At 56.0% G+C, this 60948-nt stretch overlaps 4 protein-coding genes across 4 annotated transcripts in view; 3 read left to right on the top strand and 1 right to left on the bottom strand.

The window, feature by feature from the left end:
• The first annotated feature begins 7194 nt into the window (after positions 1 to 7194).
• Positions 7195 to 21115, top strand: SPCS2 (signal peptidase complex subunit 2). The gene is made up of 5 exons (XM_086481610.1): positions 7195 to 7233; positions 17145 to 17228; positions 18744 to 18904; positions 20147 to 20281; positions 20880 to 21115. Exons 1-5 carry the CDS (start codon positions 7195 to 7197, stop codon positions 21064 to 21066), a joined length of 606 nt encoding a protein of 201 aa, XP_086337736.1. The 3' UTR covers positions 21067 to 21115.
• Positions 21116 to 23067: 1952 nt separating this feature from the next.
• NEU3 (neuraminidase 3) lies at positions 23068 to 24962 on the top strand. The gene is given in 12 exon segments (XM_086481533.1): positions 23068 to 23085; positions 23473 to 23517; positions 23621 to 23713; positions 23715 to 23864; positions 23993 to 24007; positions 24009 to 24035; positions 24037 to 24192; positions 24194 to 24541; positions 24543 to 24575; positions 24577 to 24627; positions 24629 to 24775; positions 24777 to 24962. Coding segments are annotated over 12 exon segments (1269 nt in total).
• Positions 24963 to 25050: 88 nt separating this feature from the next.
• P4HA3 (prolyl 4-hydroxylase subunit alpha 3) lies at positions 25051 to 35278 on the top strand. Its single transcript, XM_086481530.1, is given in 14 exon segments — positions 25051 to 25080; positions 28255 to 28367; positions 29444 to 29586; positions 30222 to 30442; positions 31278 to 31427; positions 31541 to 31592; positions 31800 to 31957; positions 32071 to 32208; positions 32671 to 32735; positions 32919 to 33078; positions 33529 to 33591; positions 33885 to 33953; positions 34894 to 34990; positions 35208 to 35278. Coding segments are annotated over 14 exon segments (1530 nt in total).
• A 5478-nt stretch (positions 35279 to 40756) lies between these two features.
• The window catches only part of PPME1 (protein phosphatase methylesterase 1), a 33039-nt gene continuing 12847 nt past the window's right edge, over positions 40757 to 60948 (bottom strand). Inside the window, exons 2-14 of the mRNA XM_086481609.1 lie at positions 58457 to 58550; positions 55980 to 56072; positions 52438 to 52495; positions 51819 to 51870; positions 49900 to 50054; positions 49309 to 49399; positions 48515 to 48580; positions 47597 to 47729; positions 46188 to 46317; positions 45482 to 45526; positions 44467 to 44531; positions 43377 to 43444; positions 40757 to 42111 (exon numbers count right to left, since the gene is read on the bottom strand). Coding sequence (XP_086337735.1) covers positions 42093 to 42111; positions 43377 to 43444; positions 44467 to 44531; positions 45482 to 45526; positions 46188 to 46317; positions 47597 to 47729; positions 48515 to 48580; positions 49309 to 49399; positions 49900 to 50054; positions 51819 to 51870; positions 52438 to 52495; positions 55980 to 56072; positions 58457 to 58550 — 1069 coding nt within the window. The 3' untranslated portion in view covers positions 40757 to 42092. The remainder of the gene's footprint in view (positions 42112 to 43376; positions 43445 to 44466; positions 44532 to 45481; positions 45527 to 46187; positions 46318 to 47596; positions 47730 to 48514; positions 48581 to 49308; positions 49400 to 49899; positions 50055 to 51818; positions 51871 to 52437; positions 52496 to 55979; positions 56073 to 58456; positions 58551 to 60948) is intronic.

Here is a 60948-nt window from a genome sequence, read left to right as displayed (position 1 = left end):
TGGGAAGAGCTCAAAGCACTTTCCAAATCAATTTAATATCCACGTTCAATCAGCCTTCCCAGGGCTGATTTCTGCAGGCCGTCAGCAAACAAGGTCCTGGCCGCTGGTCACAGACGAAGCTGAGATCTGCGGTGGCGTGGCAGGAAGGAGGGTTTAGGTGGGTCCCGTCCCAACCTTTTGTAGCCGATGCCAGTGACAGGGCTGCTCACACAGAGGCAGACAGGGATGGACAGGACCAACCCCAGCCTCATGAGCCTTGGGAATTTGGTTTCCCATCACCTGGGCGTGTGCCCACTGACTGAGTGAAACCCTTGAGCGGGTTATCAACAGTGCCTGGGAGAAATGTGGGAGATGTTCTCCTACATTTCATGGGTGTGGGGGCCTCCCAAAGCCTGCAGGCAGGAGGCAGGGCAGGGCCTGAGCATACAGAGCTGACAGCGGAGCCGCCAACAGTTCTTTGAACACGACAAGAGGAAAGAAAACTTTTAAGACAAAACTTTATATCCAGAAGCAATCAGAAACCAGAGAAACCCAGGCAAGGACACCTCCTCAAAGAGAGCAAACCTACATAAAGTCAGTACGGCCGAGCCAGAGCCTGAGCTTTCTCTAGCAGAGACCCACCCCAGAGGGAGAGGACAACGAGAGCCATCATACCAGGCACAGTTGCTTGTTCTTAGGATCCACTTTGTCACTTTTTTAAGGAAAAAACCCCAAACTGACTCCTTTGCTGTGTTAGAAAGGCAGCCCGTAAGTTGAGGAAACTGGAGACGCCTCTCTGGAGAGGAGGAGGATGGGATGCAGAGCGGTGGAGCACAGCGCGGAGGAGGCTGGGGCTGTGTCACGGACCACACAGCACCAGGGAGGTGGGGGATGCCCGGGGTGACTGACACGCTGCAGGGAGAGGGTCCTAGAGCCAAAACGGGGTGGCCCACCCCAGGGGAAAACAAGGAGTCCTCTGGCAAGGGGCTGAGCACTGGGGATCTGTGAGGGGTTGCTCTGCAGGAGGAAGCAAGGCGTGAAGGTATTTGAGGGACACAGCAGAAAGGGCTTCCTCAAGTCACAGGGGAGCAGGAGGAGAGAAGGGCCCTGCAGTTTCAGAGAACTCCCGCTGCAGGGACGTACGTCAACGCGACGTGTAGGCTTCGGCACGGCAGTTGGGAGGAGATGACCAAGGTCTCAGAGCCCCCTCGTCTTACTTCCAAACGTAGGAAGTCTCCAGCGGGGATTGTCAGGATTCTTAAGTCCGTTGAAGGAAAGTTCCAGGTCCTGCAGTGCTGGAAACTTCCAAAACAACTCTGCAAGGGTAGAAAAGAAAGTGCTGCAGGGAGGGAAGAACAGCAGTGACAGAAAAGCCATGTCTTATCTAGGTCTGGAACAGACCAAACCCAACAAGAACAACAGAGCTGGTTTCATCAGTGGGCATGTCTGGAAGAAAATGCCAGCTCAGTTAGAGGGTTGTCCGTGCGAAGCGTGATGCCCCACCAGGCTGCTCCCCAGACATCTGCTTTGCTTTCACGCGTTTGCTCCCACCCCAAATGGGATTATTGCTTGAAGCCACTGCTGGCACGTTTAGCATATGTATTTTACTAGTTACAAACAGATTTCCTTTTTTTTCTTCTTCAAATTAGCTGAGCCCATGACACTGGATTCACCTCCCAGCTCTCCCGTTAAGCTTCTGAGCCTTTGGGACCAGTCATTTCATTATTCCACACTTCTATACATTAAATTGGGATTTTCTTTGTAAAGAGCTTTGTTTTCTAATAATGCAAAGGATACCACAGTGGCACACAATTCCCACTACAGTGAAGGGAATTAGCGCAAGGATTTCGGCTCGGTAACACGAAGGGAGCAATTCTGCAAAGAAGTGCTGCGTCTTAAACCTCTTTGTAAAGCTCTAGACCTTTGTTCAGACAAGCGTAAGCTCCCCCAGGTTGAAAAGCGGCATCTCTTTTTGGTAATGCAGTCCTTCACCTAGTGTCAGCAGGTTCTCAGCAGCATTTGCAAAAGCAACGCAATCAAATTTCACAAAATAGTCTTCTTTAGCCTGAAAAATACAGGAAAAAACCCCATCATTCCACTCCAGCCCTCAACTGAACGGAAACAACTGGATCCTTCCTTTTCTCAGAACGCCTAAATCATAGAATTTCCCATAAGAAGGTCTTTATCTTTGACTATGGAGAGCACCCCTACGTGTTTCATGCACAGCCGCCTCAGTGACCAACACCCAGAAGACCTGGATTAGTTAAGCCCCAAATCAAAGCCCCCTCCTCTGTGCCCTCACGGCTGAGCTGGCTCCCCTACGTGTGTCGCAGGGCTCCGGCGCCATGTCTCGTACCCACGTGTGACCCAGCGAACGCGGCCACCCTATGATATAGCATGTCTGCCCTTCACAGCACCAGCAGGGAACCCCCAAAAGACACTAAATACCTACCGGCACCTCAGCTCGTTTTCTCTTGGCGGTGGAAGTTAGCCACGAACCCAAACAAAAGCCACTTCTCAAGCTGAAATCGAGCTCCTATCATAGGTGAGATAAACCTCCCTAAACCCAAGGAACAGCATCTTGCAAGGGGATGTCAGTGGGGAAGGGTCTACAGCCGACGAAGACCAAGTTAATTTGGTTATGAAGACGCAATCCAAGAGTTTGTAGGACAAATCCTTCAAGCCTGTTCACCTTCCTGTGCAGGAAATATGCCTGCTTCTAACGTGTGTCTTCTCTGATCTCTGGACACTCATGTGCTAACATGGCAAAGTTTTCAACTTTTAAGGCAGTTCCCTAATACTTCTTGAGTCTCTGATATTCACAGAGGCCAGATTTTGGCTGCTGGTGTTCGCAGAGCACAGGTCAGAGGGGATCTTCAAACGGTGGTGCTTCATCTGGGAAAAAAAAAAATAAAATTAAAGGAACACCAGGGCTTAGCTCTGCACCACCCGTGTGAGTAATCCTGAATGTCACATCCTGGGACCTGAGCCCCAAAGCCAGACCCCAGGTAAGGGGGGCACCTGGTTCCTCGGATTGCAGCAAGGGGGGAGGACACCTGCACTCACCAAAAATGCCTCGTCTAGGATTTTGTCTTGATTCTTTTCATCCATGGAGGCAGACTCTGGGGGCTTTCTCCTCTGCTGCGGTGTCTTCCCGGTGGCTCCCTTCCCAGTCCAAGCCCTCGGGGTAGCTCTGTGTGCCAGCACCCAGCGCTCACGACAAGGCAGAGGAGATGGCAAGGTGAGCACGCAACCCTCCAGGTGTGCCCTTCTCAAAGTAGCTGCACCCTGCCTGGTGTTCCAGCCCAGCAGTTGAAATCCATCATTTTACAATCCCCTGTGCTGGAGCAGAAGATGTTCAGTGACCATGAATTTAAGATAGGAACGTTAAAGCTGCAGCCAGAGCCACGGAAGAGGAGAAACGTGGTACTTCATAGATGCTAATGGAGCCATAGGTTGCAGACATGTAAACGTGGGCTGGAAGAGCTTTCTGGAGATCTCCAATCCAAGCTCCCACCCAAAGCAGGACCATCAGCACCGTTTGATCAATCAGTCGTGGCTTTGTCTAGCGATTCCACCACCTCCCAGGGTAATCTGGCCCAGAGCTGCACCGCCTTCCCAGCGAAGAAGTTCCTTCTAATGTCCACCCTAAACCTCCCAAGGTGAAATTCTTGGCTTGGTTATACCATCTGCCGCTGTGAAGAGTTTGTAGCTGTCCTTCAGGTGGCCGTAAGCCAAGATCTCCCCTTGGACTTCTCTCGGACAGATAAAAAAAAGAAGCTCAGCACCCTCAACCTCTCCAGCACCCTCAGCCTCCCCTAGAAGGTCCTGTGCTCCAGACCCCTGACCAGCCGAGGAGACCTCTCCACCACTTCTCAAGTGTTAGAAGCCATTTCTAAGCGTTTCACAGATGTGACTCCCAAAGCCCAGAGGAAAAGGAGAAGCTCTGGCTCGGAACAGTGGATGAAGAACCACATTGCCTGCAGCTTCCCTCCTGCCAGCATGTAGAGATGGCTGCTGGAGCCATCACTGAACACGTGCCCCAGACCTCCTGCCCTCTTCATTTTAATGAAGTTTAAAATTATTTTAAGACTTCCTGGTGTCACGGGTTGAGGCTGGGCTGGCCGCTGACAAATGACAGATGCTCTCTATGAACCCCTCTGCCCTCCCAAAAGGGAAAAGGAGAGAGAACAAGGGAGAGAGACTTTACGGTTTGGAACAGAAACTAAAACAGCTTTAATGGAACAATAACAATAAAAGAAAAGACAAGAATAAGAATAAGGGAATAATGAAATCTCTACAATATGTACAAATAGATACAGCCCCAATACCGAACCCAACTGCCCCCACCCCGATGACGACCCGTCCCCCCCACGCTGCAGGGCTGGCACTGGGGCAGTCCCAGGCTGGACTGGGCAGCAGACAGGGACGGGAGGCAGGAGCTGGGCTCAGGCCCTGGATTCAGGGACGCACGGGGCGGGATGGACGACAGAAGGACAGACAGAGCCCTCCTCAGGTGTCGCCACCGAAGGAGAGAGCTTGACCCTGGGGACCCCTCAGCTTTGCACTGATCGTGCCGTCCGTGGGGTGGAACACTCGGTGGGTCAGGTTTGGGTCCCCTGGCCGGTTGGCTCCTCCCTGCAGGGGCGGCCTTTTTCGGGCTGGGGACCCTTTTCCCTCCCGCAGCCCAACACGGGCACAAGACTCAGCAGTGACCTTGGTGGCTCCAAGAACCAGTCCCAGGCAGGGCCTCTCTGCAGCCCATCCCTTGGGGCTGGCTGTGACCCTCAGGGGTTGGCACTGCTGGGAGCAGTCCCTGGCTGGGGACACGTGCTGCTGGTTCAGACAGGGCCGTCAGTTGGAGGGGAATGAACTGAAAAGTTAAAGCCCTGAAGCAGAATTAGTTCTGGTTTAGCCCAACAGGACACCTGGGCACTGTTTTTAAGCTCTGTTATCGTTATCTGTGTTCTCGGCTGGGATGTTGACACAAGAAACCACAGCTGGACGTACCCTCTATCTCGCCCAACAACAGGGTGGATGGTGGACCTGCCCCTACGGCCACGACATTGTTCTGCAGGGACATTTCAACAGCAGCACTCAAAGAGGTGTCACCTTCTTTGCTGGCACACAAAACGTTCCTGGCAGGGAAGCAGTTAGCTGCATCGTTGCTTCCATCACCCATTTCGGACAGTCCTGTCGTAGCCACCTTGGCTGCAGCGTTCCTGGGGAGAGTGGGACAGAAATAAACGGGTTAAAATTCTCGTTGGCTCTAACATTAGTTTGCCTTTTTTTTTCTTAGCCACAAATGAAGTGTCAGCCTGTAGGCAAAGGAATGCTGTCAGGGAATTGTGAGGAGCGTCACCTCCTAAAACGAAGCAGATGAGGCGACAGGAGGACGCACATTATTTTCCAGCTCAAGACACCAGTGTGTGCGTGAGTCGGGCTGCGTGGGTGACAACTCACAGGATTTCTGCTTCACCCCTCGTTCTCCCTCCCCTGCCTCTTTTCCCTTGTCACTTGTGGAGACTCCGGGAAAAGAACCACGCTGGTCACCACTCCCCAAACCTTGGAAATAAACCTCAAAGGCGCTGCACAGCGGACAGTCTCCCAGTGCCACCTGATGGTGTCTCCACCCTTGGACACGACTCTGACATCCTACGGCACAGTCGGACTGCGGTGCCGGTGTTTGGGGCAGCTCTCTCCCACCGACACGAGCGGGAAGGCAGCTGGGTGCAACGTTGCCACGGCACGACGCCAGCACCCGCCGGGCAGGGTGCTGCTTCGCTCCCACGCACCCCTGCTCACTCCTGACACCCCCCTGTGCCCGTTCCCCTGCATCGACACAACCAACCACCGCACGTACACACACATACGTACGAACACCCCCCCACACACACACCACTCCCACAGCCCCACGCCTACTGGGTGCACCCACACATCCAGCACATACTCCCGTAACTACACCCTCCCCCCCAACACGCACCCACACACCCAGCTACCCACGAACACCCTCACACACTGGCACGCACCCACGCACAACAGCCGCAAACGCCTTCGTGCACTGACAGGCACCACCACACAACGCCCATAAACACCCTCAGTGGGTCCTGTGTCCAGTTTTGGGCGCCACAGTGTAAGAAGGACATGGAGGGGCTGGAGCGGGTCCGGAGAAGGGGAACGGAGCTGGGGAAGGGTCTGGAGAACAGGTCTGTGAGGAGAGGCTGAGGGAGCTGGGGGTGTTCAGCCTGGAGAAGAGGAGGCTGAGGGGAGACCTGATCGCTCCCTACAGCTGCCTGAGAGGAGGCTGCGGTGAGGTGGGGGTCGGTCTCTTCTCCCAAATAACAAGTGATGGGACAAGAGGGAATGGCCTCAAGCTGCTCCAGGGGAGGTTTAGGTTGGATATTAGGGAAAATTTCTTTACTGAACGAGTGGTCAGACATTGGAACAGGCTGCCCAGGGCGGCGGTGGAGTCACCATCCCTGGGGGTGCTCAAAAGACGTACAGACGTGGTGCTCAGGGACACGGTTTGGTGGTGGGCTTGGTCGTGTGAGGGAAATGGTGGGACCTGATGATCTTAGAGGTCTTTTCCAACCCAAATGATCCTATGATCCTATGATTCTACGCACCCCACACCTGCACACACGCACACCCCACGCACAAACGTGTCCCCCCTCCTCACGACACCCCCTAAACTCACCCCAGCGCGCACAGCCCACGTCCCTCACACCCCCTACATACACCCACCCACCCCCCCCCCGCACACACATACACCACCCCCTCCCCGACACCACGGACACCCCCAAATCCCCGACCCCACCCCACCCCCCACCCCCCCCACGACCATAGAGTTCACGGTCCTCCACAGCCCAGAGAGGCCCCGCACGCCTCTCCTCCCTCCCGCCCTCACCCTCCCCAGACCCCAGACCCCGGCAGCGCTGCCCGCCCTCACCCCGGAGGCCGCCCCCGCCTCGCGCCCGTCGCCGCACCCCGAGCGGGCCCCGCACCCCGAGCGGGCCCTGCACCGCCGCCGCCGCCATAGCAACGGGGAACGCGGGCGCGGGGGGGGAGCGGAACTACACTTCCCAGCGCGCAACGCGGCGGGAGGGGCGGGGTGAGGCGGCTTGCCCGCCCTCCCGCTCCCGTCGGCCCCCGCGCGCGGCCAATCAGGAGCGACCAGGTCGCGCGGCGAGGGCGGAGGCGGAGGGCGGTGAGAAGATGGCGGCCAAAGGCGGCAGGAGCGGGCTGCTCGACAAGGTACCGACCGGCCCTCCCGGGGCTCTCCTTCCCGGCGGCGCCGCCGCCGCCGCCGCCTCCCCCCCCCCCCCCCCCCCCCCCCCCCCGCCGCCTCAGCGGTGTCCCCGGAGCCGGCCCGGCGCTGGGCCGAGCCGCAGCCACCGGGAGCTCGGGCCTCAGCGGCCGCCGCCCACCCCCGCCTCAGCCGGGGGGCTGTCGGGGGCTCCCCCGGCCGGCAGCAGGAGCGGGCTGCTCGACAAGGTACCGACCGGCCCTCCCGGGGCTCTCCTTCCCGGCGGCGCCGCCGCCGCCGCCGCCTCCCCCCCCCCCCCCCCCCCCCCCCCCCCCCGCCGCCTCAGCGGTGTCCCCGGAGCCGGCCCGGCGCTGGGCCGAGCCGCAGCCACCGGGAGCTCGGGCCTCAGCGGCCGCCGCCCACCCCCGCCTCAGCCGGGGGGGCTGTCGGGGGCTCCCCCGGCCGGCAGCAGCGCGGCCCGGTGCGGCCTCCCGGTGCCGCCTCCTTGTAGGAGCCGGGCAGGAAACGGTGGAGGGCCGTGGGGAGGGAGGAAGCGTCCCGCGGGCAGCGGGCGAGCGCGTTCGGCCGCGAAAGCGGCAGCAGCCGCCGCCTGCGCGGCTGCTTCTTCTTTTCTTCGGCTGCCAGCGTGGCTGGTGTTAGCCCAGCCGTCCTGACCGTGTCATCATCAGGTTGGGTTTTGAATAGAGGATTACTTTTCATTGATAACTGACTGCTTTTACTGAAGGACTTAATCGCTTTAAGGAATAACTCACGCTCTGTATTAATGCAATCAGTTTACATTACAGTAAGAAATACCCCAAAACCTCACCGATGCTCAGAAACAGCAGCTGCTGCCCCTTACGGAGAAGCTCAATGCTAAAGCTGCTGCTCATGGTGCAATTGTCCAGAACACAGAACAGGGAGGGAAAGTGCCCGTTCTTGGTGTGTCATCTTATGGGGTGAAATCAGAGAAACTAAGGAATGTTAAGGTGAAGACCCTCACCTCCTCCCCGTCCTGATTTGTATATCAGAGATCTTGATCAGTAAGATAACCAGTGATTGTATTAGTATAGGAATAGTCATGGTTAGTTAATAGGATGGACCAATCATTGTAAATTAATAGCGGGCATAACATGCAGGCTGATGTTAAAATAGGTTAAAGATCACGACTTTGCAGACAAAGGATATAAAAATGCTGAGGTTTCGATGTAACTCTGAAGCCCGTCAGGAGGAGCCGTCCCCCGCGCTGCCCAGCGCTGCGGTACAGCAGTGCCGGCTCCTCTGCAGCCGTGCAGGTACGTCTGTCGTGACGGCGACCCTCCGTCAGCACCAGCAGCCCGGCCGGCGGTCCCGCTGCGCTCCTCCCGGTGGGTGTTTTGCCAGGAGAGTAGCGCTGGGCACGGCCGAGATGGCGGGTGGAGCAGAGCCCGCTGAGAAACCCGGGCTCGTCTAAAGGAGCTGGTTTGGAGAGCGGCTTTGGTCTCGGCTCGGTTTGAAGCGGTCAAGGGTTTGCGTCGCAGCCCTTCGCGGTGTTCGGGGGGGCTGAAGCCGCACCTGGAGGCACGCTTTCCCACCAGAAAGCGGGAGCGGTTGTGTCTGGCTCTCAGGCTGCAGAAGGGTGTGTTCGGAGTGATGGGCTGCCCCGAACTTCAAAATACGAATGACCGCGATGAAAACGCTTTGATTTTCAGCGATATATGGATATCGATAACTTCTACAGAGGATAGTTCCCTTGCATCTGCTTGAGGTTGAATTGCCCTCACTATCCCGAAGGATTTGGTGGGGTTTTTTTTCTTTAGAGCAGCAGATAAAGGCGTTGAGCGAACGCGTTCCGGGCGCGCTCGTGGCGCGTTTCTGGCCAGCAGCCCCTCGGCTTTCGGTTGTGGAACGCCGGCGCTTTGTGGTTAAACCTCAAGGACTCCGGAAAGCCTCGTGCTCTCGAGGCGGTTCTGCCCCTCCTGCCGCCTTCCGGGGACGCTGAGGGGTAGTTAGTCAGAAAGAGGAGGAGTTGGTGGTGAGGGAAGTGCCTCCTGCTCGTGGCGCAGGAGCTGAATCCTTTGGTGAGAAAGCAGCGAGTGCTTTCAGCAGGGCTTCTGCCTGAAGTACGTACCCCCGCTTGATGACGTTCTCTCCTTCCCTCTGTCCCCGTGCTGATCTGTGTGCCTTCCTTTCCTCCCTCTGGATCACTTAAATGACAATTCTGCGAGCCGGTGTGTATGTCGCTGAGCTGTCCTCTGGGGAATTGGGCTCTTGGATCCGTTATTTTCTCAAGTATTTGCCAAACAGAAAAATGACGTGTTGCCAGCGAGGCTTTAAAGTCTGAGTGCTGACGGAGGGTCGCCGTCCCGACAGACGTACCTGCACGGCTGCAGAGGAGCCGACACTGCTCTATCGCAGCGCTGGGCAGCGCAGGGGACGGCTCCACCTTATGTGCTTCAGAGTTACATCAAAAAATTCAGCGTTTTATATCCTTTTTCTGCAAAGTTATGATCTTTAACCTATTTTAACATCAGCCTGCCTGTTATGCCCGCTGTTAATTTTGACATTTATAATGACTGGTCCATCCTATCATATGACTTTATTAATATTCCTATACTAATATAATCGTTGGTTATTTTACTGATCAAGATCTCTGATGTACAAATCAGGACGGGGAGGAGGTGAGGGTCTTCACCTTAACATTCCTTAGTTTCTCTGATTTCACCCCATAAGATGACACACCAAGAACGGGCACTTTCCCTCCCTGTCCCTGTCTCCCTGTTCTGTGTTCTGGACAATTTCACCATGAGCAGCAGCTTTAGCTTTGAGCTTCTCCGTAAGGGCAGCAGCTGCTGTCTCTGAGCATCGGTGAGGTTTGGGGTATTTCTTACTGTAATGTAAACTGATTGCATTAATACAGAGCGTGAGTTATTCCTTAAAGCGATTAAGTCCTTCATGAAAAGCAATTAGTTATCAAGGAAAAGTAATTATCTATTCAAAATCCAAACTTGATTATAACATTAGGATGGGTTGCTTGCCTAGCATGTTTTTGGGCTTCATTAGTGCCCTAAAGCCGAGTGAGTTTAGTGATTTGTGTTTTAACTGTATCATTTTCAGGAAACTTGTGTTTTAACTATCCCAGGTTTTGTCCTTCTCGTGTCCTCCCAGTGTTTGTGATACCCTGGTAGCTCCTGGTTTCACCAGGACCACCCAAAAGCGCACACTCCCTCGCTCCAAAACGGGGTGCAGCCGGGGCTGCCCTCCCCTCAGACCCCCCCGAGCTTTCACCTCTTTAGCACAACACCAAGGTATTAACCACGCTCGGCTGCTGCTGGAGCAAAACCTTCAAAGGTTCTGCAAGCTCCAGGACTGAAACCACCTCCTAAATACCGACTGTCCCCCAGAAGGAGCTCTCTGGGCCCGCGGGACGTTGCCTCTGAGTGCAGTTGGGCAGCGCTGGTATTTTGGGGAGACTGGGGGCCAGAATTCCTTCCTGCAAGGCAGAGGCCGAGCGAGTCGGAGCTGAGAAGCGCCAAGCTGACTCGCAGGAGTTGGCTACAACTCTTCCTCGAGAGGAAGAGGAGGGTCCTGACGCGCAGCGAGGTGTCGCCGGGCTCCGGCACTCGCGGATCCTGCTCGTGCCGGGCTGGTGGCGCGCGATCTCGCCCTTAGTTTGGAATTTCGGGAGGGCGGAGACCTGCGGTTGGGGACTCGCTGCCCCGTGGGCTGCAGCCCGACCTGCGGGGCAAGGCGATGGGCGGCGGCGATGCTGGGGGCCTGGCGGGAGGCGACGGGCATCGGCGGCTGAGGCTCTTCCAGCCTCCCCCAGTTTGAAGAGTTGGTGATTTGAGGGTTTGGGGAGAGCTGGTGATTTTAGGGTTTTGGGGAGAGCTGGTGATTTTAGGGTTTGGGGAGGAGCTGGTGATTTTAGATTTTGGGGAGAGCTGGTGATTTGAGGTTTTGGGGAGAGCTGGTGATTTGAGGTTTTGGGGAAGAGTTGGTGATTTTTAGGGTTTGGGGAGGAGCTGGTGAGTTTAGATTTTGGGGAGAGCTGGTGATTTTAGGGTTTGGGGAGGAGCTGGTGAGTTTAGATTTTGGGGAGAGCTGGTGATTTTAGGGTTTGGGGAGGAGCTGGTGATTTGAGGGTTTGGGGAGGAGCTGGTGATTTGAGGGTTTGGGAAGCGGAGGTTACTTTCATTTCATCCTTGTCAGAGAAAACGCAGATTAGCTGCAGAAATTTTGTTCCCATTGCAGAGTTTATATCATCGCCGCTGGTGTAGCACAGATCTTTTTGACTGTACAACTTGATGGTTTACACTTGTAACACCCAGAGCGCGCTGCAACCTCCAGAGCAATATCTGAAGAGACAAACGAGCTGCCCAGAAGGTGTCGCTGGCCAAAACTGGGCGTGATGTCAATGGGGCTGAGAGCAGCAGCGCAAGGAATAAGGCAGGGGGCAAAGAAAGCGAAGTCTGTGCCGTGTCTTTCTGCCGTGGGAACACCTTGATGTTTCTCCTGCAGGATCTTTCCGTCCCTCCCGCTGCCGAGCGAGCTTTGGGAAGGGGTTGGAGGGAAGGTGGTGGCTTGATCACCCCCGGCGCCCGCTGCCGGGCAGCACCTTTGCTCGAGTCTCAGCAGCCGGGGCTCTTGGGTGCTTCTAGTGTGAGATTGGGGCTTTTGTGAAGCTGCATTTTGGATTTTATGGCTCGTTTTTAAGCAAGGTAAGCGCTGGCTACGTTTCAGCCTTTGCTCTGAAGCAGTGTCCTGACTCGGGGGCACTTTCAAATTGACTTCCTAGCTGTGCCCGGCGGTAGAACACCACGTTTGCTTCCCATCCCTGGCGTAGGATGTGGCCAGGACAAGTGTGATAACCTTCCACTTGGTGTTTTAAAGCAGAGGAGTCAAAACCGCATCCAAACAAAAAGACCGTCTTGAACTGGTTGGCTTTTTTTTTCCTCCGTCAGGCTGGAACCAAAATTTGAGCTTTTCTTTTGAAGCCTTCGGAGCTGGCACCCAAAGTGCTCAAAATGAGTCACTGATTGTCACGGTTTGAGGCTGGGCCGGCCACTAACGAGTGACAGATGCTCTCTATGAACCCCTCTGCCCTCCCAAAAGGGAAAAGGAGAGAGAACAAGGGAGAGAGACTTTATGGTTTGGAAAAGAAACTGAAACAGCTTTAATGGAACAGTAACAATAAAAGAAAAGACAAGAATAAGAATAAGGGAATAATGAAATCTCTACAATATGTACAAATAGATACAGCCCCAATACCGAACCCAACTGCCCCCACCCCGATGACGACCCGTCCCCCCCATGCTGCAGGGCTGGCACTGGGGCGGTCCCAGGCTGGACTGGGCAGCAGACAGGGACGGGAGGCAGGAGCTGGGCTCAGGCCCTGGATTCAGGGATGCACGGATCAGTCCTCCTCAGATGTCGGCCATCGAAGAAGAGAGGAAGAGACGAAGAGGGCGAGACCCTCGTGATCTCTCAGCTTTACCCTGAATATGACGTCTATGGGATGGAACACTCTGTGGGTCAGGTTTGGGTCACCTGTCCAGTTCGCTCCTCCCTGTAGGTGCGACCCTTTTCCCTCCCGCACCCCAACATGGAGCACAAGACTCAGCAGTGACCTTGGTCGCCATAAGAACAAGTCCCAGGCAGGGCCTCTCTGCAGCCCATCCCTTGGTACGAGCTATAAACACCAGGCCTTAGCACTGCTGGGAGCAGTCACTGTCTGGAAAAACAGGCTGCTGGTTCAGACAGTGCCGTTAGTTAGAGGAGACTTAACTGAAAAGTTAAAGCACTAAAACAGAATGAGTTCTGATTTAGCCCAAACCAGGACACTGATGGAACAACACCATCCACGAGCTGGAGGAGCAGAGAGGTTTGCATCTGCCGGGCTCCGTTCGTGGCGATGAGGATGGAAAGAGAGGAGCTTCAGGGGAGTTGACTGGTCTGCAGACCCCAGAGGGGGCAAAGGCTTTCCCCCTCTGTTTGAGGGTGGGTTGGTGGGGCTAGAGGCCCAATCTCTGGCTCTCACAGAATGGCAGGGGTTGGAAGGGACCTCGAGGGACCATCTAGTCCTACCCCCCTGCCAGAGCAGGTCACCCAGGAACGCACCCAGGCGGGTTTTGGATGTCTCCAGAGAAGGAGACTCCACCACCTCTCCGGACAGCCTGTGCCAGGACTCTCTTGGAAGCCGAATGTGGGGCTGACCATCAGGCAGAGGGTTTGCTCGCTGATGCGGGCAGATGCGCGTACGTTTCTGTGCACATCTGGTCACGGAGGGAGCGTGGATGTGGATCGTTCCCTTGGAGCGCCTCCTCCTGCTCCTCTTCCCCAGCGCTGGCACGAAGCGGGGACCAGCGCAGCGTCCCAGTCCCTCCCTGGTTCTTGATGGTCCCGCCGCTCAGCCTGGAAGAATTCAGGGAAGCTGGGGTGCTGCGCCGTGGTAGGAGAGGTACCCTGGTGGGAACACCACGACCAAGGTCAAAGGGAGGGCCGAGGTCCCAAACCGCCCGCGTGTCCCCGTTACCAGGTCCCTCCCGACACGAACCACCCTGGGATTATCCAGCTCTTACTGTCCTGAAGCAGAACAGCCTCGGTCACGGGGAAGCCTGAACAAGAGCTGAAGATCTTGTTAAAGGTGTTGCCAACCTGCAGGGGTCAGAAAAACTCCTCCCCACCCACCCAGTCAGCTCGGCAGAGACGTCCTTTATTAACGGTGCGCACCGGGGACGTGGGGTCCTTCCCCAAGATGTCCCCTGCACGTTGCCATCAACAGATATTTATACATTAAATCCACACATATTCAGTCTAGACGATGCATATTCATGATCATCCTCTCGATGGTTGGTTCTTCTCTTCTCGCTTCTGATGCAAATCAGCGCGCAGCCTCTGTCGTCGTCTTCTGTTGGTCCCTTGTGAGTAGGGGGTGTAATTTGGGTAGGTGGGCTGTGAGCGGGAGGTCTCGACCACTCCTCGAATTGGCTGTGTTTGGTCAAGGAACACGTCCTTGGCTCGCAGGCTCTTGGCTCGTACCTGCTTTGGTCACGATTCAAAGATTACACACAGTGGGTACCATCATAAATCCTGTCGAGCGGACATCTGGGACTGCAACACATTGTCCTTGTTTCTAACCACTAAGAGATCGTTGGTTAATGAATAACTTAGGGCTGGAATTTTACAGAGGCGTGCTAGCAGCATCAGCAGCGCAGATTTTATTTTCTATTTGATCATTTGTTCCATTTGAGACTTATTTTCCCAAAATAATCATTAGTTTCTCCTACTAGTATCCACTAATTAGAATTCTTGATACCCAAATCAAGATGGGAACAGTAAGGGGACTTCCAAGCAGTGCCCTAAAATCCTCAATCTGGTGCTTTCTGCAACAAAGGTCCTTTAGATGGGGTGCTTGGTGCTGTGGTTTAGGGTAGATGTACTAGGGCTGATGGTTGGACTCGGTGATCTCGGGGGTCTCTTCCAACCTGAGCGGTTCTGCGATCTGTGGAGCAGCTCGTTGCTTTACACCCTCGAAGATGAGGTATTTTTTTCCCCCAGTAACAGCTTTATTTCAAAAAACCACGTCACGTGGGCTTTCCATCTGCCCCTGAAAGCGCTGGTTCTCCGCTAGAGCAGCGTCGGTTCAGTGTCACCGACGTTCTCCGGCAGTTCCCGTGTCAGGCGGGACAAGGAGCGAGACTCCAGCGCTCTCTCTGTCACGGGCTCCCCGGGTTTGCGTTACTGCGGCGGTGCCTCGGCTCGTTTTTACCTGCAGCTCCTCCCCGCGGTGCAAACCCCTTCCCCAAGGGAGGCGTTGGCCATCCCGTGCCTCTGGGGCTGCTTTCCAGGATGCCTAGAAAACAGCTCTAAAATCTTGGAGGGGGTTGGGGGGGGTTTTAAGCCCGGGGCTTTATTTTCATTTATTTCTTGACTCCTGAGCTTTGGTGTTTTCCAATCGCCTGTCCTCAAATACACCCAGAGAGCCGTTGGCTTTGTTTGGGAGGAGAAGGAATTTTAACATAAGCTTTGATTTCATCCTCTGGGGCTTTAGGGAGAAAAACCAGAACATGGTAAGATTGGTTAAAAACGCGAGCGTTGCCGGCGAGGTAGATGCGCTGTGCTTTCACCCCAGGTAAACCGCGCTGTTACCAAAAGCAAAGCAAATATTTAATCACAAACCACATCACACAAATACCACTCGAGTGCTGCCTCCTCCAGTGCCTCTGGACTCTTGCTCAGGAACAAGCTGGAGAACACCATCGTATTTTCTACTAAGGATTGTCTTGTTTTAACCTGGGAAATATTTGCTAATTTTTTTCTTCTCCAGAATGATTCTTTTAGTGGCTTTGTGGGGGGGAAAAGCAATCACAACTGTACTTAAAGGGAGATCTGGCCTGAAGAAAGTCTTCAAGTGGCCCTTGGGGTGTTAAAAACGTCTTCATTTTTGTTCTTTAGTATTTGGGGAAAGAACAGCAGGGGGAAGGGTTGACCAGCTGTAAAAACGGAACCTTTTCATGGAGTTTTATTAATAACAAAATGAAACTCTGGAGCCCGAATGGCCCTTCCCTCGGGCAAGGCTGGAGTAGAACCAAGGAGGGAATATTGCCCCACCGCCGCGTCTGGCTGCCGGGTCCGGTTGTCGGCGTATCCAGCAGCGAGTCCAGCGTCTCGCCCGTGTCCTGCTCGTCGCTATTGTTGGCTTTGGGAGAAGGGGACTTCTCTGCGCCCTACGGGAACAGCTCGGTAGCACGAGTAGCTGGTGCCTCCTAAAATATTCTGTCACAGCAGCGCGAGAGCTCCGTGACTGTGAGCTCCTCGGGGACAGGGTCACTGGGGCTTTTCCCCCCAAGGCACGTGGAGATGCTGTGAGGGCCGGAACATCCCCAGATCCATCCCTCCTTGCCCCAAACACCTTTTTGTCCCTGACTTTTAAATCCTCCTGGGTGTTTTTGTCCTGCATGTGCCCACATGGTGATGTTTGCTGATTATTCGTTTGCTGATTATTCGTTTGCTGATTATTCGTTTGCTGATTATTCGTTTGCTGATTATTCGTACCTGCAGAGCCTGAGGGTCATCAGGCTTTTCCCTGTGCGAGCGTAGGCGGGGGTAGATCAGGTTTTACACCTTATTTTCAAATGGTTTCGTTCCTCCAGGGAAGGAAGTGAGCTCCTCTGACCGGTAGTTCGTAAATTCAGCTTGAGAGCTGCAGAAGTGGGAAAGAACACGAGCGAAGCTGAGGATTGCTTCGAACAGCAGCTAAAATCCCAGCTCAGACTTCAAAATACGCAGGGCTCAAGCCCATGGGTCCGCCTGTGGCTAAGAGGAGTAGCGTCCCCGAAAAAGAGGAGGGAAAATCCCCGCTTTGAAAAGCTGAGGTTCGCTGTTGACGAAGGACCCCGAGGAAAATCTGAATCTAGGAGAGCGACGGAGCCTTTGGGGTTCGGTCTGGAGGGTGGGCTGACCGAAACGTCATTTCTTGTTGTGCCTTTAGAGTCTCCCTTTGTACCTGCCTTGTTCAGGGTCTCCTGGGATTTTCCTCCTCTCCTCAACCCCCACAGAGTCTGTAACAGCCGGGCTGAAAAGCGCCGGCACCTTCGAAGGCGAGAATTGATCGGAACTGCCCCTTTCTGTGGGTGGCAGCAAAGGCAGAATCGAAATTCGGGTAAAACTGATGTAAAACGTCGCTTCACCAAATACCTTTGGTCCCCGTGACAAGGTATCTTAGCTTAAACCTGCGAGGGGGAGGGGTACGTGGGTGCTGAGGGGGCTGTTGGTGCGGTACCGCTGTGCGGCAGGATTCCCTCCGGCTCCGGGCAGGTTTTCCCGAACAGGCGGGTGTTTTTCCTCCCGTCTTTGTGCTCACGAGAGGCCCGAGCGTGTCCCAGCGAAAGGCTGCCCCCTGCCACCCTCCCTGAACCCCCTTTGGTTTCCGTTGCAGTGGAAGATCGACGACAAGCCGGTAAAAATTGACAAGTGGGACGGTTCAGCGGTGAAAAATTCTTTGGATGATTCTGCCAAAAAGGTACGTTCTGCGGCTGCCGAGTTCTCCCTCGGGAGAAACGCTCCGTTTTCTCGGGTTTCTACAAACTCTCTAAACTTTTTGGGGTTTGATGGTGAAGTGCCCGTATCCCCGCTGGTCCTGTAGCATCTCTTGGGATTCCTGTGGGGAAAGCAGGGATTGTCCTTGGAGTATGTGGTGGGTTGACCCTGGCCAAAATGCCAGGTGCCCACCAAAGCTGCTCTATCGCTCCCCCTCCTCAACTGGACAGGGGAGAGGAAAATAAAATAACGGGTTTGTGGGGTTGAGATGAGGACAGGGAGATCACTCGGCATCGACCGTCACGGGCAAAACAGACTCGACTTCAGGAAAATGTGATTTGTTACCAATTAACTCAGAGAGGAGGAATGAGAAATAAACCCAAATCTTAAACCCCCTTCCCCCCACCCCTCCCTTCTTTCCCGGGCTTAACTTTGATCCCCATTTCTCTCCCTCCTCCCCCCGAGCAGTGCAGGGGGAACAGGGAATGGGGGTTGGGGTCAGCTCATCACTGTTGTTTTCTGCCGCTCCTTCCTCCTCAGGGGGAGGACTCCTCACACGCTTCCCCTGCCCCAATGTGGGGTCCCCCCCACAGGAGACAGTCCTCCATGACTTCTCCAGCGTGAGTCTTCCCACGGGTTCAGTTCTCCATGAACTGCTCCAGCGTGGGTCTCCTCCATGGGGTGCCGTCCTTCGGGAACCGACGGCTCCAGCGTGAGCCCCCTCACGGGGTCCCCAGCAGCAAACCTGCTCCAGCGGGGGCTGCTCTCTCCCCACGGGCCACAGGTCCTGCCAGGAGCCTGCTCCGGTGCAGGCTTCCCCCGGGGTCACAGCCTCCTTCAGGCACCCACCTCCTCCGGCGTGGGGTCCTCCCCGGGGTGCAGGCAGTCCTCTGCTCCCCCGCCCACGGGCTGCAGGGGCACAGCCTGCCTCACCGGGGTCTTCCCCACAGGCCGCAGGGGAATCGCTGCTCAGGCGCCTGGAGCACCTCCTGCCCCTCCTCCTGCCCTGCCCTGGGTGTCTGCAGGAGGTTTCTCTCCCCTGTTCTCACTCCTCTCGCTGCAATTCCTGCTGCACAATCACGTTTTCCCTTTCTTAACCCCGTTATCCCAGAGGCGAAACCACCGTCGCTGATGGGCTCGGCCTTGGCCAGCGGCGGGCCCGTCTCAAAGCCGGCTGGCGTTGGCTGTGTCTGACATGGGGGAAACTTCTAGCAGCTTCTCACAGTAGCCCCCCCTGTAACCCCCCCCGCTGCCAAACCCTTGCCCCGCAGACCCGTATCCCCGCTGGTCCTGTAGCATCTCTTGGAATTCCCGTGGCTGAAGCAGGGATTGTCCTTGGAGTACCAGCGACTACCGCCGCGCCCGCCGGGGACGTAACGTTTCTGCTCCGTTTACCCGCACAACCAGGATCGTTTTACCTAAATCCTTCCCAGAAGCGCCTCACCAAACTGATGAAAAGGCACCAAATAACCTCGGCTGCGTGTTTTTCCCCCCGCAGGTTCTCCTGGAGAAGTACAAGTACGTCGAAAACTTCCGTTTGATCGACGGCCGCCTCGTCATCTGCACAATCTCTTGTCTCTTCGCCATCGTAGCTTTGATTTGGGATTACCTGCACCCTTTTCCCGAATCCAAACCTGTCCTTGCCTTTTGTGTGGTATCATATCCTTTACGGGTGTTGCCTCGTTTGTACCAAAAAGGGGGTTATTTTCCCCATAAAGTGCCCAAGAAAACCTTTCTCTGTATTCCCGCTTTCAGGCCTAGGGGAATTTTGCTGCCCGTGGTGCGGAGATCAGCTGATAATCACGCGGTTTTCACATGATGGCCAAGTTCCTGCCTGGCTGGGTGTAAACACCCCGAAATTGGGGTGATCTGAGGGCCCAGCCTTCCCCCGCAGCGCCGCGGGAGCCCCAACAGCGACTCAGCAGCTTCCCCGGGGCGGCGGATCCGCTCTCCAGGCTAATCCCAAACCGAAGCTCAGCCCTTGGAAGCTTCGGGGGGTTGTTTTGTGGTTGGGGGGGGGGGGGTTGGTTACAGAGAGATCCTGCTCTTCCCAAATACGACAGGGCAGGTTCCAAGAGCGATGGGTAAAACAGAGGCGGCTCCCGCCAGCGCCTCCCCCCCGAGAGGAGCAGGCGCCGCGCTGAGGAGCGGGGGCGGAATGTTTCGGTGTCGCCTCTGCCGGAATCAACCCTTAACTTTTCCAGCCGGGGTTTGGGCCGAGAGGGGCGGCGTCACCCTGGGCCCCCTGCGGCTCCTCCGGTGATCGTGGAGGTTTTCCCCCACTCACGCGCATGACGGGCGAGCGGAGCCGCCCACGGGCCTGATCTTGAGGGCGGTTTTGGTGGCACCAGCATGAACTGGTGGCCCGGAAACTTAACTGCTTGGCCTGGGACCGGGGGGCGAGTCCTCGGCGTTGGGCCCGTTCCCCTCGCGGCGCTTGGGGACGATTTAATCCTAAAACCGAGGGAGTTCGGTGCATCGCTCCGGCTGCGCTGGGGAGGGCCCCGCGGTGATTCGGTCGGTGGGTCGCGGCGGTGCCCCACCGCCTCCCGGCAGAGGGGGCTCCGAAAATGTGGCAAAAAGCGTTGAAAGTCGTTGCGATTTCCCGCTTCGCTTCGTGGTTTCACGTTTTCTGCGGCCGGAGAAACCCCTTTCAGGGAGGGCGCGGGGGGAGGCGCCGCTTTTCCCGCCGCTTCCAGGTGTCGGCTTGTGCCACGGCGAAGATTTAAGGGCCGCAATTATTATTGAAATTAATTTCTCGCGCTGACCTCCCGCCGAGCGTCCTGCTTGGAAGGGTGACGTCACCAGAGGCTTGGATCCGTGAGGGGATCCAAGCGATTTCTCTTCGTTTTGGCTTCTCGTTGCGACTTCTCCCGTTTCCTTAACGTTTTTTCCCCGCACCTATTTTGTGATGATGGGCATCCTGACCATCTACACCTCGTACAAAGAAAAGAGTATTTTCCTCGTAGCTCACAGAAAAGACCCCGCGGGGATGGACCCCGACGACGTTTGGCAGCTCTCCTCCAGTCTCAAACGGTACCCTTCGCCCGGGCTTAGCGAGCTCCTTGGGGTGGAAAAAGCTGCGTTTTGGCTAATTCCCAACCAAAACTGGCGGGAAAGTATCGGTGCCTCCGCGATATTGGCGTGCCTGCACCGGGGATGCGAGCTTTCCGCGGAGGACCCGCTCCCGCGCCGTGATCTTCGCGGCTGCCCGGGCGGCTCGTGGTTGATATTCCCCGTGGGATGTTATCGCTTGGAAGTGACGGGCTCGCCCGCCTCCTGCGCCCCGTTTCCAGCCGTAGGATCCCCCCCTAAATATTTCCCTTTATTTTTATCCCTACGAAGGTCTCAAAGCCCATGTCCCTGTCGAGAAGTGGGAGCGGTGCCAAGCGTTATTCGCCACGAGCTTCTCTTTAAAGGGAGGGAGGGAGCGATCAGGAAGGGTATAAAAATCTTTAGGGGAGTTATAATGAACGCCTGTGGGGTGTAGCTGTTCGATGTGGGGTGCCGTGGGTGGTACCCCCCGCTCCTGGGGGCCAAGACGGGGGTTCCTCGTCTTTTTTTTTTTTTTTTTTCTTGGTGTCTCAGCTGAGCCGGGCTTAAACTCTGCTCTGACCCCCCGTCCCCCCCGCAGGTTTGATGACAAGTACACGCTGAAGCTGACCTTCATCAGCGGCAGAACCAAACAGCAGAGGGAAGCCGAGTTCACCAAATCCGTGGCGAAATTCTTCGACGACAACGGGACGTTGGTCATGGAGGCCTACGAGCCCGAGGTGTCCAAGCTCCACGATAGCCTGGCCCTGGAGAGGAAAACGAAGTGATTTCGGCCGCCGCCTGCCTGCCTGCTGGGAATGTGCTCAATTAACGCCAATAAAGTCCGTCAGCAAACGAAGGGAGTCGTTGCTTCTTTTTTTTGTTTGTTTGTTTGTTTTTTGTCCTGAAATCCTGTTCCAGTGAGATTTTTAACCTTGGGTCCCAGATTTTTTTCGAAGCTAAAGGAAACCTTTAGTCCCTGGGCCTGCCTTTCTGCCTCTGCCCCCCCTCCGTGGAGGAGGGTTGGCCCCGGGGGGACCCTCAGGAGGGGACACTTGTCACCCACGCTGCCCCGGCGTCCTCCTGGCAGCGCGTTATGGCACAGCAGCGCCGCGGGCTGCTTTACCCTCCGTCTTCCCCGTCGCTTTTCCCGGTTTCTTTAGGAATTCGGGACAAAACCCTTCCTGTCAAACACGCCGACACGTTTTCTTTAGTTTTGTGTTGATCTCGCTGCGGGGGGAGGGTGGTTTTGTGTAAAAAAGCCTTTTATGGGGTGAGGGGCTGAGCGGGGAGAGAGGCGAATATTCAATTTCTGTGTGTTCTGTCTGTCTACGAGGTGAAAAAAACCAAAGCCAAGGGCTCGCCCACCCCCTCACCGCCCCCCTCGCACCCTCCGGCCCTGCCTGGCCCGTGCGCCCCGTCTAGAAAATGGCGGGTTCTGAACAAAACTGGTTTATATTGTTTTATTGGGGTTTTTTTTTCCCAATAAAAGGGAAGAACCGACGCTAAACGTGGTCCGGAGCGTCCTTGGAGCGTTTCGCCGGTGCCGGGGTGGGGGGGGGGGGGGGGGGGGGGGCGGGTTCTCGTTGAAAACCGCCCCCCAGCTCCGGGGCCGGGCGGGTACCGGGAAGGGGCGGGCGGGGGCGGAGCGGGGCGGCCCCGGCGGCGGCGGCGGCGGTCGGTGGAGGGGGCGATGCGCGGGGGGTTGGGGGGGGTTTGGGGAAGGGGTACGGGCCGGGGGGGGGGGGGTCTGGGCATGGGGGGGGCGGGCAGGGAGTCGGGCTAGGGGGGGTGGCGGGGCCTGCGGGGGGCGGGGCATGGGGGGATCGGTGGGGTTATGGGGGGTGCGGGGGGGGGTGGGCATTGGGGGGGGGGTGCCTGCAGGGGTGTAAGGGGGGGATGGGACATGAGGGGGTGCGCGGAGGGTCGGGGTATGGGGGTGCAGGGGGGTACATAGGGAAGTCGGGCTGGGGGGGTGCAGGGGGGGGGGCTGGGCATTGGGGGGGGGTGCCTGCAGGGGTGTAGGGGGGGATGGGACATGAGGGGTGCGCGGAGGGTCGGGGTATGGGGGTGCAGGGGGGTACACAGGGAAGTCGGGCTGGGGGGGTGCGGGGGGGGGGGCTGGGCATTGGGGGGGGGGTGCCTGCAGGGGTGTAGGGGGGAATGGGACATGAGGGGGTGCGCGGGGGGTCGGGGTATGGGGGGGGTGCGCGGGGGGGAATCGGTGGGGGTATAGGGGTGCAGGGGGGGTACATAGGGGAGTCGGGCTGGGGGGGGTGCAGAGGGGGGGCTGGGCATTGGGGGGGGGGTGCCTGCAGGGGTGTAGGGGGGGATAGGGCATGAGGGGTACGTGGGGGGGGGTCCCAGCGTTGAGGAAGGCACGGAATGGGGGGGGTCGGGGTATGGGGGGGTGCATGGGGGAGATCGGTGCGTGCAGGAGTGTAGGGGATTGGGGTATGGGGGTGCGGGGGGGGGGGGCACGGAGAGATCCGGGTGGGAGGGGATGTGTGCGGGGGGGGGTGGGGTATTGGAGGGGCGTGGGGAATGGAGGGGGGGCATTGGGGGAGTGGGGCCTGGGGGGTGCAAGGGGAATGGATGGGGGTGTTGGGGTATGGGGGTCTGGGGGGGTGCATGGGGAACAGAGGGGGGGGCATAGGGGGTGCATGGGGAATGGAGGGGGGTGTTGGGGCCTGGGGGGGTGCATGGGGAACGGAGGGAGGGGCATAGGGGGATGCATGGGGAATGGAGGGGGGCATTGGGGGAGTGGGGCCTGGGGGTGTGCATGGGGAATGGAGGGCGGTATTGGGGTATGGGGGCATGAGGGGTGCATGGGGAATGGAGGGGGGCATGGCGGGATGGGGGCCCTGGGGTGTGCATGGGGAATGGGGGGGGGGGGATGGGGGCCTTGGGGGGTGCAGGGGGAATGGAGGGGGGGCATTGGGGTATGGGGGCCTGAGGGGTGCAGGGGGGAAGGGAGGGGGGGTGTTGAGGGAGCAGGGCCTGGGGACTCTGTGCTGGGGACACCGAGGGTACTAAAGGGGATGGGGGGCTTGGGGGTCCTGAGGAGGTGCAGAGCCCTTTGGGGACAACGTGGGGGATGGGCCCAGGAGGGGAAGTGGGGGAGCCCCTGTGGTGGTGTGACACCGCTGAGGGGCTCCGCTCTCACCCCCCCCCCCCCGCCCCCACCTACCCAGCTCCTCCGGGAGGCCACCATGTCCCAGGCCACCACCTGCCTCAAGGTGAGTCCTCATCCCTGTCCTCCCCATCCTGGGGGACACGAGGGCCACCCCCGCCCTTTGCCAGCGTTTAACCTTGACCACCTCGACCTTCCCACCCTGCCAGGAGCAGGGGGACGGCAGGGAGAGTCCCCCACCACCACAGCTGCCACCGGCAGCCCCGCTCGTCCTCCTGCGGGAGACCCTGTTTCGGCAGGCGAGCGGGGGTCACCTACCGCATCCCGGCTTTGCTCTACATCCCCCCGGCCGCCACCTTCCTGGCCTTCACCGAGAAGCGCTCTTCGGCCAAGGATGAGGATGCCAAGTACCTGGTGCTGCGCCGGGGCCACCGGCACGGCTCCTCGGTCGAGGTAAGAAAAACCAACCTGGGCTGTAGGAACGAGCCGCTCCGTCCCGGCGGGCTCATCCCCGGGAGCAGCGCCGGGCGGGTTTCGGGGTGCATCCCGCAGCTGAGCCCCGTCTTCCTCCTCGCCCGCAGTGGGGTCCGGTGGAGGGAGCTGTCGGCGCTGGCGCTGCCCGGCCCGCCGCACCATGAACCCCTGCCCCCTCTACGACGCGGCGAGCGGCACCGTCTTCCTCTTCTGCATCTGCGTCGAGCGGGGCAAGACGGAGCGGTGCCAAATCTGGAGGGGCTGCAGCGCCGCGCGCCTCTGCTACTCCACCAGCGCCGACGGCGGCCCGCGGCTGGACCCCGCTGCGGGACGTGACGGACGAAGCCGTCGGCGCCGACCTGCCCCGTTGGGCCACCTTCGCCGTGGGGCCGGGCCACGGGGTGCAGCTGCGTTCGGGGCGCCTGGTTGTGCCGGCGTACGCCTACTACGTGCGCCGGCGCTTGTGCGGCGGCGTGCCGCTGCCTTGCTGCACCCGCCAGCACGCCCTGGTCTTCTACAGCGACGACGGCGGGCGCAGCTGGCGCAAGGGCGCCCTGCTCGGCGGCGGGCCGACGGGCGCGAGTGCCAGGTCGCCGAAATCGGCGGGGGGCGATGCCCGCCGGCCCTTGCTCTACTGCAACGCCCGAACGCCGCGGGGGTTGCCGGGCCGTGGCGTTCAGCGCCGACCTGGGGGCTGCGGTTCGAGCGCTCGGTGCGGTGCAAGGCGCTGGGCGAACCGCCGCGGGGGCTGCCAGGGCAGCGTGGTGAGCTTCGCCCCGCCGACCGGCGCCGGGAACGCGCCGACTTGGTTACTCTACTCCCACCCCACCGACCCGCACCGCCGGCGCGATTTGGGCGTCTATCTCAACCTCTCGCCGCTGGACGAGGCGGGGTTGGCGGCACCCGTGGGTGCTGCACCCAGGGCCAGCCGGTTACTCTGACCTGGCCGCCTGCCCCGGTGGCGTTTTCGGCTGCTTGTTCGAGTGCGGCGCCACCAGCACCTGCGAGGAAATCGCCTTCTGCCTCTTCGCCCTGGCCGCCCCCGACTGCGGCGAGCAGAACCTCGAGGCTTCCTAAAACAGACCCGTGTTTGGAGGGGGGGACGGGGTGTCACCGCCGGCAGCCGGAGCTGGCGAGCACGGCAACACCGGGGCCTCACCGGGACATGCCGGGCGCGCCGGAGGCTCAGCATCGCGTAGCTTTTATTTAATTAACACTTGGCTTTTTAATCACTCATCGGATAGATGTTGGCAGCCTGGGAGGGAGCGGGGGGGGGGGGGGGGGTAGAGGGGTTGGCCGGGGGGGATGCCGGCACAGCACCCGAAATGCCGCTGCTTCACCACACCCCAGCATTTTTCACCTGGTAGCAACAAGAAAGCAGAAGGTGCCACCAAGACCCCGCTGGTCCCCTGGGAAAAAAAAATACCCCAAAATGGTGAGTTAGTTAAAAATATTGGTGATTCCCGTGGCAGAGAGAGAGAGAGAGAGAGAGAGAGAGAGAGAGAGAGAATTCCCCTTTTTTACCATTTTTTTATCCTGTTTTCTTCACTCTGCGCATTCAGGCTGCGTTTCACCCCGTTTTCCCGTGGGAAGAAGCTCTCAAATCTTGCAGGTTTTTTTTTTTTTATTATTCTGCTCCGTGGGGGACAGGTTGTGGCATCCTGGTGATGACGGAGGCGTCAGGTCCTCACGCTGCTGCCAAATAAATTCCTCCCCAAACGGGTGAAATCCAGCCAATATTGGGGAAATTCCAAGGGAGACGACCTTGCTGGGGAAGGATGCGGGGGTGGCCCCGAGCATCACCACCTCCTGCTCCAGCCCACCACTACATTTTGGGCACGCAGCAGCTGGAAGAGAAGAAGATTCCCCCACCCCCAAGGTTGTGGGGGGTACCGGGTTTTGGGGAGGGGGGGAGGGGGATGTCGGTCCCAGCATCCCCGTCTTACCGGTAGCGCCGGGGACAACCGAAATGTCCCCGCTGGGTCTCGTGGGGTGAGGCAGAAGCGGCGGCAGCGGCCGGTGTGCTGGGCGCAAGGGCGGGCGCCGGTGGGGACGGCATCGCCGGGGGGTCCCTGGGGGACGCCGGCAGTGGGGGGGCCAGGGGCCGGTGGCCAGGAGCAGGGCCAGGAGCAGGGCCAGGCGCGGGCTGGGCATGGTGTGGGGACTCCGGGGTCACCTGGGGTGGTATTTAGGGGGTTCGGCACCGGGGAGGTGGGGTTTGGCGGCGGAGGGTGCTGCGGGCTGGGGTTTAGCGACGGGCGACGGCTCGGCCTGCTGCGGGGGCTGCCGGGGGAGCGGGGGCGGTGGGCAGGGGGGTGGGAGGGTGGAGGAGAGCACTGGGGTTTGGGGGGGGGTTGTCTGGCTTCTTGGGGGGGGGGGGGGATGGGGGAGGGTGGTGAGGGGATGACATGGGATATGGCTGAGTGATGGGGATGTGGGACACGGAGTGATGGGGACGTGGGATACGGAGTGATGGGATGTGGGACACAGAGAGATGGGACGTGGGACACAGAGTGATGGGGACGTGGGACACGGAGTGATGGGATGTGGGACATGGAGTGATGGGGACAACGGGAGCAATGGGGATGCGGGACATGGAGAGATGGGGACAGGGAGTGACGGGGATGTGGGACATGGAATGATGGGGATGTGGGACACGGCTGAGTGATGGGACATGGAATGAGGGGGACAAAGGACATGGTTGAGTGACAGGGACATGGGACATGGATGAGGAATGGAACATGCCTGGACCCCGGAGTGGAGGATCTCGCAGCCGTCCTCACCCCAAGCTCTGCACCCATCATGCTCCTGCACCCATCGTGTCCCTGCCCCTGTCACCCCCGCCATGGTGCAGGACAGGGCTGGTCCCTCCCGTCCCCTCAGCGCAGGCACAGCCACCCTGGGAGAAAACCCCCATTTCCCAACTTCTCTTGGCCTTTCCGTTGGGAATTCAGCTGGTTCCGGCCCCTTCTCCCCAGGAGGGCCAAGGGCTGGGGGTGCTCAGCTGGGGTGGGGGTATTTTGGGGTGCCATCGTGGCGCTGTCCCCACAGATGGGGCAGGATGGGGACAGGCAGGAGGGGGACAGCATGGACTTAGGGACAGGGAGGATGGGGACAGGATGGGACAGGAAGAAGGGAAGGGAGTTTGGGGACAGATGAGAGGGGGACAGGCAGGGTGGGGACAGGACAAGACGGGATGGAGCAGGATGGAGACAGACAAGAGGGGGACAGGATGGGATGGGGACAGGGAGGATGAGGACAGGCAGGATGGGATGGGGACAGGGAGGATGGGGGCAGGATGGGATGGGGACAGGGAGGATGATGACAGGCAGGATGGGATGGGGACAGGGAGGATGGGGGCAGGATGGGATGGGGACAGGGAGGATGATGACAGGCAGGTTGGGGGAGGGATGGGATGGGGACAGGGACGGGCAGGATGGGATGCGGACAGGGACGGGCAGGATGGGGACAGGATGGGATGGGGACAGAGATGGATAGGGACAGGCTGGATGGGGACAGGCAGGATGGGGGGCTGGATGGGGATGGGGACAGGGACAGGCAGGATAGGGACAGGATGAGGACAGGCAGGGTGGGAACAGGCAGGAGGGGGACAGGGCCAGGCAGGATGGGGACAGGGCCAGGTAGGATGGGGGCTGGATGGGGATGGGGACAGGGCCAGGCAGGATGGGGAAAGAATGGGGACAGGCAGGATGGGGGGTGGGATGGGGACAGGATAAGATGGGGACAGGGGCGGGCAGGGCAGGATGGGGACAGGAATGGGCAGGATAGGGGTGGGATGGGGACAGGGAGGATGGGGGACAGGATGGGATGGGGACAGGGATGGGCAGAATGGGGACACGATGGGGATAGGGAGGATGGGGACAGGATGGGATGGGGACAGGAATGGGCAGGATGGGGACAGGATGGGATGGGGACAGGATGGGATGTGGACAGGGAGGGGCAGAATGGGGACGGGCAGGATGGGGGCTGGATGGGGATGGGGACAGGGACAGGGACAGCCAGAACAGGGACACGATGGGGCCGGGGCCGGGCAGGATGGGGGTGGGATGGGGCCAGGCTGAGATGGGGCCCGCCAAGGGGGGGCACAGGCAGACCGGGGACCAGCAGCACCCCCCCCACACACCCCCCCCTCCAGCCAGCGTGGCGGATCCGGGGCACCCCCCCACACACACCCCCCCCTCCCCCCCCCCCAAGGCGGGGCCTCCCCGCCCCTCCCCCCCCCCCCCTCCGCCCTCTCCCGGCGGCGGCGGCGGCGGCGGCGGCGGCTGGATGGGGGCGCTGGGGGGGCTGGGGGTGCTACTGGGGCTGCTGGGGCTGCTGGGGCTGCCCCCCCCCGGCCCCGGCCGAGACCTACACGGCCATGTCGAGCGTCCGGAGGGCGCTGGGCTCCGAGGGCCGCCTGCTCCGCCGCCTCCGAGCCTACCTGAGGGAGGAGAGCGCCCGCCTGCGCCGCCTCGCCAGGTACCGGCCCCCCCCCCCCCGCCCCCCCCACCCCCCACCCCCGCCCCCAACCCGCCCCAAGGGTGGGGGCTGCGCTGGCAGGGAGGGGAGGGGAGGGGGGGGGGGGGGGGGGGGGGTAACGCCCTCCCTCAGTTTTGGGGGGAGGAGGGGTTAATTCCCCCGCCCCCAGCACCCAAGTTTTGCGGGAGGAGGGGTTACCCCCCCCCCCCCCCCCCCCCCCCGCCTCGAACCCAATTTTGGTTACCCCCCCCCCCCACTTCCCAGCCCTCAATTTTTGGGGGAGGAGGGGGTTAACACCCCCCCCACCAGCACCCAATTTGGGGGGGAGGGGGGGTTAACCCCCACGAGCCCTCAGTTTTGGGGGGAGGAGGGGTTAACATCCGCCCCTAGCCCTCAGTTTTTGGGGAGGAGAGGTTAACATCTACCCCAGGACCCAATTTTGGGGGAGGAGGAGTTACACACACACACACCCCCCCCACCCCCCACCCCCCCCCACCCCCCCCCCGCCTCAATTTTTGGGAGAGGAGGCGTTAACACCCCACCCCCCCAGCACCCAATTTGGGGGGGAGGGGGGGTTAACCCCCACCAGCCCTCAATTTTGGGGGGAGGAAGGGTTAACCCCCACGAGCCCTCAATTTTTGGGGGAGGTGTTAACACCCCCCTAGCACTCAATTTTTGGGGGAGGGGGGGGTTAACACACACACACCCCCCCCTTATCTTTGGGGGTGGCCCTAAATAGGAGCTTGGGGTATCATGGGCCTGGACACTGCCCACCCCCCCACCCCCACCCCCCCATGTTTCCCCCCCAACTCTGGGCTGGGGAGCGGGAACGTGGGTCGCAGCATCTCGGGGGCCATGGGCCACCCCCACGTACCCCTCAGGGATTTGGGGGGGGGGGGGGTCTATCCACCTTGATGGAGGTCTCTCCACCTCCACCTTGGCCAAAAAGTGGACACTGGGGCAAAGATGCTCAACTATGGGGGGGTGGTGTCTCCGGCCCCCCCCCAGAGCCCACCCCGGGGGTGTCGCCCCCCCAGGAGCATCACTCCAAGGGTCACCCAGTGGGTGCCTTGTAGGTTCTATGAGAGGGTCCAGGCGCTGCACCAGGACCCCGAGGCCTCGGTGGACAACCCCTTGTTGGCCTTCAGCCTCATCAAGCGTCTTCACTCGGACTGGCCCAACGTGGTCTACAGCGACGAGGCCACCGAGAACACCCAGGGTATGGGGGGTGTGGGGGGTGTGCTTGGCTGTGTGTCCCCTCTGTCACCTGGGGAGAGCCACGAGGAGATGGGGAGTGGATGGAAGGAGCAGGGGAATAGATGGAGGAGCGGGAGAACGGGTAGAGGAGCAGGAGAATGGGTGGAGGAGCAGGAGAATCGGTGAAGGAGCAGAAGAATAGGTGAAAGAACAGGAGGATGAGTGAAGAAGTAGGAGAATGGGTGAAGGAGCAGGGGAATGGGTGAAGGAGCAGGGGAATGGTTGCAGGAGCAGGAGAATGGGTGAAGGAGCAGAATAGGTGGAAGAGCAGGAGAATGAGTGAAGAAGTAGGAGAATGGGTGAAGGAGCAGGGGAATGGGTGGAGGAGCAGAAGAATAGGTGGAAGAGCAGGAGAATGGGTGAAGAAGTAGGAGAATGGGTGGAGGAGCAAGGGAATGGAAAGAGGAGCAGGAGAACGGGTGAAGGCACAGCAGAACGGGCGAAGGTGCAGCAGAACGGGCGAAGAAGCAGAAGAATGGAAAGAAGAGGAGGAGAACGGGAGGAGGAGCAGCATGTGGGTTCCCCAGGGATGGAGAAGCAACTGCGCCCCGAAAGATCATTAATCCCCGCGCCGTGCACCTCATTACCCACCCTCAGCACTCCATGCTGGCTTCAAGGAGGTGGAGCAGGAGCTGCCCGGAGCCGAGGACCTGGATGGGGCTGCCCGGGCCCTGATGCGGCTGCAGGACGTCTACGGGCTCAGCGTCAAGGGCATGGCCAACGGCGTCTTCCAGCGAGCCGGCGCCGCCCGCCCGCCCCTCTACACCCCCAGCCGGCGCGTCTCCCTCTCCGCCGACGACTGCTTCCACGTGGGCAAGGTGAGTGCAAGCCCTGTCAGCCCCTGCAAAGGTTTTCCAGCCCGGAATGGCTTCCTTAGGGACAGAGATGTTGGGTTTTCTTCCCGTGTGGATGCGGAGGGGTCGCCCTGACGCAGCCCACGGGCATCTGCCCGCCGGCCATTGCCTCTCGGCTCTCACCCGAATGATGGGGCTTCTCGCTGCTTCGTGGCTCGGGGAAGGGAAGAGCTGAGCTGGTGGCCTGGGGGGGACCTCCCGCCCCAGCATCCCGGTTGGGTGTGGGGTCGGCTGCCATCCGGTGTAAAAGTGGGTCTGTAAATCCGTGGGAGGGGATTTGGGTGCTTTGACAGAGGTTTTTGTTCAGGGCAGGGTCCTGTGAGTGTCACTGCAGAGCTGGGGTGGGGTGTCAGAGCGTGGGGTGGAGATGGGACTGGAGCAGGATGGGTCGGGGTGGGGATGGAGATGGGGATGTGCCAGGAAAGAAAGGGACGGGACAGGATGGAGACGGCATGGGAGGGCATGGGGATGAGGATGGGGGTGGGAATGGGGAGGGGGCAGGACGTGATGGGAGAGGACGGGTGGGAATTGCGATGGGGTGGCATGACACGGCGTGGGGATGGGACAGGCCAGGACGAGACAGCGTAGGGACAAGTTGGGAGGGGGCGGGGGTGGGATTGGGATGAAGATGGTGATGGGGGATAGGATGGGCTGAGACGGGGATGGGATGGGTCAGGAGGGATAGGGCTGGGATGCAGTGGGATGGGATGGGATGGTGCAGGAGGGGAGGGGACAGCGTGGGGACAGGGTGCAGGCGGGGCTGGCCCAGCTGGGGGGTCCGGGCGGCGCCGCCTCGCAGGTAGCCTACGACACGGGCGACTACTACCACTCCATCGCGTGGCTGGAGGAGGCCGTCGGGCTCTTCCGCCTCTCCTACGGCAGCTGGAACCCGGAGGACCGGAGCAGCCTGGAGGATGCTCTGGACCATCTCGCCTTCTCCTACTTCATGGTATGGCCACGACTCCTGTCCCCATCCCCACGGCGCGCGGCAGAGCTGAACCACGGGGCAGGGCGATGCTTAGAGGCTCTCCCCTCCCCGCCCCCCCCCCCCCCCCCATCCAGGCTGGAAACATCTCCCACGCCTTGAGCCTCTCCAAGGAGTTTCTCCACTACGGTACGTGGGGCAACCTCGGAGGCGGGGAGAGGTTTTGGGGTGTCCCCATCGCTTCTGCACGGCACCAGCCTCCTTCACCCTATTTCTTGCCCCCCCCCCCCCCGCCCCGCCACGTGGGGTAATTCTCCAGGGACTGATGCCAGGGGATGGGGGTTGGGGGGGGCTGATGGGGACACAGCATTTCGGGTGACACCACCTCTCTGGCAGACCCCACGAACCGAAGGGTGGCGAGGAACGTGGTCAAGTACGAGAAGCTGCTGGAGACGGGGGCGGCGGCGAGCGCCGGGCCCCTCCGGCGTCCCAACGGCACCCGCCTGCAGAGCCGCGACGCCTACGAGGAGCTTTGCCAGCGCCCGGGGGGGCAGGTGGGGCTGGCAAAGGGGCGGGGGGGTGTGTGTGTGTGTGTGCCATGGTCCCCCACCCCACCACCGTGTCCCCCCCTCCCTCTCACACCCTCCTTGGTCCTCCATCTCCCCAGCCAGTCCTGGAGCATCTCCCGCCCCTCAGCTGCTCCTAAGGAAGGAGGTGGTCCGGAGCCTGCCCCTACGTGGCTTTGTATCACGACTTCATCAGCGACGCAGAGGCTGAGACCATCAAGGGGTTGGCAGGACCCTGGGTGAGCCACCCCCCAGGGATGTCCCATCTCCTGGAGGTGGATGCCCCAAGAGCTGGCGGGCCAGGGTGAACCACCAAAGGGTGGTTTAAGCCAAAGCGTCCTGCGTTGAGACCCCCTGGGGGGGGGGGGGGGGGGGGGGGGGGGGCGGGATGGGGGGTTAAGGGAGCCCAACGTAGCTTCCTGTGAGCCCCCCCCAAAAGATTTTGGGGAGAAACCAGGTCCTTGCATGGACCTGACCCCCTTCCCAGCCAGGCTTGACTCGGTGGCACCCAACTGCTTTGGATCCAATTGCTGTCGCTGCTTCCCTCACCCACCCCACACCCCCCGCCGCGGGACACCTTGGGGTGGGGATGTTTGGCCACCAGCTGGGATAAACCCTCCAGTTTCAACCCCGACCGCGGTCCCTGCTTGAGGGGGGGGTCCCCATCTGCAGCAACATCCCCCTCCCCATGTGTCTTCCAGCTGCAGAGGTCTGTGGTCGCCTCTGGGGAGAAGCAGCAGAAAGCCGAGTACCGGATAAGCAAGAGGTAGGAGCCCTTGTCCTCCGGCCGGCGGGACCACCGGGGCCCCGTTGCCACCACCAAGGGGGCAGTGAAGCCGTGCTGGGGGAGGCCTGAGCCCTCCACACCCAGCAGCGCCCGTGAGGGTTAAGCCCAGCCATGGGTGAATTTGGGGATGATGACGAAGGTGAAGGTGGGGTGCTCCCGCAGCGCCTGGCTGAAGGACACGGCCGACCCGGTGGTGCGGGTGCTGGAGCAGCGCATCGCTGCCGTCACCGGCCTGGACCTGCGGCCGCCCTACGCCGAGTACCTGCAGGTGGTCAACTATGGCTTGGGAGGCCACTACGAGCCACACTTCGACCACGCCACGGTCAGGGGGCTGCTTGGGTGGGCCGTGGGGGTGGTCATGGGGTGGTTCTGGGGCGGGGGGGGGGGTGTGATCCTGGGGTGGGCTCGCTGGTGGTCACCAGGGTGGGGGCGGTCCCTGGATGTTCTTGGAAATGGTCCCTGGGGTGGTCTTTGGGGTGGTCTCTGGGCTGGTCGCTCGGATGTTGCTGGAGGTGGAGCGCCACGATGCTCCTGGGATGGTCCTGGGAGTGTCCCCATGGTGATCCCTGGGATGTTCCTGGGGAGGGAGGGAGGAACGAGGGAAGGAAGGAGGGAGAGAGAGAAAGAAAGGGAGAGGGAGAGATTTCCCTGGGGGCAGCTCAGAGCCACCGGTTCTGTTAGGGCGTGAGGTGCCTCCAGGCCGAGCCGTGTCAGCGTGGGACTGACTGTCCCCACGGGACTGACTGTCCCCACCTCTTCGCTCTTGGGGCAGTCCAGGAAGAGCCCCCTTTACAGAATGAAGTCGGGCAACAGGATCGCCACGGTCATGATCTACGTGAGTCCTGTGTGTCCCCCTCCCCCTTTCCAGGCCTAGAGAGACTGCACTGGCATGGTCATCAGTAGGGTTCAGAGTGAACAGGGTTTGAGATGGGTGAGGACAGCCCTAAATCAGACCGTGGTGGGGTGTTAATGACATCTGCAGTGTATTGAAGGGCTTGTGCCATGTGTAGCGAGGGAAATGTGGCTGGGAGGTTTCGTGCCTCAGTTTCCCCATGCAAAGCAGCCATATCTCGGGGGGGGGGGAGGGGGGAGGTAGGGCCATGGCTCATATTTTCGCTCCTTTTCCAGCTGAGCGCGGTAGAGGCCGGCGGCTCCACCGCCTTCATCTATGCCAACTTCAGCGTGCCTGTGGTTAAGGTGAGGGGGGACCCCCCCGGAGCCCCTCTGGGAGGGGGGGAAGGGGGGGACACGCAGCTCTCTCACGTCTCATCTCTTGCAGGGAATTGTGTCCTGATGCCAAACCCCAACCCCGGCGCCCCCTGAGCTGTTTTGGGGTGCCAAACCCCCACCCTGGGGCTCCTGGCTCCCTTTGAGGGGAGCCAAACCCCCATCCCGCAGCTCCTACCTCTGTTTTGGGGTGCCGAACCCCCACCCTGGGGCTCTCATCTGTGGTTTGGGATGCCAAAAATCCAATCTCGGGGATCCCACATCTATTTTGGGCTGCCAAAACCCCAATCCCAGGGCTCCGAGCTCTGTTCTGGGGTGCCAAACCCCAGCCCCAGGACTCCCGGCTCTATTTTGGGGTGCCAACCCCAATTCTGGGGTCCTGTCTCTGTTTTAGGATACCAAACCTCAACCTCAGCGCTCCCAGCTCTATTTTGGGGTTCCAAACCCAAGCCATGGGGCTCCTGGCTCCCTTTAAGCTGTGCCAAACCCCAACCCCACAGCTCTGTTTTTTGGGGTGTCAAACCCCAGTTCTGGGGCTCCAGGCTCTGGTTTAGGAGTGCCAAACCCCAGCGCTCCCAGCTCCATTTTGGGGTGCGAAACCCCAGCCCCAGGACTCCCAGCTCTCTTTTAGGGGTGCCAAACCCCAGTCCCAGGACTCCCAGCTCTATTTTGGGGTGCCAACCCCAGTTTTGGGGTCCTGTCTCTGTTTTAGGATACCAAACCTCAACCTCAGTGCTCCCAGCTCTATTTTGGGGTTCCAAACCCCAACCCCAAGGCTCCCAGCTCTGGTTTAGGGGTGCCAAACCCCAACCCCAGGGCTCCCAGCTCTGGTTTACGGGTGCCAAACCCCAATTCTGGGGCTCCTGGCTCTGTTTTGGGGTGCCAACCCCCTCCCCTCTCTGCTCCACAGAACGCAGCTCTTTTCTGGTGGAACCTGCGGAGGAATGGGGACGGTGACGGGGACACCCTGCACGCCGGCTGCCCTGTCCTGGCTGGGGACAAGTGGGGTGAGTGACGGTGCCTGGTGTCCCCCCTGGGGTGCCACGGGGTTGGAGGGGCAGCTCTGCCGGCGGGGAGGCGAGAGGGGCTGTGAATCCAGACAAAAAATCCTGGAGAACAGGGCGAAAGGGGTCACCGATACCGGAGCGGGGTTGGCGGGGGGGGGGGGCGGGGGCAGGGGGACGGAGGCAGACGGGGGGGGGGTCCTTGTCCTTGTCCTTCCAGTGGCGAATAAGTGGATCCACGAGCACGGGCAGGAGTTTCGGCGGCCGTGCGGCGCCACCCCCCGCGACTGAGCCGCTGTGGGCGCGAGGACGCGGCACCCACGGGCGCGGCAAAGCCACCGCGGCACAGCGTGTCCTCGAGGCTGCAGCAAGCAGAGGGAGGGAGCGGGGTGGCAGTGCCATGGGGTGCTACCCGGGGGGGGGGGGGGGGGGCAGTGTCATTTGCTCAGCCATAGCCAAATCCGGTGAAAATAAAGTCAAAAGACACTAAAACTGGAGTCTGGGGCGGGGGGGGGGAAATAACGTTGGTGTGGCACCCGACGGGATGATGTGGGGGTGTGCATGTGTCTGTGTCCCCCCACCCCTGATTCCAGCCTGGACCCTCAATGTACCCTCAAGCCCCCTCCTCCAGTCGTTGATGAAAAGTCTTCCTGCTAAAACCACTAGCAGTCAGCGACGTGGCATTTCTATGGTAATCAGTAGGCTTCAGAGTGAACGGAACAGCCAGAGAGGACCAGAGCACACAATCCTGCCACAAACCAACCTGCTGCAGGGCCCGGCTGCACCTCGGGCCGAATTCTGCAGCCCCACGCTCCGCTCTCAACCCGGCAACAGCACAGGGTCGTGTCCGTGTGTCCCCCCCCCCCCCCGCACCTCAGGAAGGTTCCGTGGGGTTGTGGTTTTTTTTCCCACAGAGCAGTGGCTGTAAGAAGGACCCTGGGGAGGGAGAAAGCGGCCGCTGCCTCCCAGCCGCCCCGGCTCCCACCCTGCCTGCGCTTGGCCCACGCTTGGCCCGGAGATCGGGCAGGGAGCCCCCCGCTGCTCTCCCCGGGCGCTTGGATGAAGGGAGGGTCGAGCCGCCAGGACACCGTCAGCCCCCTGCGTAGAAAACGACTCCACGTCCGACCAGTTTCCTCTGGGCGACGGTTGGATGAGGTTAAAATCCTTCCTGGGTGGAGAGGCAGTGGGTACCGGAGCCTGGGCAGGGGGGGGAACCCAGCTCCCCAGGGGGGGTTCAGGCCACCCCGTCAGCTCTCAGCTTCTTTGCAAGCCAGGAGGAAAAGGACAAAAATTGGGGAAGGGGATAGAAATACCCGGGAGAGCTTTCCTGCTCGCTTTGGGTTCAAAAATGTGCATTTATCACTCCATGGCTGGGTTCCTCCAGCCCTGGATTAACCCTCCAGCCCTGGATTAACCCTTCTGTAGGCACATGGGGGCTGAGCCGGGAGCAGGATTTAGGCAGGGGCAGAGGAGCTGGAGGATGGGGAGGATCATCCAGGAAGCCTTTAGGGCTCGGTGAAACCTGCCAGAACGTGAAAGTCTGCGAATTTTCCGAGCCACTTGCCCCCAATCCCCACTTTCCGGACAGGAACGGGCACCCCAGCATTGAGGGCAGTACAAAGCGGACGGTTCTGCACAGCACGCGCTCCCGAGCAGCCAGAGCGCCGCCGTTTATTGCTTTCAGATGTTTCTGTCCACGTGGGAGCCGCCGCTTGGGGAGAGGAGGGGAAAAAGCAAAAGCTGTGGCTAAAGCACCCACCCCTCCTCCCCATGCCGGAGCGCAGAGAAGGGATGGGGGAATATTTCGGATGATGAGAAGCTTCCGTTGAGTCACCGGAAAAACCCAAGGGTTGCGTCGGGCCCTGGGGATGTCCCCAAAAGAGCTGGAGTGACACCCTTCCTCCCCGGGCTGCTCGGAGGAGCCCGAGGACGGCAGCTGAAGGGAAAGCAGGAGCTCCTACCCCGGGCTCTTCCCAAATGCTTTAGTTGTAGGCGAGAGAAACGGGCGCGGAACAGGGCAGAGGCAGGACGAGGCTGACACGGGGCACAGAGCGCGGTGTCCGAACTCACACACACGTTTTCCTTTCGGAAACGGCAGCACGTGGTAAGAGGTCACCCCGCCGGCCCGGGAAAGCTCGGCCCAAACCGGCCCAGCGTCCACCAGCAAGGCTCGGGGCAAGCACGCGGGCCCTCCCCAGCCGCCTGACGGCCGGGGGGCCGAGGGCGCAGCGGGACCGGAGGGGCGAGGGCAGACGCCGCAGGCGAGGGAGGCGGGTTGGGGCCAGGCGAGCGGCGGTTTCAGGCTGCGAGAGGAGCGCTGGGGTGTGATCACGCGCCAGGGCCCAAGTTTTCTTGGGAAAAACCCTAATCTCCTTTTTTATTTTTTTGGACTTCACCTTAAGATCTAAGGTCTGGATTTTCAGGAGTGGCGAGCACCAGTTAAAACCAGTGAACGGCTGATTGCCAGACACCTCTGGCTATCTCTTCTCCCAGGCCCTTCTGCACCCAAGACAAAAAGCAGTAGCGGAGGGGAAGAGAAACGTCCGCGCTCAAGTCGAGGAGGTGGAGCAGAGCAGCACGAAGCTCTTTGCTCTCTCCTGCTCCCACACCTGCCGGGCGCTCCTCCGCCCCCCAAACCCCCCCGTTGAACGTGGCCACCCACTGCTAAAAGTTTTGGGACGTCCTGGGATGAAGGAGAAGCCACTGATAAAAGTTTTCCGAGTCCTGGGATGAAGAAGCCAGCGAGCGGCTTCGCCCTCTTGCCATCGCTCCGCGCTGCAGAGAGAGGGGAAAAGCCAGGAGGTTCCCTCTGAACCGGCCCAGGGCGGGTGGGATCGGTCACATCACCACCACCTCCCAGAGCTCCCCGGCCGCCAGGCCAGTTTGGAAGCCGCTCCAGGCTTTCTTGAGGTGCTTATTTTTATTCCAGAGGGTGGCTGGGTTGCACGGAAAGCGACCCCCAGTCGCCAGGAGCGCTGGTATTTTTTCACTGGTTTTGGTATCGTCTCCCAGCCCGTTCACATCCCGGGCAGGGCGGGCTGAAGACAAAGACGAGGCTCAAAAGCCAAGCCAGGCGATTCGGCAACCCTTTCGACACCGAGGGCGGCGGCGGCGGCGGCACGGCTCGGTCGCCTCGCTCGCCAGCACGGAGGAACAGCGAGGGGTTAAGCACGGGCAAAGACACGCAGCCACGCTCCGCAGGATCAGTATTCCAAGCAAAGCTACACGCTTCTGCAACGCAGGAAAAGTCTTTTTCCAACAATCTCGACCTACAAGGCACCGAGGGGTTTGGCCGGTGCCTCTACGGGAAACATCTTTTCCCCAGAATCTCCATCTACAAGGCACTGAGCGTTTTGTCCGGTGGATCTAATCCAGGAGCTGGTAAAACCCGCCCTGGGTCTGGTTTGAAAAATTTAAGGAGTGAACCCTGCAAGAAACCAGCCCCCCCCCAAACGGCATCTTCTGCTCCTGCCGAGCCTTTGGGATTTTCCGTCGTGGAAGTTTCCACCGATCCTCAAATCCAACCACTGGAACAAAAGCGAGAGAGATTTCGAACCAGCCAAAAGGGCCAGCGTGAAACCAGCACCCTGTCAACTCAGCCTCCTCCTCGGGATCTGCTTTTCCACACAGGCAGCGCGATGCTGTGGAAACACGCAGTGAAAAGCTGATAGTTTTCTAGAAATCCCCCTTTTTCATGAGCCAAAGAGAACTTTTCTTCTCTCTGCAGCTACGGTCTGCGCCACCCTTCACCTAAACACCGTTTCCCTCTGCCTGGAAAGGGAGAAGAAACTGCAACAGGAGCATTAATATTTTCCAGACAAAAGTACCGTCTCAAAACCACATGTGGCTCGACACAGCCGAAAGGAATTCCCCCTCCGCCCACCCGCAGGCCATCGCTGCTCTTCCCACAGCCACCTTTTTGGGAAGCCAGCCCTACCCAAGTCCCCCAGCGGCACGTCAGGACGGAGAGCTTGGCACGGAGCGCCGCCACGTTCCATAGGCTGTTGAAATATTTATTTTTTTTTTTCCACTCACTTCTCAAATGTTAACAACAAAATATAATTCTGGGGAGCCCGCAGGATTCAGAGACAGTCATTCATTTCCCAATGGTGCTTCTACCGAATACAAAACCGATTTTCTTTTGCTTTTCATGGAGGTTTTCGTCGTTGGGGGGTGGGGTTGGTGTTTTTTTTTTTAAATATCCCGCACACCGTCAAAGCGAACGGAAGGGGCGACACGAGAGGCAAACGCCGGGAGCGACCGCAACGAATCGCTCCAAGCCGCGTCCTCCACGTCGCTTCAGCACGGAGGAACGTGACTTTCCCCAAGGTCATCCAGGAGTATCGACAACAACTACCCCGTGAAGCGAGACTCCGGACAGACACGCACCGTACCCTTTTAATCTTTACCAATTTGAACACAGGGGTCGGCCGGAAAGGACCGAGAATTTTGCCCATCCGGAGGACGCGGCTGGGGAAAGCGCTGTTTCGCAGCTCAGCTAATGAAGACCCATTGAATCCATCAGCAACTAAACCAGGGGCGGACGTTACACCAAGGTCACAGTGAACGAAGGCGATAACTAACGCGGTGACGTACGGAGGGCAGCGGCGGGAGCCAGCGATTGCTCTCGTCACACCGGAGCGCCGAGGGCCAAAGCGCCGGGAGCGAGGAGAGCTCTGGAGCGAGGCTTCCCGGTCTCGACTTCATTTCCCACCCTGACGTCTCAGGGAAGGGACGCAGAGCAAGGCCCACGGGCGAAGGAAGCCGAGGGGACGAGCGGCTCTCCATCCGGGTCAACGCCAGCGTGCCAGCGGGCTCGGCCAGCTCTTCACGCCGCCCCCCCCCTCCAACGCCCAGAACCCACGACGGCGCTCGGGCGCAGGGCGGAGGCGTCGACGCGCAGCGCAGCTCCCGGATCGGGCCGACGACAGGACCGCGCCTCAGCGAAACGGCGCTGGAATGACTGCTTTCATCACACAGCAGCGAGGGGTTAGGGACACGAGGCCAAAGGAAAAAAGGAAAATAAAAAGATTTCAGACATCCACCAGCAAAATACTGAGGAAAACGGCTCCAAAACGTGTCTGCTCTTCGGCTCACGAGTGATTCTTCGGTGAAAGCAACCCGACCGACTATGGATAACTTCACCACACAGCAGCAGGGGGTTATGGACACAAGGCCCAAAAAAAAAGGAAAATAAAAAGATTTCAGACATCCACCAGCAAAATATTGAGGAAAACGGCTCCAAAACGTGTCTGCTCTTCGGCTCACGAGTGATTCTTCAGTGAAAGCAACCTGATCGACTGTGGATAACTTCACCACACAGCAGCAGGGGGTTATGGACACAAGGCCCCAAAAAAAAGGAAAATAAAGGAAAATTAAAAGATTTTAGACATCCACCAGCAAAATACTGAGGAAAACGGCTCCAAAACGTGTCTGCTCTTCAGCTCATGAGTGATTTTTCGGTGAAAGCAATCCGACTGACTGTGGATAATTGCATCACACAGCAGCAGGGGGTTACGGACACAAGGCCAAAAAAAAAAAAAGGAAAATAAAGGAAAACAAAAAGATTTCAGACATCCACCAGCAAAATACTGAGGAAACTGGCTCCAAAACGTGTCTGCTCTTCAGCTCACGAGTGATTTTTCAGTGAAAGCAACCCAACCGACTGTGGATAACTTCATCACACAGCAGCAGGGGGTTATGGACTCAAGGCCAAAGAAAAGAGAAAGATTTCAGACATCCACCAGCAAAATACTGAGGAAACTGGCTCCAAAACGTGTCTGCTCTTCAGCTCACGAGTGATTTTTCAGTGAAAGCAACCCAACCGACTGTGGATAACTTCATCACACAGCAGCAGGGGGTTATGGACACAAGGCCAAAGAAAAGAGAAAGATTTCAGACATCCACCAGCAAAATATTGAGGAAAACGGCTCCAAAACGTGTCTGCTCTTCGGCTCACGAGTGATTCTTCGGTGAAAGCAACCCGACCGACTGTGGATAACTTCGCCCTGAAGAAAAGCTCTCCGCGTGACTACGGCACCGACAGGGAACTATGGAAGGCAGGCAGCGAAACGATCCAGCAAGCGACAGTGAAAACCAGGTCTTTCCTCCAGTACTGGGGGGAGCAGAAGGCGGCAGCGGCCGCCTACACCTCTGCACCAACATCAGCAGGACTGACTCCAAGCTCTTCCAGGTTTTTTTTGCACGTTTTGTGGTCTTTTTTTCCCATCCAAAAGGCGCTGATCTCTGCTCAGTTGGGTGTAGCAGCTGGAAGGGAAGCGTAAAGACACTCCAGGGGCAAAGAGTGGCCCAAAGAGGCAAACTCCACGTTGTTATGGCTGCTCTTGGGTCTTCCCCACGAAGGCAGGCCCAGAGTCCCCTGCCTGTTACATGTCGGCAACAGACGGAGTCATCCGGGCGATTTTTTCTCAGGGAGAACTCGAAACAAGTCTTAAGGAAGCCGCAAGACTCTGAAACGGAGCTCGTGGTGTCCCCCCTCGCCTTTTTTGTTTCACAGTCCCGTCCCACTTTGCCCAGGAAAGCAGCGTCCAGGCTCTTCCCGCAGCTTAACCCGTAAGGCTGGCACTGGTGAGACAAAACCCGAGCTCCCAACGAAGCCGATTCCTCATCTGCTTTAGGGGCGGGGAAGAAACGTGTATATAAAAAAAACAAACCTAAGGGGCACTTCAGAGACGATGAGACAACTCCAAGGAGGAATCCCGAAGCCTTTGGCTACGCTTCAATGCCCTCGGTGGATCTGGACTGCCAACGGCCCCTTTGCAGTTGGGTCCAAGAAAGCCTGAGAATCGACGGAGATCGGTATGATCGACTACTTGGGGTTTCAGGAGGTCTTTTCCTTGGGGCAGCAGAGAGGAGCCCACTTCCAAGGGCCTGAAGAGCTTTTCATGGTCTTCAGTACGAGCTGCTTCCCAGCAAGGAAGTCCCTAAGCATTTACACATTCTGGAGAACTAAATCTAGGGGATGAATCTCACACCAACTTCTCACTGCTGCTGAACTGGAGAGATGAAAGGATATGGATACATCACAGTGGCCTCTGGTGCAGTTTATTTACAACAGGATTCAGTGCTGGAGAACACCAGGGTATTAACAAGCAGGAAACACACTAGGAGGGAAAAAGGAGAGCGGAAGAAAGGTCACACACGTTAAAGGTCTTCACCGCAGACATTTGGCCTAAATCTAATTGATTACCCAAGACCAAACAAGGCCAAGAGGAGCCTGTCATGCAGGTGAAAATCAGCACCGATGCGTTCAACGATGACTTGGACGTAAGAGTGAGAAGCACAAAAGCTCAATGCGTTGCCGTCCACGGCATAAGGACGCAGTAAGGCCACCAAGCCACCTCGCTTTCTCCAAGCCTCTTGGTTTAAAGCTGCTTTTGCCACACCCAGCATCGCAGGAGCAACAGGCTGGCGCCGTCGAGACGCGCAGAGGTAGCACAGGTCACCAGATACCTGGTGGGGACTCGGTGCTACGGCGTAGTACAGCCCGGTGGTCCTCTCCCTCCCTCACCATTTACACTATATCCTCTCACTGGATTTAATACAGGCAGTCCACGCTGCTACTGCTTCGTCCCCAAGGGCACAGGATAAAGGGGGGGAAAAGAAAAAGATCATCCAGCCAGACCTCTTCAGCACTGCCAGTCCTACAGCTTCATGCATTTTAGGGCTTCTAGCTTTTGTTGAAGAATTCTTAGCTAAAAGGAAGACTTTTCAGCGCTGCTTAAGAAGCAGGCTTATTCTCATTCACCTGAAGGATGACCCTAAACCAGACGAGCACCTTCTGTGAGGTCTAAGCCTTGGTTTAGTCATGAGCTTTATGGTACCGTACCCAAGATGGGGAGTTTTGCCCATCAACCTCATCAGTCACAACCTCCTCTCACTGCAGAAGCCTGGCCTCCGCAGTTCCCTGCGACATGAAAACAGGCGAGGGAAGGACGGGAAAGCCTGCAAAGCGAAGCACACAGCTTCACCCGCCTCATCTCACCAGTATGGCTTGGCCAAAGCAGCGTGGTGCAAGTTCTTTCCAAAACACAGGGCCCCGATGACTTGCACAAGGTGCTATTTAAACTAAACACCACAAAGCCGCTAATTCCGCTTTCTGGCAGGCTGGAGAGCAAGGAGTCAGCGAGGGAGGATCTGCTTTGCTCCTCCCCTCCAAGGAAGGAGGTTTCATTAACACAAGTTAATATGCGAGAAGTGAGAGAGAACACACAAGCATCAAATATATTACCGGATTCAAAGCTGTTTGCTTACACGTGGGGTTTTGGCTAGAACTCCAGCCCCCCCACCACTGACAGCCAAACAACGGGCAGTAAGAGCAGGAGCTCTGCTCGAGGGCTGCCCAGCTCTAGCACCCGCAGAGCCTTACCACTGGAATCCACCGATGGGCTCTGTAAACCTGTGACGGATCAGGAACGTTGCAACAGCTTCAGCAACCTGAGCGGGGGGGCGGAAAAATAAAATTAAAAAGAAAATATAAAATCCATCTGAATATAAAGGGACATGAAGATAAGAAGAAATCCGGTCAGTTTTCAAAGCCTGCAGCATTTCCAACAACAGTTTGTGTCCTCAGGACCCTCTTGCTGCATCGGGTTTGCACCTTTAAAACCAAGAGCTCTGCATATCACGCTTTTATATTAAAAAAAAAAAAAAAAAAGGAACTGCACGCTTCCACCTTTACTCTGACACCGATCTGGCAATCAAGAACGGACTAAGCTTTTTCTCCTCCTCTTTCAGTAATTCTTAAAACAATGCCTAAGTTTAGCCTCAGGCGAAAAAGGTCTGGTGAAACCACAACGCAAGTTATTCCCACAAAGAGTAAATCAAGACGGTCACCTGACAGCAATAATACTCTTAGAACGTGCATTAAAAGAGATAACAATGTCAGAACTCGGTGTGTTTAGGCAAAAGTCCCTATTTTGGATTGGTAAAGCGGAGCACAGAAAGGCTGGGGTTTACAGGCACAGCGGTCAGGGCAGAACAAGCTTTGAAACCAGCCGTGTTTCCAACCACAGGCTCCACGTTCCTGCTTCTATCTGGACACCCAACGGCTCTGTCATCTGCAGGCTGTTTCAGGAACATTTGTACTTGGAAAAGGCGAGCCACCCAGCTCAGCGAAACGCAGACCGACCCCAAAAGCTGCAGTTTAGTACAAGGGAGAGTGGAGAACTTCACGAGGAAAGGCAGGGAGGGTAAATCCACACTCCACAGGGTAAGAGTTTGTTGTATCACCGCTAGCCTGAGCGTTAAATCTGTAACTTAGCCAAGCCCCGTGTCGCCTAACATCTCAGCTCAGCCTCTCCAGCCAGCTCGAAAACCCAAGCTGTTCTGCCAACAGCCAGTTAAGATGCCGAAAACCGCCCCTGAAGGCCAACCCCCGCTTCAGGGGAAGCAACGGACCGCTTTTGCACTCGAGCTGGGATGAGCACGAGCAGCTTCAACCCCACGGCGGGGCTCACCTTGTCTGGAGCATCTTCGTGGACCGCATGGCCACACTGCGGGAGGACCTGCATCTGGAACTTCCCTGCGGATCAAGAGAGGCGTCACTGGAGCTGCTTTTTAAGTGATTACGGTCCTGATTGGCAACAGCAGCGGCTGAGGCAAGCGGTCCTCGTGTACGTCAGACATCACACCCTTGGAAGCGCCGTGAATTTATGAACTCTTCTAAAAAGGACCTCACGTTCTTTACAGACAAACCTCGCTATAAGCATCTGGCGAAGAGGGGCCGGGGAAGGCCTAGCAGCCTAGGGCAAACCGTGCAAGAGGCGCAGCAGGCAGGTTCCAGAGAAAGCAAGAACCAGTTTCTGAAGTCATCTTACAGCTGGGGAGCAGGTTCCCAGGAGTTAAAAGGAAGCAAAACTTCTCAGAGCTTCTTGGTGCAGGCGAGAGCAGCTTTCAGGGTTGGAACTGTTACCTCAATGCAACGTTTGTCCTGCTCCCCAGTACTGGTCGCTCTGGAAATCAATGAAGCTGGGACGGGGGAAAAAAAAAACTAAACCAACCCAACCCAAACCCAAACCATTAATGGAGATTCTGGATCTTGGTCTGATGGCTGCCAGAAACATCGGGAGACCAGCCAGTTTTGGATGGTCCCAACTTTTCTAGCTGGGAACATCAGGAAAGTAATTAGAAGGGGAAAAAACAGATTAGAAGCTCTCACAGACAATCATTCGGATCCAAGAGAAGCGTGACAGCCCCACTGCTGGCAACGCTGCACGCTCGACTGAACAAAAGCCACGGCCACAGCCCTTCACAACTTCTAGTTCAACCTTTCCCACCTCAGCTTCCTCACCTTTCCTAGAACCACAGGCAGTTAGAGAACGCTTTGGGATGGACTAATCCTCCAACGTACATTTGTTTCTGCACCTGACAAAAGGACGTTCCAGCTCGCTCTCATTCGTGCACCCGTAGCGACAAGCTATCACCCACAAAGAGCACGACAGTAAGGACAGAGTAACGATATCCAATATTTACCTTGCATCTGCCCAATTGTTAGGTCTTTATCCAGCCTGTCCACACCTGCAAGCAAATACACAGATGTATTGGAGAAAAGCCAGAGGGAACGGGACTGCCTAAGCAGGGCTTTACTCGACATTTTGAAGGAGACATTTGGCTTGAAAAACTCAAAAGAAACATCATCTCTGACACCCCCGAGGTCTTTTCACTCAGGAGAGTAAAGCGACGGGAAAGAATCCCAGCCAAAAATGCATGAACGCACCGTTCCCTACAACTTAAAAGGGTGTTTATCTTCATGATCTCGGTTACACACTTAAATTGCCTATCAGGGGACAAAAAGGGCCTACAGCTGGCTCTAGGACATCGGTAATTTGACTTTCAGTGGAAAAATTCAAATCACGCCCGTATTTTAGTAGCAGAGGCTGAAGGGCAGCTTGGCTCTGTCCTCTTTGGTCTTCTTCCACATCATACTCATCCAGCAGCAGCAATACACAGCACGACATGATGTTCTGCTTTGATATTAGAGGCTCTGAACTAATTCCAGCTCGGCACAGACCAAGTGCTTTATGATCTTTCAAGAGCTAGAGAAAAGCCGAGGTGGAAGAGACGGGCCTGCTCTTCTCCGAGAAAGACACGAGCCAAACGCTGACCCTGTTCTCTAAAACACAAGGGGGACATCACTGAACAGCCACTGCACCTAAACGGGACCGGAGGAGCCACGTACCAGCTAAAAGCAAAAGCTTTGGAGTTGGACAGCTCAGGAAGAGGTTAGATAAACCCCTGAACCAGCCGTCCCAGTACTTTTCCGTTTTCGCCAGTTCAATTCGCCACGTGTATAAGTGCTCCTTCTTTGTCTGCAGGGAGGAGAGAGAGCTCTGCATTAGTGATGAGTAACGCAGCTGAAATTAAAGGAACTCACAGTGCCACCTGGAAGGATATCTTAAAAAAATACTGGCTCCCTCTGGTGGATGACACGCTTCCAGGGGATGACCCTCCTAAATTTCTCTCCAAATCGCTGCCCAAGTACACGAGCAGGGAACAAGAAAGGCAGACGGGGGTTACACCCAGAGATGAAGGGAAGGCTGCGGCACTCGGGGCGCTCAGCACGTGGGTTTTCACTCTCCTATTGTCTGAACGCTCAGAGCTGCCTCTCGCTTCGGTGACACAAGGGGCTAAGGTGGCCGCAACGATTTTCCTGGAGGACTTTACCTTCCTAGGTTGCAATTGCCTGTACCACCTCCTGACTGCGACTGTGCCTCGGAAACAAACTAAAATACCACAAAGACTCCGAAAAAAAGCATTTCTGATTCAGGCCAGAAGCCCCATTTCAGGCCCTATGGCCTTTAGGGAAGCGATTGTGCCCCCGTACTCAGCACTGGTGAGGCCACACCTCGAGTCCTGTGTCCAGTTTTGGGCGCCACAGTATAAGAAGGACATGGAGGTGCTGGAGCAGGTCCGGAGAAGGGGCATGGAGCTGGGGAAGGGTCTGGAGAACAGGTCTGTGAGGAGCGGCTGAGGGAACTGGGGGTGTTCAGCCTGGAGAAGAGGAGGCTGAGGGGAGACCTGATCGCTCCCTACAGCTGCCTGAGAGGAGGCTGCGGTGAGGTGGGGGTCGGTCTGTTCTCCCAAATAACAAGTGATGGGACAAGAGGGAATGGCCTCAAGCTGCCCCAGGGGAGGTTTAGGTTGGGTATTAGGGAAAATTTCTTTACTGAACGAGTGGTCAGACATTGGAACAGGCTGCCCAGGGCGGCGGTGGTCACCGTCCCTGGGGGTGCTCAAAAGACGTACAGACGTGGTGCTCAGGGACACGGTTTGGTGGTGGGCTTGGTCGTGTGAGGGAAATGGTGGGACCTGATGATCTTAGAGGTCTTTTCCAACCCAAAGGATTCTATGTGCACCAAACCTGTGAGCATCTCAGGAAAGAAAACCAAACACACACTCTCAGGCAACAGTCCAAGACAGAATTAGTGGCAGGAGGCGAAGCAGAACCACAACAGTCACAATGTAAAGTTTTCGGTCCCTGGAGTTGCTCCACTTTGTATCAGAATTATTTGGGTAACGCCTGGCGGCTGCTCTTGCAGGGGAGCATCATGCCATCACAAGCTGAAAACACAGCAAGAGATTTCCTACCTCCGTGTCATCTTCTTTCTTCCTCTTGTTGACAGAGCCTCCGCCTTCCTCATCCTCTTCCTCCTCCTCCTCTTCTTCAATAATACCCTCCACTATGGCTTTAGGACATTCAGGACTGGCAGCCCCTTCGCACCTGTGAAAACAAAACCAGAAGCTGATTCCCTGTCAAAACAAAAGAAACCCAACAGGTTTTAACCCAAAGTGTTCAGCAATTTCTCAAACGCTGTCTGAAAACAATCCCCTCCAGCTTAAGTGCCGCTGTGGATGAAAGATCAGAGTCATGATCAGCCGTGGGGCCGAGTGCCTCTGCAGCCCGTGTATCCCAGTGCAAATATAAATGCAAGCAGCTACTCAGAGGAGGCAGAAGTGGTCAAACAATCAACACCAGCTTTTCTTCAAAGACTATGAGACATTTGTAGAGGCTCCAGGTATGCCAAGGATTAGAGCGGCACAAGGAGGTCACTCTCATCCCTCCAAACCCACCTCAGATCACTCCCAAAACGCAACAGATAATTCCAAAATTTCTAAAAGGACGTGAAAGACACCATGCCCAGACGGCCAACCCGATTTAGGGCAACATTTCTGAAGGGGCATCAGACTAACGCTGATTTCTGAACACGTGCAGAAAGGCAGACAAACCAAGGAATACACAACCAGCAGTAGTTCAACTTTTGAAAACACAGCTCTTGGCGGATTTTGCCCCAGGGAACTTTTGGCCAGGTGTTCTCCAAGGGCCATGACTACGATTCAGTGCTGCTGCTGGTATCAACTGTGATCAAATGATAAGAAATTTGTATTTGCTAGAAGAAATTTTCACTTTCAAGTGCGTTTACGCTCTGTAGTAACAGTATCGCAAAACAGACAAGATGATCTTAAGAGCTAAAAAAAACCCAACCAAACAAACCAAAAACCACCTACTGTTTGACTTGACCGACCATAGAGACTCTGGCAGATTCAAGATTTCTTATTTGTCCACTTTTTACACTAGGGAAAAAAAAGAATAAATCAGAAGGAGGGCAAAAATATTTACTAAACAGATGCAGGAACTTGCAGGCCCAGAAACAGGAGCAAAACCCCTTTACAGCTCACGATTTCCCCAAACCATTCCCAAACACCCTGTTCTCAGGAGGAGAGGCTCAGATCACATGTCAACTTGCCTGAACACCCCCTCCCCGTTGGGACTGTACCTGTGAATTTCCGTGGGAGAAGTGCTGGTGGGGAAACAGCGGAACAGGGTTATACCCACGTCATGGCTGGGGACGGGGAGAGGTCAGAAACTACGTGGGTATTTGGCAGGAGAACTGGCCTTTCTGTAGCCCAACCTACAAACTCGGCCACAAGGCCTCTCCCTGTCAAACTCGGCTGCCAAAGGTCTAAGTAATTGTTGCTGAATCGGAAATAAATCCTGTTTCTTACACAAGCTGCTTCCGTAATAGTCGGGACACATACAAGGAAGCTGCAATTCATACCATGAAGCTTTCCATTAGCTGAAACTCTTAAGAGGATCCCTCTCCATTGCCTAGCCAACTCTCCCAGGACATTAATTATCTTTGAGACCTCTCTCTCCCTGTCAAACCATCCATGGAACTGGCAACAATAGTTGGGGAAGCGAGCACGAAAGGAGAAAACAGACAAAAACTTCGCTTCCTTCGGAAGTCAAGCTAAAAGAGACGAGTGATTTCGGAGACTACACAAGCCCATGCGTGCATTACCTCCACTCAATGGCATTCTCAAGCGACTTGAATGTTTTGGGACGACTCCTTAGGAAGTTCTGCATGCTGTTCAACGCGTCCATGGCTGTACCTAAAACCAAGTTTTTAACTTTACGGCATCTGACGTTACTGCCGCCTCCCTCTATACAGAACTGGCTACCAGGGAACACCCTCAGAGAGCGCTGGAGCTCACTGGGGAGTTAATGCTGTTAAGGGAAGCACAGCTTAGTACCCCTAAGCCCCCAGTCACACCTGCTCCCACGTTAGAGAATTAGTATTTGAACAGGCAGGACATTGAGATAGCGAGAGAAGGCAGTAACCACTCAACAGCAGCATGCATTATACAAGATCCACCCTCCTCCCTGCTAACAAGAAAGTATCGCAAAGAAATTACCAGGAAAATGGCAAACAGAGCCCATCTGGGAAAAGCAAAAGGAAAGACTTTTGCGTAGGTAGCATCTGTTAGGAGGATGGAATCGGCATTGGTTTAAAAACCAGGCACAACTTTCTGCATTCAGGGATTTGGGGATAAAAGAAAAAAAAAAGATGAACGTGGAAGACGGGGCCCCAGCCAAGGGTACACACTCTTACCTTCCACCACATCGATCATGCACAGACCCAGCAAGCTGGGCACCAAATTTGCCACCGCCGTGTGCACGGCGATGGCGCCCCCCATGCTGTGCCCGATCAGCATGATAGGGGGAGGCAGGTCCCCGTACAGAGCTTCCACCACGTTTCCAACGTCTCTGCCAAACGGAGAGAAAAGCACCGTCGGTGTCTCCACAGTTCTGAAGCAGACGTGTACAATGGGAGGAGAAAGGACAGATCCAAGGGAGATGTCCGGCTCCAAACCCTGTCCGCACGCTCCTGAACCCACAGGTAACTGAGACAAGTTTATTCTCTCATCACTGTTTCGTCTAGGTACCAATCCAGGAAATCATTCAGGCCAATACTTCCCTCCACAAGCATGTCATTTCCATTATTATTAACAGAAATTGCTCATTTAAAAGAAATCCCTGAAGAGAATATTTTACATTGACATTAGCTGGTGGGAATTTTAAACCCAAGGTGAGAAAAAGCTGTCAAATCCTCTTGGCACGGAAGCCTAGACTAAGATAATTCCCCATTCTGAAAGGAGAAACTGTTTGCATGTAAAGAGAGAAAAGAACTGAGCCCTACTGACCAAAGATAAACAACACTGAGCGCAAGCAAAGAGGTTCAGACTCTCTCTGAGCACAGGTACTACAAGGCAAGGGGCAATTTCCCTGTCCTTTCCATAAGGCACCTGCTGTAAACTGAAGCTGTCACTGCAGAATGTGAAAGCTGTTCACCAAAACAACAGCAGGGCTCATGACTGAAATCCACTGAAGAGCACTGCAGCTTAAGCCACCCAAACTGGCTTTCCTAACTAAAATGGCTCAGAGGAATCGGAGACCTGAGCAGTACCGCAACTAGAAAAGGGAAAACAAGTCAAAAACCAAAAAGGTTGACCAGCTTGTTCGCTCTGTCAGAGAAAACTGCTTGAGGGTTTGATTAAAAACCCACCGAAACCCAGCTGTAATTTCAGGCTCCCGTTTAAAGGCTCTTCAGAAATAACTTGCAAGTTCATTGCTAAGAGGAGAGAAGGGTTTAAAAACAAAAGGAGCTTGTTTCTACACATCCCCCCCCCCTCACGGGAGTGCTGCTCCAGATCTAAAATATTCTAACCATGTCATACAGCATCTCCTCAGGACAATAACTCACCAGGACCACAGAATCACAAGCCATAAGCAGTGGCAATAAGGTACACAATGGAAGTCAGAATACATTTCACACATGGCCTCCCCACAACAAACCAAGTGGATTTGTTCCTGCGAAGGTTACAAAATCCTTCGGGATTCCATTGCGGTCAGAGCAAAGAACCTTTTTGTACTAAACGTGGACATAACGCCATGGGCTTAGCAGTGGGTATTTGCTTTCCTTACGGCTTTGTCAAGAGGGGGATTTGCATCCCAAAGCAGGTCGTGATCGTTTGAAAAAAAGCAACTCCCTCAGGGCTCGGAAGCCTCAGCCTGTGCCCCACGCTTTGGGGGACGCCACCGCTTGCCTGAGGAGCCGAGGGAGAACCAAAGTGGTGATTTCCAGCTAAACTGCCCCAGTTACCCCCGAGGAAAGCGCTCCCCTTCTGCGAGGAAACCTCTAGCAAGCGTCACAGCGTGCGGCAGGTTCGCAGCGCTCACTGGAAGGGCGCCCCTGATCTTTCAAGCGAGTTTAAGAACTGAGGGCACCTACAGAACGACTCCAGTTTGGAATCCGACTCAGCTAGAAGAGGTTAGCATTTCAAATAAATTCCAAACTGGCCCAAAACGGAAGGAAAAGAAGGGACAACTAGCAGAATAATGTAAAATGAAACTATCTGGCTGCCTTGAATGACGGCTGCGTGTCCTCCACTCGTTTATGGTTCACCCACGGAAAGGAAACTCAGGTTTGTGAAAAGTGAAATGCTGAAGACAGCACGTCAGCTTCCTTACTTTGACATAGTCTCTGCAGACAGATCTTCAGGATTCCTCACTTTTGTTTCTCCTGGAAGAACAAAAAAAAAAAAAAAAAAAAAGTAAAGTTTACGTAAGCTGGAAACCTTCAGTCCCCTCAGGAACGAGAGCAGCAACTGCACGAAGCCTTTGGCACAGTTCTGGAGAGCGAGCCTACTGCATTTAACATGAATAATTGAGAAACCCAGAATTAATAGGAACGGTTGGTACTTTATCGTGTTACAGCTTACGGGCAGGAAAGGCTCCCCATAACTGTTCCATTTTTGCAATGTATCTTACAACTAAAGAACAGACCTTATTTCTAAAGGTAAAGACCACCTACAGGTAATGAAAATACGAAGGAACTTCGTATTGGTGCCAGCACGTAGGAGGGAACAAGTCCACCGCTGCCCCGCACAAAGGGGCGGGAGGTCTCAGCTTCTGGCACCTGAGGGCAAGTGGCTGCAGAGCTCCAGAAGCCACTTTTCCATCCCTTGCTTTTGAATAAAAGCCTTAAGGACGCTTTCTTAGTCACCTTGGGAGCGATTCATCACATCATCTTTAAAAAAACCCCACGTAACCTGCTTATGTGATTTTAAATCGAATTTCTTTTACTTACCATGGCCCCGGAGATCTAACGCCACAATCCTACACTGAATCCTGTTAATGATTGCAGACTGCAAGGAGGAACAGAGACAAGACAATTTGCAAAGTGCCACACCTCATCTCAAAAAGGATTAGCGGCCTTCAGCGCTGCCTGAAACAGCAGCAAAGGCTCGGACGGTGCGACGAGAACCCTCCCCTGCCAACAAAACGCTGCACCTGGATGGCAGGAGGTGTTACCGAAAGCAAGCAAGAATATTCCCGATAAACCACCCTTAACCAACCAAAGCTCCACCCTTTCTACCATTGTTAACGCTGTCTCCGAGGACAGTTACTTCCCAGTTATGTGTGTTTCCCAGAATAACGAACTCAAGCTCTGAAAACTGAAACGCAGCAGCGGGGTTACAGACACTGAAGTAATGCTCCCCCTTCCCCGAGGCCCACGTGTTACAAAATCAGCCTTGGCGAAACAGCAGACCCGAGGATGAAGCAGCTGCTTTGCAGCACACGTGCCAATTTGCTCTCAAAGAACAGAATTTTATAGTGAGGCTGAAATGCACAAAAATTGATTAGTTCAAAGGGGTCAGAGGGGGGGGAACAAGAGAGTAATCTTTTTTAAAGTAAGGACAAACATGGCTCTGTTTGTCCCTGACAGCTCGATTCACCCAAATTTCAGGCATCAAAGTGATTAAATGGCACTCTTTGTCGAAAGGAAGACTCTAGCGTTAAGGAACTATCGATTATTTAAATAACAGCCCTGCAGGAGCGGGGGAATTTGTTGAGGGATTCTTAATAGAACCACCTACACAATGGGCAGAGATCTGGAAGCTGCCCAGTCCTCATATTTTGTTCAGCTCCAACGTGGCTCTAGCAGTTGTTCTCCCAAAAAACACTGAATCCACAAGCTAATGTTTTAGAGCCCCTACAAACACCCCGAAACCCCAACCTGCCAGGTGCTTTATGCACCTACGCAATAAGTTAACTCGTCAGGGGAGCAGTCTGCCGCTAAAAACCAAACTATTGTCAGCAGGGAGTAAGGAAAGGGGGTCATCAACGTGGTGTGAGAGAACGGGAAGCTTCCCAGTGTCCTGAGTTTTATCCCAACAGGAGTAGAAGCACAAAACACCTCACCCAGGAAGCTACCAGGCCAATAAGCAAACGACGAACGGAGCATTCTGCTCCTGCAGGCTGCTGTTCCATCTGATGTGGTGGTTCATCCCAAACATTTAACACTTGTTTTCAAAATGCACAAAGGAAATAATTCTACAGCAGCCACACAAAGGCACGAGGTGACTGTTTCTTCCTCCAGACGCAGTCTCAAGTGCAAGATGTAAATCTACACGAATCTTGAATACGATCCGACCTTGTTAACTGCCAGTAACCGTAAGGTACAGTGTTGTGAAGGCCATCACTCTGCTAAATTCAACTCTGGAGATTTTTAAATGTAAACACGGTCTTGGTGTTGCCACTGGAAATACAGAGCTCTAGAGGGCGTGGGAGCGACTTGCAAGAAGCCCTTAACTCAGAAAAACTTGACTTCACACCTCTGCCTCCGACTAAAAGCAGTGACCTTCACTACATCTGTCTGAGGCACTCGTATACCATAGCAAAACCACTGAACTAGCAGAGGAAGAGGCACCCGTCCATCCTGGCCACCAGTGAGCTACAGGCAAGTAACTACAGGATTTAGTAAGACAGAGATTTAAGACTCAAAGGTCAAGAAGACCTGGTGCTGCACCAGTCTCTGGGTCAGCTGAAGTCACCAACGAACTGCTAGGTGTAGAACCACAATTCAATACCGAAATTACAGCCCAGCTGGCAAAGAATTTTTCTAATGTGTCTCCTCATAATCTAGGATGGTTTCTACTGACGCCATCAGGGTTACTCAACAACAGTCATGTTGGGAATCCAAGAGCAGTTGGTAGTGACTCTTGCTACTCATTGGCATCTCTGCTGAAAGGCTAAGTCATCTCCAGCCCACCAAACTGCTAAAAGGTGACAAATATGACATGGCCAAAGGCACGGGGGGGACACAGAGACTTTTGTCTGTCCCGTCACACTTCCACCCTTTTCTGTTAAGGCGACGAGACACCTCCAAGAGCTCCTGGATGAAAAAGGTCCCAAATAAAACCCACACATTGCAAGGGATTTGACTTGAAATCCTTTCCAAGTTCTCTTCCTTAACTCCCTTTGGTTTTTAAAGGGAACAGGTGGGAGGGAGGAATTTTGGTTTGGCCAGGCCCCACGCTCACTCCTACCGACACCACCTCGGTTGGTGTTTCAGAGAGTTGCCTGAGCAGCAAACGCCGTTTCTCGACAAGTCAAACAGGACCTCGACCACGCAAAGACAATACTGTTGTGATGAGACGAAGCTGCTGAACGTTCACTGGCAGTCATGAAAAAGCAGCCTTCTGACCCACAAAAAAAAAGGAGGATGCTACGACAAGAAATGCCTTGGCCCTTCATTACAGCGCAGAAGCTGGTTGGCAGATGCAGTTCTGGTTCCTGCTGGTCATTCAAACCCGGACGACAAACCTTGGCGTGGGCTTTGCCTATTTCACGGACACAGCGACCTGTTTCGAAGCCTCGAGTCAGGTGCTCAGCAGCAGGTGACAAGACAGGTTTCTGAACCGATTCCCCTGTGCTTAGCAGAGCTGAGCGGTTAGCTGCCTTCCACCCTGTCCTGGTTTGGGCTAAATCAGAACTCATTCTGTTTTAGTGCTTTAACTTTTCAGTTCAGTCCCCTCCAACTAACGGCACTTTCTGAACCAGCAGCCTGTTTTTCCAGACAGTGACTGCTCCCAGCAGTGCTAAGGCCTGGTGTTTATAGCTCGTACCAAGGAATGGGCTGCAGAGAGGCCCTGCCTGGGACGACTTCTTATGGCGACCAAGGTCACTGCTGAGTCTTGTGCCCGTGTTGGGGTGCGGGAGAGAAAAGGGTCGCCCCTGCAGGGAGGAGCGAACTGGACAGGTGACCCAAACCTGACCCACCGAGTGTTCCATCCCATAGACGTCATATTCAGTGTAAAGCTGAGAGATCACGAGGGTCTCGCTCTCTTCGTCTCTTCCTCTCTTCTTCAATGGCCGACATCTGAGGAGGACTGATCCGTGCATCCCTGAATCCAGGGCCTGAGCCCAGCTCCTGCCTCCCGTCCCTGTCTGCTGCCCAGTCCAGCCTGGGACTGCCCCAGTCCAGCCTGGGACTGCCCCAGTGCCAGCCCTGCAGCGTGGGGGGGACGGGTCGTCATCGGGGTGGGGGCAGTTGGGTTCGGTATTGGGGCTGTATCGATTTGTACATATTGTAGAGATTTCATTATTCCCTTATTCTTATTCTTGTCTTTTCTTTTATTGTTACTGTTCCATTAAAGCTGTTTCAGTTTCTTTTCCAAACCATAAAGTCTCTCTCCCTTGTTCTCTCTCCTTTTCCCTTTTGGGAGGGGACAGGGGTTAGTAGAGAGCGTCTGTCGCTCGTTAGTGGCCGGCCCAGCCTCAACCCGTGACACACCCTCAGACAAGCACGTTTGCAGACATAAATATTCTTTACAGAAGGTTACTCACAGTAAACACAGCCCAGGAAAGAGCAGAATGGCCTCCACCGTGTAGCAGCAGTAGGACAGGCCCCTCCAATCCGCTTTTGTAAATTCGAAAAGTGTATGAACAGTTAAGGACCTTTCGTAGCCGTTTGAAGTTACGTCGCTGCATCTACACCGGAGTCTGCGCGACCCGACGCGGTTTGGTTCTACCCTCGTGCGCCCAAGGCCCCACTTCTCCCTTCGATCGACAGGCGCGTGCGAGCGTCACCCGGACAAAACTCCACTGATTTTATTTAAGCTTCAAGAGCTGTTTCCCTGCTGCCCAGGTCTCCTGCTCTCTGTAATCCACGTCTCCTGCCCACGCTCTTTTCCCCCTGTGCACAACAGCGAACTGAGCAACTAAAGAGAAAAGCCAAACCCTGACCAGCAGGCGCTTCAGAGCGTGTAATTTTGATTCGGCGTATTTTCTTATTACTGCCAAGGAAAAATGTCACTTAAGCCAGTAAACAAGATATTTAAGGGAATGTAATTACTCTCTGGAACATACTCAGCAAAGATGCTCTACTAGGGCAGCTGAAGTCCCCTTACAATATGTATTTAGGTACAGAAAAGTCAGTTTAACTAGGACTAAAAAAAAAAAAAAAACATCACTTTGGGAAAAGCACAGAACTGGGAGTTGCGAGATCTGTGTTCAGCGCCCAAACGGTGACCAACAGATAAATCCCCTCCTCCTGCTGTCCTCCTCCTGTTCTGGGACAAAAGCGTTCGGCTGAACCCACCCACGCTAGCTGTGGGTCCTGATGAGGCTGCTCGTCGGTTTTCTGCTGAATACTGCAGCGCCCTTTGGATCCGCCGGCTGCAAACAGCTCACGGAGGTGCTCCCGGCGCCAGTCCAGCGACAGCGAGCTGTGTCAGCTTCGACAGTTGCATCCGCTGGGGTTTGTTCACACCAGCAGACCTGACGGAGCAGCAAGAGGTAGCTGGGGCAGAACCGCGGGCCCCAACTCCAGTTGTTAATTCAGCTGCTTCCACAGGACGCATCTGTCCCCAACCTTTCATACGGGAGCTTCTGTTAAAGGTCATAAATCCCAAACCACTAAGACTTGCTTAAATTGGGGATGCTTATGTCCACCATCGATCCAAACAGGTCCCTTAGCCTTTTTATTTCATTATTTCTGAAGCCTCAGGGGGGTGTGCACAGCCCTAACACCAAAAGCAGGCAAGGTGCCCATCATGAAGAATTCACAGGATCAACTGGACAGATGAACACAAAAGAAAGCCAAGCAAAACAACAAGGAGAGAGACTTTTCTCATTTCATCAGAGAAGTAATTACCCAATCGGTATTTGGAGAGAAATAGCTTGAAAGTTTGCTCTTCCTAATGGCCAAGCTAGACTATGGCTGCTTAAAAACTAAGCAACTACTTAAACTTCAAGGTTGTGATATTTAAACGCAGGTTATAATGTTTTCATTTTGTAATTAGGTCAAAAGACCTGGAAGTGCCTCTCCAACCTGCTTTTGTCAGAGCTCTAGGCAGAGGTAGGACTGACGGGAAGTCTCGTCCCAGTGCCTTCACACACGGCACTTGCTGGGGCGCTTCCAGTTAGCAAACGGCCTGGATACAACACGAGCACGTCAAAGAGGATCACTGCCAGCAACTGGATCCAACTGGAAGACCGGCAGAGAGGAGTCAGCTTGACAAGAGCGTGAAAGAACCATCCCCGTTTGCAAAAGGGGGCAGAGAACTTGGGAAGAGCCGCAGCCAAAACCCGCTTTGGCGCTGCCAGAAGACTCTCCGACGGCATCGCCGCCTCCGCCTTGCCCAGAGCTGCCTGCACGCCAGCTAGCGGACTGACAGTTTGGGGGGCGACAAGCAGGGGCCCCCACCTCAGGTGTCCACGTGTGACCTCACGTGGGGCTTTCTCAGCGTCGTGTGCCCTCGTGGGAGCAGCACCCACAGCTCCCACAGCAGATGCTGCGGTCCCAGAAGAGGCTGGGGGTGCTTGGAGGTGCCCCTGACCACACACCTATGTTTGAACAGAACTTCCTGGGATTAGCTGTAGGAAAGCATTTAGAAATTTGCAAATATTTATTAACATCTCAGCGTTCCGTGTGGAGGTTTATCCGTCGTACCGCTGATCCGGATCCTGAACATACAGTGCGTTACCTGTTGTTAATAAAAATCAACGAACAGCTTCGATCCTGGTAGGGTTTAAACTATGGGCACTGATGAGTATTTCCCTGCAGAGTGTGTTACTGAAGTGTTGGAAACACTTTTTAAAATGAATGATTACTCAAGAAGCAGTGCCAGGGCTAGGAACACCTTAACTGTCAGCTTAATAGGCGATAGCTCTAGTTACTGGTACTGATCCCTACAAAAGGAAACGCGGAAGATGGGAAGAAATACATGAAAAAGACATAGAGAGCCCCAATAAACTGAACAGCACACGATACCACCCCAGTCCCTGAGAATAAGAAAAGGCCAACCCGGAGAAAAGGATATATCCTTGCCGGTTTCATTTTCTACCACCACGTCCTCCATAGATTCAAAGTACTGGCTCCAAAGCACCGGCGAAAAATCACGCTTTCTTCCAGGGCTGCAAGACAAAAAACCTCAGTAAGCAAGAGGGATTTTTAAAACCCTTCATTTACAGTGGAACACAGACGTTGTTACACGCAGCGGGGAGAACACGCCAGCGTTACACAGCAGTTTAGGACTCGAGGCCAACGACGTGAAATTCCCACACAACTACAATATTAGTAGTTTTACGGTCAGTAAGGAAATCCTTTCCCCCACCCTTAACGGTGGTTCCTATTGAGGAGGTCACACGGATCCACAGGAAAACCAGTGGCGACACAGAGAGAAGAGTATTTTCCTTGTAAAGCAATACCAAGGAAGACTGAAACAACGGTGATTTCAACCCCACAGACCTAAGCCAAGGGAAAACCAAAGAACAGGGCACACAGTGATACCGTCCCAGCACAACCTCCCCATTTCGCAATGACCCACAGGTCAGGCGCTTCACAAGTCCGAGTCAAACGTCACTAAATACCTTTGTATTTAATGGTCTTGCTCCGGCCTTAAGGCAAGCCTGATGCTGGCATGACTGGGAGCACTCCAGTACCTGGAACACGGGAAGCCATCCTAGATTTATGACTCAGCCCATGAATCATAATTAACAAGAATACGGCCCTCTCAGAAGTCACCTTGACACCACGGCATTGAAAAGCAGCGTGTTTTTGCTGAAGGTTACTACTCGGTTACCTCATACTACCTGTCATGAGATTACAGCTTTCCTAGAAACCTCCTCTAATTCTTGGAGGAGGAAATACCACTCCAACAGAAAGCCAGCCTGTCCCCAAGGCTCAGTAGCTGGCACAAAAGCTACCGAGAGAACGGATCAGCGCAGTCTGTAGAAACACTTAGAATTTAGGAACCCTGTTGGGAGCAGAATAAAATCCACCAGGTTTAAGTTAACAGCAGAAAGTTTTAATTACAGCTCAAGTTTCCTGGAATTTATTGCAATGGTTAAAACTTTAACATATTTGTAAACGGATCCGGTATTTAAATGCTGTGTGTAGGGCAACATCAGGACTGTGAAGGAAAAGAACGAGACCAAATTCATTCACTATGTGCTCCCCCATCTATCCTGCCTCAGTTAAGGACGACGAGAACAGCATCACAATAAAGACCAATAAACATTCCTCAAGCTGCTTTACTCCATGTTGTTAGAGCTACACGGGGAACTGCCTGTGATTGTGAAAACATCCCCTAACAAAAACATTTCATTGGGAAGGATGCTATCAAGCCCAGCAATGCAAGTAAAAGACAGTGAATCCAAAAAAAGAAAAAAAAAAAAAAAAAAAAAAGGGAAAAGAGAAAGAAAAAAGCAGGATCTTCAGAAACTTGCATTTTAAATCACAGCTCATGACAAGACTGCGTGACACAGATGCTGGCAGAGTACTTCCACACGACGACGGGCTTTCAGGCTCTGGCTCGCTCCAGGCTTTGCCCTTATTCCCAGGGTGCTGTAACTCCTTTAGAAGTCATCATCTCCCCATACAGAAACGCTGCTTTACCTTCAAAAAAAACCAACCCAGGAAGGTAAGACCCGGCCAAAGACACTCCAGTCACTGGGGACTTCTGGATGCCCAACCCCACCCAGCACGAACCAGGGCGCTAGTGCCCAGAAGGAAGATTTCTTCTTCCAGCACATCGTTTGACAAACACTGATGAACGAGCACTGCACGGGCAAGAAAATCACAGCAGTGGACACGGGGGGAAGGGAAGGTGCTTTGGAGACAGAGCAAAACTCTCCTGTTAGAAGAGGGCTCGGTGTGATCAAAGATTTCGACGTCGGCGCTACCTCTGGTCTGCTTCGCCTCTAGTAACTACTTCGACCTGGAGAGGTTTCCTCCTTCTGTGTAAGCCAGCGTCTTCCTTCCACAGGCCCAGGGAAGAATCCCTGAACGGAGGCAGTAAAGCAAAGCCTAGTTTTCCCAGGAACACGTTTCCAAAAGGTGAATCACAGTCGTTATTCCCCGCAAGCAGCGAGAGACTCGCCTCCTCTCTATAATAAGCCTCATTCCTGCGACAGTTTGTGGACAGGTACATCACAAAGCACTGCCACAAGTTACGCCTTAAATTAGCTGCTCCTGTAGGGCCAAAGTCAGGTCATACCCAGCACCTCAGGGAACGCAATTCCACTGAATTATGGGGTGAATGCAGAAGACCTGTTCTGCAGACACCGTACAAACCAGGACTCTCAAAGGTGCCCAGTTGACAAACCAGTTTATTTTTCGCCTCCATCAAAAGGTGCAGCTGTGCCCTCTCCTTGTACCCCCATTACTAACAAAAGGCTCCGCAATCAGAATTTTCCTGATGACTCAGTTGATGCAAAATCTGTTTCTCAGGCTGATATTCACTCAGTAAGGCTAAAAGAGTAGTGCTTAATTTTGGCAGTGACATAATTAGGCTAGATTCAAGCCCAGTAT

The sequence above is a fragment of the Leptosomus discolor genome, chromosome 1, assembly GCF_034619465.1.
Source record: "Leptosomus discolor isolate bLepDis1 chromosome 1, bLepDis1.hap2, whole genome shotgun sequence".
In the NCBI taxonomy this organism is placed as follows: Eukaryota; Metazoa; Chordata; class Aves; order Leptosomiformes; family Leptosomidae; genus Leptosomus; species Leptosomus discolor.
The sequence above is the reverse complement of the archived record's forward strand: the minus strand, read 5'-3'. Positions and strand labels throughout refer to the sequence as shown.

What these genes read in the sequence shown, in the direction of transcription:
- SPCS2 (XM_086481610.1), top strand. Translation starts at nt 7,195, where the DNA reads ATGGCGGCCAAAGGCGGCAGGAGCGGGCTGCTCGACAAG. An exon ending in TGGATGATTCTGCCAAAAAG is followed by an intron (nt 17,229 to 18,743) that starts GTACGTTCTGCG and finishes TTCCCCCCGCAG; the next exon opens with GTTCTCCTGGAGAAGTACAA. An exon ending in CTCTCCTCCAGTCTCAAACG is followed by an intron (nt 20,282 to 20,879) that starts GTACCCTTCGCC and finishes TCCCCCCCGCAG; the next exon opens with GTTTGATGACAAGTACACGC.